At 40.9% G+C, this 72089-nt stretch overlaps 3 protein-coding genes, 1 long non-coding RNA gene and 1 pseudogene across 4 annotated transcripts in view; 1 reads left to right on the top strand and 4 right to left on the bottom strand.

Annotated features, from left to right (window-relative positions):
- The window catches only part of LOC118843153 (zinc finger protein OZF-like), a 15794-nt gene extending 9534 nt beyond the window's left edge, over positions 1-6260 (bottom strand). Inside the window, exons 1-2 of the mRNA XM_036750601.1 lie at positions 6108-6260; positions 5366-5456 (exon numbers count right to left, since the gene is read on the bottom strand). Of these exons, the coding sequence (XP_036606496.1) occupies positions 5366-5398 (33 nt within the window). The 5' untranslated portion in view covers positions 5399-5456; positions 6108-6260. The remainder of the gene's footprint in view (positions 1-5365; positions 5457-6107) is intronic.
- Positions 6261-22398: 16138 nt separating this feature from the next.
- On the bottom strand, positions 22399-36793 carry LOC118843800 (zinc finger protein 420-like). The gene is made up of 5 exons (XM_036751572.1): positions 36701-36793; positions 35972-36062; positions 29382-29508; positions 28530-28625; positions 22399-27020 (listed from the first exon to the last, which is right to left on the bottom strand). Exons 2-5 carry the CDS (start codon positions 36002-36004, stop codon positions 25054-25056), a joined length of 2223 nt encoding a protein of 740 aa, XP_036607467.1. The 5' UTR covers positions 36005-36062; positions 36701-36793; the 3' UTR covers positions 22399-25053.
- A 9995-nt stretch (positions 36794-46788) lies between these two features.
- Positions 46789-49647, bottom strand: LOC118842836 (annotated as a pseudogene).
- Positions 49648-50384: 737 nt separating this feature from the next.
- Positions 50385-57752, bottom strand: LOC118840870. The gene is made up of 3 exons (XR_005009828.1): positions 57721-57752; positions 51186-51312; positions 50385-50428 (listed from the first exon to the last, which is right to left on the bottom strand). It is a non-coding gene; the product is annotated as an uncharacterized LOC118840870 (long non-coding RNA).
- A 14305-nt stretch (positions 57753-72057) lies between these two features.
- The window catches only part of LOC118843574 (zinc-alpha-2-glycoprotein-like), a 5190-nt gene continuing 5158 nt past the window's right edge, over positions 72058-72089 (top strand). Inside the window, exon 1 of the mRNA XM_036751273.1 lies at positions 72058-72089. This exon is cut by the window's right edge and continues 119 nt beyond it. The gene's annotated coding sequence lies outside the window, so the exon portion shown is untranslated.

Raw genomic sequence — 72089 nt, 5'->3', positions numbered from 1 at the left:
ATTTACGTGATATTTTTATTACAAATTTCAGAGGAAGAGCAAATTGAACATGATAGATTTGCAGTTTCATGTGCAATTATGTATTTTTATCCTGTTTTGAAAAGTGTTATTTTATTCCATAAGTTAAAAGTTAAATGAATAAAAATTTTTGAGAAAACTATTCCTCCCTGATAAGCTTGTGAATTCCTTAAGGGCAGAAGTCATTATGGCCATCCTTTGTATCCTTCACACTTAGCACAGTGACTGGCACTTTTATTGTTATGAACAGTTCCAATGAAATCAATTTTAAATGTGTCAGAGTTTTTTGTAAATTTTTTTTACAATGTGCACCCATGGCCCATTGTGGCCCTCTGAGCTGAAGCAGCAATACGGCTTATCCCTTTTTTACCTACTGAAATAAACACCGAAAACGAAATAGCTGAAGATGACTATCCTCTGGTCCTACGTCTTCTCTCACAACTAAGGCAGTTACCTTTCTTTTTTCATACAATCACTGTGCTGCTCTGAACTGAACATGAGTGTGGTCAATGTTCCTGGAACAGTAAGAGCAAAGGGGAGCATGGGGGACTACAACCTCCTGTCTCTAACAGCATGTGAACAATTATTTCCTGCTGAAAAGGGTGTTAAAGGACCATAGTTTTCCAATTCATATATTTAGAGCTAGAAGAGACTTTAGAGGGCAATTTTATCATTTTACACATTAGAAAAGTGAAGCCAAGCGGGAGAAACTGACTTTCTTGAGGTCAAAAAGAGAGGAAATGATGGATGTGCACTCTGCGACCAGGTGCTCCTGGCTTCAGATCCAAGTCTATTCTCACTGCACCATGTTGCCATTCCCTTTCTGTACAACCAGACCAAGGCCAGAACTGAGTTTTTGCACAAAACCATTCATAAGAGTACTCCTTGGGGCAACAGAGAACTGGAAACAAACTGGATTCTCACCAGTAAAGGACAGCAAACAAAAAAAAAAAAGGCATAGGAATCACATCATTTATGTACTTCAAAATGACAAATATGAGGAATTCTGAGAAACACTGGAAGATATGCATGAACTGACACAACATAAAATAAGCAAACCCAAGAGAATATGCAAAGCTTAAAACGATATAATTATTTAATAAACAACGAAAAAGATGCTGAACTATGAGTAACTGGAAAAAAAAAAGTTGAAACATTAGTTATCAGACATATGGATAATTAAACAATGTATAAACAAACAAGGGATAGGCAGCAGTCAGGAATAAAATGGAGAATTTTGATGACATTGAATTGAAAAGGTTTTGTATTAATAAAACAAACATAGCCAAGATAAAAAGGAAAGCAGAAACTTGGGGAAAAAATTTTATACAGAGTTTATTAGATAAATAATACATAATATATAAAGAACACTGTCAAATCTGTAAGGATATGAATCATTCCCCAATTGATAAAATGGCAAAAGGGTATGAACAGGCAGTTTTCCAATGAAAAAATCAAAACAATTCATAGACATATAAAAATGCTCTAAATAATTATTGATTAGGTAAATATCAATTAAAAACAACCTTGAGGTATCATTTTACACCTCCCAGATTGGCGAAAATGATAGAAGGGGAAAGTGACAAATGTTGGAGGCGATGTGGAAAACTGCGACACTATTTTCATTGTTGGTGCAATCATAAAATGATCCAACTTTTTTGCTGACAAATCTGGAATTATGCCCAAAGACTTATTAAATTACCTATACCCTTTGACCCAGCAACACCACTACATGGTCTATCTCCAAAGATGATTAGAGAAAAAAGGAAAGAACCTGTATGTTCCAAAACATGCATAGCATCTCTTTCTGGTGGTAAAGAACTGGAAATTGCAGGGGTGCCCATAAATTGAAAATGGCTAAACAAGTTGTGGTATGTGACTGTGATGGAATACTACTCTAAGAAATGATGAGCTATGTGGTCTTAGAAAAATGTGGAAAGACTTGCATGAAATAGTGAAGACCAAAACATAGGCAGAACCAAGAGAACACTGTATACACTAACAGCCATATTATGTGTAGAACTTTGAGCAAATAAGCTATTTTACATATTACAAATACCCAAATTAACCACAAAGGACATATGAAAAAAGACATTGTTTCCATGCAGAGAAAGAGCCAACAAATTGATGTATAGAATAATTTTATATATATACAGATACTATACACACACACACACCCCTACCCATCTCTACTTGTGTCTAATGGTAGCCATCTCTAAGGTGGAAGGGAGATGGGAAGGAAAAAAGAAAGAAATTTAAGTGATAATTTTATTGTATTTTGAGAGAAATAGCAAGTTGTACACAGCAGATATGCAGTTTCATGTGTAATCATCTTTTTTATTATACTGTCTTATGGAAATGAATGTTTTCTTCCTTAAATTGAAAACCAAAATTAAAAAGAGAGAAGATGGAGATCACTACAGGAAAAGGTTTTATGAATTGTCAGGTAAACTCACTATCACTGGTATTTTTATGCAACTATTTCTTTGGCATAAAGGAAGTTTAAATTTGGAGGGTGAAGGAAAGAAGTCCTTTTCCAGAAAGAACTCTGGCGAAATAGACAATGACGAAAAGGACAGGATGTGAGAATAATGAAGGCAACGTGTGGTGCAGATTGATGGACTGATCATAGACTTACCCTCGCCAAGCTAAATATTCAAGTTCAACAAAAGCCAGGTCCCCAAAGCAAAATGACTACCAGAAGAATCAAAGTCAAGAGAGCAGACTACTTCTGTGAGCAGGAACAGTTTGTTGCCAACTTGCTGGGAAAGTTAAGCCAAAACATAGTTGGCAACATCAGAGCACAAAAAGACTGGGTAGCTTTTAGAGATCTGGTGCACAGCACTGCATCTACTCATCTGGGTCAGAACACTCACAAACATCAAGAATGGCTTGAGGAAAATGATGGAGAAATTCAGAAGCTACTGAATGAAAAAACAAGAACTCCAATAGGCTCTATCTCCTTTTACTTCCAGTATCCACTTGCTGGGGACAATTTTTGGGCTCTCATTCCTTGGTACAAGTTCACCATTCTTCAATAGGAAAACAAAAGCCAAGGAAGACTTAACTTGCATAACTTTCTCATAAGTACCACTTCTTGTCACCATCATTACATCAACCTCAAATGTGCTCTTCACTAATCTCTGATCTTGCTTCCAAGAGAGGCTTTTAATATCTTTTTGTAACATATGTCACCAGAATAATTTCTTTTAGGCTTTGCTGTCTCTCCACTACTTTTTTAAGATTAATTCTACTTCTTTTTTTATTCATCCTCAACTAAAAGTAAAAACATTTTTGGTCTCATGATTACTTAGGCTTCAAATCAACCAACTAGTAAAAATCACACCTAAATCTCAAATGCAAGCCTCCTGACACACAACCTAGCCTTTGTTACCTTGTACTTCGCTGCCTCTTCACTCTCCAGTTTAATTCACTTTAACACAGCATTAAGAAAGAAGGTGGTTTGAATCAAGAATTTCAGTCTTAAAGCCTTATATACATTAGACAAAAAGGAAGGACTGCATCAGGGTACCAGGAGGGAGGAATGCTCATATTAGAAGGGATTCTTCTCATCCTTCCTACTTCAGTCCTAAGGAAGGGAGGCCACCCTTACCAAATATCTACTATTGGGGAAAAGGAAATAGCAAAAGCCTTGTACTAACAAGTCACAGACAAGCAAAACAAATTCCCACATTGGCCATGTCTGAAACACGAAGAAAGCAGAGTGCAACAGAATGGATGCTTTTGAATTGTGGAGCTGGAGAATACTTTTAAGAGTCCCTTGGAAAGCAAAGAAGTCAAATCTGTTAATATTTAAAGAAATCAATTCTGATTATTTACTGGAAGGTCTCATATAAAAGTCAATCGCAGGAATGTCATAAGTTAGGTAGAATATATTGTATCACTTGAAAAAAATGGTCTGTCACTGTGTTGATTAGAATTTTTAAATCTTTCAAAGTTGTCTATCATTACAATATTGTCATTGGATAAATTTTTCTCCTGCTCTGATTACTTCATTCTGCAATGATTCATACAAGTCTTCCTTCGGTTCTATTAAAAAGTTCCTTGATTTCTTATATTAAATATTTTTATCATCTTTGTATACCATAATATGTTCAGCCATATTCTCAGTTTCCAATTCTCTGCCACAAGAAAAGGAGCTGCTAGCAATGCTTTTGTACATATGGGAGGAATACTGTTTCTTTCATTCTTTTGTACTTAGCAGTAGCTTTACTGAGTTTAGGTAAACAGAAGCAGCGTTGGTGATGAGATGTTCAAGAGATGCACAAGTCTTCAGCAGCAAGTGACCACTGCTGTTGCTGTTTCAGAGAGCACAACTCCTATGGGCTGGCCACACTGCTCAAGTGCAAGACTCCTGCTTGCCAAAAAGACTATTTTATGGAGAACTCCCACAGGACAAGCATTCACATGGTGGTCCGAAGAAACCATACGAGGACACTCTCAAGGTCTCTCCCAAGAACTGTGGAATTGACTGGGTGACATGGGAGACATTGACCCAGGACCACTCAGCATGGCGTTCCCACATCAGAGAAGGTGCTGTGTTCTATGAGCAACTCAGAATTGAAATACCTCAAAGGAAGTGCAGGATGCCCAAGTTTGGACAATCCACCGCAAATGTTCACAGGTACTATTTGTGCCCCACCTGTGGTACAGCATTTCAAGCTCATATTGGCCTGATCAGCCCCAGCTGGCCACACTGAATCTTGACTCAAGCATAGTGACATCATTTTTGGTACGCTTTGAGAACAAAGGACAACAACCAAAACCACCAACATTCCTTTCACTGTTTGATGGGGCTCACTCCAGACTACTCACCACCCCCTAAGCCCATTGAAACCCCTTTCACTGTCCTTTACGTGGAGAACACTCAGGAGAACACACCCATTAAACCACAGGTTCCCTAAGAATCTCGCCTTTATGTTGGCCTTACAATAAAGTTTTTTGTTTGTCTGGAAGGTTGGAGTGCAAGAATTCATCCTGGGAAGATGCTGCCCTGCACTGCAATATTTTGGGGCTCCCAGCAAACCAAAACACTTCAGAAATGTTTTCCTCACTTCAGGTACAAAATGGGAATCCTATTGTTTGCCTTCTCACTGGGTAGGGAAAAAAATGGAAGAAGGAAGAGTATTTGGAACTCAGAAGTTTTTTTAAAACTGCAAAGTAAATGTCAGGTATTTTTGTGTGTGTGGAGAGGATAAATTGGTGTCTATGGTGTTATTTAGCTCTAAATACTCGATTCCCAAGCCCCGCACTTTCCCAGATTATGGCACAGGAGAAGGAACCAGATCCTATGCCTGATTTCAGGGCAACAGCACCTGGCACTCACCTGTCCTGGCCTGGCTGTCAGCACAGGAGCCATTCCCTCTCCCTCCAGGCTCCCACCTGCGGGGACGTGACAGAGGCCACAGGAGGTAGAGCTGGGGAGGAAAGGAGACCGTGAGGAGGAGGGGCCGCTGGGGGTGGCCTGCTCTGTCCGGGGGGGGGGGGAAGGGAGGGGTGCTGGTGGAGGGGAGGGAGAGGACCAGAAGGAAACAGTCATTTCCCTCCTGTGGGGGAGGGGAAGAAGAAAACTCCCATGGAGGGGGAGCGAATGGCAGAAGGAAACAGTCCTCTCTACTGGGGGGTGGGGAGGGGGGCTCAATATTTCTTTAGAGAGAAAAACTGCAGAATAGACAGGGAGGGGATTGGGGGGGAGGCAGCATCACGGAAGGCTTCCCGGAGGAAGACTGGAGAAGATGAGGCCACAGGCAAGGCCAGAGCAAGGAGCAGACAGACGCACACCGGGAGCACCAGCCCTCGGACCCTGGGCACAAGGGAAAGACTGAGGCCTTTAAGGCAGGACCTGACCAGAGTACTGTGACTCGGCTTTGACTGAAGGAGGATTAGAACCCGCCCCCAGACCCCCACATCCGCCGTTCCTCCTCTAGCCACCCCTCCTCCCTCAGGCATCGGCCGCCCCCAGAGCCCGGGAGGCCTTCGGGGGCTACCTTCCTCATCGGACGGAAGCCCCTCCCCTTCTCTGCGAGCCCCCCAACTAGTCCCAGGCGCCCCGACCGCGCCGTACTCACGCAGCCGGCCTCAGCCTGGGCCTGGCCCAGCTCTCCTCTGCCCCTCAACCGGACACGGGCGAGCTCAGGGGAGCGGAGAGGAAAAGAAGCCACCGCCAGCAAACGCGGAAGAGGCAGGGAGGAGAGGAGCCGGATGTGACGCAATAAGACAGCGACTAATCCTCCAGTCTTGGGCTTGTAAAATGACCAGACGCGCGAACGGCCTTCTGGGAATGGTAGTCTGGAGAGCGGGGCGCCTTATGCGCATGCCTACGGCTGGACCCCCCCCCCCCCAACCCCCACCCCACACCCCACCCGCGCCCTCGCTCAGTTTCTGGGGGCTTCCAAGCCTTAAGAGTAAGACGCGAGTAGGCCCGGGGCACCCGCAGAGGTTAAGAGGGCGCCGGGCACCAGCCAGGACCCGAGGGAGGACGGATGGTTCTAGCTGAGGATCCGAGAAGTGCCACGCCTTGTGTGGGATCCATGAGACCAGGATACTGAAGGGGGGGAGAAGGCTGCAGGTCAAGAAATCGTCCTAACACTTGGAGCTGTCCAAAGGGTAGGTGAGGGCAGCTATGTGGTACTGAGGCTGGAGTCAGGAAGACCAGTTCAGATCGGCCTGAGACGCTTCCTAGCTTTGGGACCGTGGGCAAGTCCCTTAACCCTTTTGCCTCAGTTTCCTCACCTGTAAAATGAGCAGGAGAAAGGAAATGGCAATCCACACTAGGAACTTTGCCAAGAAAACCCCAAATGCGGTGACAGAGGTGGTTGTGATTGAAATGACTCACTAACAAGAAACAAGTTAGATTAAGTTGCATTAAGAGGTGCTGGTGGATTTTCTCTCCATGCAGTTCTTTCAAACACAGACTGAACTACCACTTGTCAGGATCCCCAAGCCTAGGACACTCCACTCTTTTTTCTTTTTTTGGAGACCTCTTATTTTCCAGGGCTATAGGTCAGCAAGCAAGCTATGCCCTGAGCTTGGCATAACAACAGTCCTTTGTGCCCACCGTCAGGATGAACGCTTTGGCAGCTAAACCACAGAACTGGAGGTCCCTGAGCTGGGGCAAGCACCAATAGGAAGCAGGTCCCAGTGGTGAAGCCCTGCTATGTGTGGACTTTTTGTCACTGGGTAAACTTGCCTCCTTGTTGGGTCATACCCCACTGCTGCTGTTACAACTCACTGCTTGGTTCTTTGTCTAGCCACAGCTATATATGTCAAGGCTTGGGCTCTAAGCCTTGGGTCTCCTCAGGCCTAGGGCACACCTCAACACGTGTTTGTTTCTTTCCTCCAATGGAATAAAGAAGGCCTTTTGCCTAGAACCTCTTGTTTAAAGTTGCATGAACACGACCTTTATATTTCAGATATATTTTAGTTGTAAGGATAGTGTTCAAATAGTGGGAGTGAGCAAAGAAGTTTGGTGGGAATTGTTATGACACATTGAAGAGACAGTGAATGGACAGTTTTGACTAGAGGAACAGTAGAGTCCTGTACACAAAGAATCCCATGCCAAACTTTCTCCCCTCCTACTGAAGCACAGGTAGCCAGTACCTTTTGAGCCTAAGGAGATGAAGGGCTGGAAAGTAAAGTAATACTGTTTTGATAAGCCTTAATGGCAACACCCCTTCCCCTCCACCCCCCGGGGTGTGAATATTCATGCTGTGAAAGGGGACCAGTGAAGAAGAGGGTCCTATGTCATTGGCTTTAGAAATGAACAGGGTAGCTGAAGTCCAACTTTCCCTCCAAGGGCCATCCGGCTTTGCATGCTCCTATCTCCCACCTCTGTCCTGATTACTCAGAGCCCTTATTATCCAGCTTCTCTCTCTCCCCACCCAAAAAATCAGCATTGGTCAGACCATAGCATGGAGAGGGCTTAGCAGCTCAGCTCCTCTGCCTCCTACTGTTCTGGCTGCCAGGTAAGGAAGGAGCATGCAGTGGTCATGGGATCACAAACAAAATTGTAGTCTCATTTTTATATCATTCAGATCTCATTTGTGAGCTTTCTTCTCATTCACTTATTAAACTTATTAAAATTGTTCGTTCAATGTCTTCCTCTAAGTGTACAATAATTCGAGTCAAGCAATTATCAGCGCCACTGCTTTTTCTTGAAAGCCAATGCGTTTTCGTGAACTTTGTTTTGTTTCTCATTTTACATGCCAGAACAGAGATTGTCATGACTCAATCTCCCGTCTCCTCCTCCATATCTCCAGGAGAATCACCATGTGCTCCAGGGCTGGTCAGACTATGCACCCTAGCTCATCCAGCACACCCAGCCTGGCCTCTGGGGTCTCTGCTGGGTTCAGTGGCAGTGGGTCTGGCACAGATTTCTCACTGACAATCAGCAGAGTGGGGGGGTGAAGATGTTGTAGTCTTCTACTCTCAGCAGTGGGGTCAATACTCTCCCACAGCATGCCATCATTGTACATAAGCTTTCCCAGGCAGTTTCAGCTCAGGGGAGCAGCTGCATCCTCCAATGTCCTCCAGGGAATAGAAGCCACTGCATTGTGTTCTATAGTGAGCTCAGCTGGGAATCCTACCTGTTACTAAAGCATTGTTGGTGGAGTTAGGAACTAGTCCAACCATTCTGGAGAACAATTAGGAACTATGTCCAAAGGGCTATGCAAATGTGCACACCCTTCGACTCAGCAATACCACTACTAGGTCTGTATCCCAAAAACATCAAAGAAAAGGAAAAAGGACCTATCTGTACAAAAATAATTGTAGCAGCTCCTTCCTTCAGGGTCTCCCAGGGAAGGGAAGCCATTGTTCTGTGTTCTGTAGTGAGGTCAGACAGTAGTCCTCATCCCACCATGCCTTAGGAAACTCATTCATAGGGATAATCTCCATCCCATAAGATCTCACTTAGCTCTCTCTTTGGAGGGTGGGGCCCTGAACTCCATTTCTCCACTTAAGAAGAGAACCTGGCTAAAACATTGCTTCATTTCTCACCTGTACTACTTTGAGAATTCCCTGACTGAGTTCTCCACCAGGTCCCTGCCTAGGGTACCTTTCCCACAAACTCCTGCTTTTCAGCTGCTTTTTCTCTTTTGCCTTCTATTACATTGGAGGGCTGCTAGGTGGGGCAGTGGATGGAGCACCAGGCAAGGAGTCTGGAAGACCTGAGTTCAAATGCTGCCTCAAACACTTGGTGTGTGACCCTGGGCAAGTCATGTAACCCTGTTTACTTCAGTTTCCTCATCTGTAAAATGAGCTGGAGAAGGAAATGGCAAACTAATCCAGTATCTGTGCTGAGAAAACCCCAAATGGGACAGGAAAATTCTGAAGACACAACTGAAAAGTGCCTGAACAACAATATTAGATTGCAAATTCCTTGAAGTTAGGGCTGTCTTCTTTATATTTATACCCCCTCTTATTACAGAGCCTAGCAAGGACTAAGCCCTTCATAAAGATTGATTGATTGATTTTAGTCCCCACCTCCCTACCTAAGGAATTCACCCTCCACCTTCTACAACTAAGGCAGTGTGGAGAGGTAAGTGGTAATGTGGGACATTCAGACAGATACAGAATTTGCTAATATTGAGAATTTGCTTGAAATGCTTTATTCCGGATCTCCATACTCACCTTGGGGGAGGTGAAGCTTTAGCTGATTTTGCAAGGGTGATAAGGGCTTAGCTTTTTACCCAAAGATGTTGTACCTTACAGGCAAGGGTCTACCTAGCATCATGGTAACAGTCATAGGCAAATTCTGTGTGATCCAAAAGATGGGAAAATGTCACTTTTGGCAAATGTCCTCTTCAACACAAGCCTTGAAAAGGAAGTAATTTTGTTCTAATGACAGCAAAATTAAAGTGGATGACAAAAGCTAAACAGAACTGTCAGGGGAGGTAAACATCCTATGCATTAAGAATGGAGAACTTTAATACTTAGCGCTCTAACTAAGCACATCTCAAGTGTGTGCACAAGCTATGGAGAATACAAGGGAAATCTCAGACTTGTGCCTGAGGGCCACTCAGAGGCACATACTACAGTGAATCAGTCAATAGGAATTTATGTAGCACCAGTTATGTGCCAGGCACTGTGCTAAATGCTGGAAATAGCTCATTGGGTTCAACATGTAGGGGAATCAGATCCAGTCAATCCAGTCACTGAAAAGGTTACTTAGAGTAGGAAAAGGGGTCTGTCATCTCCCTATCCCCTAACACAAGAAGGCTGAGGCAGTATTTTAGAGAAGCCTCAGGAGTCTGTGCACTAGTGGGAGGGGAGAAGATAAACTACACAGAGTGATCCTAAAAAGAGAAGGAAGAATGAATAAAACCCAAAAGTAAAACAAAAAATATGGTTAAACAACTGAAAGAAAGGAAATTAATAGTGTCAAATGAAAGGCAGATTTTTGGATTCCCGAGAGATGATGGAGCATCAGTTAGAAAATCCAGGGTCTAAAGGGAAATAAAATTCAAACGAGAAATTGGAAAAATGAATTTAGGTTAGGAATTAGAGCCTCCATGCAGTGATTAGGGCTCTGCATAAGGAACTCTGTTACTTTTAAAATCTTTTCTTTGCTCTTCAAAAAATTTCCTTTGGCTTTACTGGGAATTCTAGCTGAGCATATGTCCAACCTGCATTTTTACTTTGAGGCTTTGTTTATACTTGGGTTCACATCATTATCATCTTCTGTATTTTCCTTGAGCTTCCTTGTCCTCACAGTAACTTTTTATGGTCAGGTTCTTTTTTATGTTATTTGTTCATTTTTCTAACTAACCTCTTGACTTTGGACTTTATGTTAATGTTAGGCTGTACTCACCTCTGGGCAGGGGAGGATATCTGCTCTGAGCTTCTGTCTTTTATGTCCTTCTGCTGCTTTCACTGCCAACACTCCCTCAGTTCCCAAATTTTTACCCACAGAAGGAGAAGCTACCCATATTTTTGGACGTATTATTCCTTTTCTTTTTCCTTTGATCTCTTTGGGGTATAGACCTAGTAGTGGTATTGCTGGGTCAAAGCATATGCAGAGTTTAATAGCTTTTCAGAGTTCCAAATTTCTTTCAAACATGGCCGAACCAGTTCAGTTTCACCAACAATGCAATAATGTACATCTTCCCACAGCCCTCCAGAATTTGTCATTTGCTTTTTTTGTCAACTGTATTCATCTGATGGACAATGTTTTCATCAGTGTTACTACTAGAATGCAAGACATGAGGAGTCAGAAGAGGGCATTGGTTTGGGGGTGAGGGTAAACAGTTAAGAAAATGGTCTCTCAGAATGGAGTATGGAATTCTCGACTGGAGCAGTAATGATCAAAAGCAGTAACAACGGGCTCTTGGTCAGGGATTCACAATGTGACTTGGTAGAAATAGCTGTGTCTTATGTGCTCCAAACTTAAAAAGGATACCAGTGAAAACCAACTGTTTACAGTCCACCTTTGGAAATTTTGTGAAGTGTAACTTGAACGAAAGAAGAGCAGTAGAAGCAATGCTGAGTAACCCATATTCCAGGTGTCAAACCTGAAAATTTGGTTGAAGGAAACAACAGAGCTAGGTGATAGAAAAATCCATGTTGTTTATTATTTTCCCTTAAAGCATAGCGGAGCTAGGTTACTTGTACGTACAAGGAGTCAGAGTATAAACTCTGGCTGCCTGAACAAAGCAATGAGAAAACTTATATATGTTATTTTAGCAGAGCTAGCAAGCCTGTATGACCTCATTTTTATGACCCCCATGTATGTTTAACCATGGTACAAGAAGAGGATTTTCCTTAATGGAATAGATTGTAAATACAACAAATTAGATAGTTGACAGAGTGTCAATTGGAATTACAACCCCAGGATCTCTGTGTTTAATTTGCCATTAACATTCCACAACATAGTATATGCCCATAAAATATTAAGATAAGGAAAAGTCACATAATTCAAGATAGTGTCTGGGGTCAAGGTTTTCACCCTTAATGGCCATGGACAGAGCAAGGAATGCTCCATCTGGATTTGTTGATACAAGATAGAGATATCTCTGAGCTTACTCAGAGAACAAAGAGACTGTTAGGATCAGGCTTTTCTTCTGGTTAAGTAGTTCAGGCCCTGAGTCTTACTGAAATTACAAAAATGATATAAAATAGTATAATATTTTCCACACAGGAGACCAAAGCCAGGAAATGATCCAGCAATGAAACCCACAGCCTGAAATGTATCTATGTAAGTGCACAAAGCACATCTGAGAAGCAAGGGAAACTAGAAGCCTTAACACAAGCAGGCAAATTCAGCCTTATAGGTGTGACTGAGACTTGATAAAGTGGGACTCATAACTGAAATCGAATGTTCTTCTCTCCCTCCTTCTGCCTCACAGGTCCATGCCTGCTCTTGTTTCGTACTCTGAACTCTACTTCCTCAATCCCTCAGTTTGCCCAGTTCATCACCCTGACTGTGGGTTCATGTTACCGCGCCCCCCCCCCCCCGCCCCAGAGTGTGACCGCACAGGTGTATGGAGTATGGAGTATGGAGTATGACTCCATCTCTACATTGTGCTATCACTTGGAATCCCTTGCCCCCATGTCCCATTACAAGTGATGCCTCCTGAAATCCTGGTTTGCTGTTACCCCCACTATCTGCCTTCCCAAAGTCATAGGAATTTCCTGTGCCATTTCTTGAATGCTACTGAATCTGAGGTCCCTGCCTGCCTCAGCCCTTGGCCATGGTTCCAAGACAGACTTCCCTCCCCCACTAACAGCCTGGAGAATGATGATGTTGTACATTACTCATGTCAACAGGACTCCACCAAATCTCCAACAATGCTCCAGTATTCATTCATTCAATAAACACTTATCAATAGCTACCATGTGCTCTTCAGAGCTCCCAGTAAAATGGGGTGCAAGTGGTAAACGCTTTTGTACAAGCAGGATATGTACAGGATAAACGGGAGTAACCTCAGAGGGAAGGAGCCAGGATGAAGGGGAGCTGGGAAAGTCTTCTTGGGACTTTAGATGAGACTTGAGGGAAGTCAGGGAAACATTTGTTTTGCCTAATTTAGGGGAGGGGTAGGAGGGTGTATCAGTAAGGCAATAATCACAATGTAGAGGCTAACTGTAAATATGCCTGTCTAGTTCTGTATCACAAAACATAAGAGGTGTATTCATTCATGTGTTTTTCTAGAGTTTTTAATAATAAAAACATTCGACCTCTATTGGTAATATATTATTTTCATTTTTGTTATTAATATTGCTTATTGTTTTCTTAATATTAAACTAATACAGCAATCATAGAATGAATCTATCCTGATCATAAAAATGATCCTTGTAATCTTTTGGGAGGTGTTCTTGCTAAGATTTTATTTAAAAATGTTTGCATCTGTATTCGTTAGGGATATTAATTTCAGGTTTTGTTTTTCCATTGACTCTTCCTATGTCTCGAGTCCATGTTTATGTCACAGAAGGAGTTTTGTAAGACATTTTCTTTGCTATTTCTGCAAACAACTTCTGTAATTTTGGAATTAATTAATTTTGAATGTTTGATACAATTCACTTTTGATTGCATCCGATCCTATAGCCACCATCCTCACCTCCCCACTCTGACCCCATTAGGAGTCATTCATGTCTTCTTCAATTTCTTCCTCTGAGACTGGGTTGTTCAAATTTTCTATTTCTTATTCTGTTAATTTTTTTTATTTTTATAAATGTTTATTTCCTGTAGATTGATGGATTTGACATATAGTTGGGCAAAATAAATTTTTTTCTTTTTCTTTTAATTAATTAATTGTATAAGATTTTGAGTTATAAATTTTCTCCCCATTCCTTTCCACCCCCTTCCCCAAGATAGCATGAATAATTCATAATGACATCCTTTATTTCTTTAATATATATTAATTCCCATTTTTGTTAATGGTAATTTAATCCCCCCTTTCTTTTAAATCAAATTTGCCAATAGCTTATTTTACTTGATTGTTTTTCCTCTGAGATGTTCATAGTTTTATCTGTTTATTCATTTTTTTTTACTTTTAATTTTGTTAATGTCTAACTTAATTTCAGCATTTCTGTTTGGGTATTTAATTAGCATTTTAAAATTTGACAGTTTTTTTTTTGTTTTCTTACTTATGCATCAAATTCATTAATCTGTCAGTCAGCTGTGATTTTTTAAGCACCTACTGTGAGCCAGGAACTTTGCTAAGTGCTGGGGATACACAGCAAGGCATGAAAACAGTCCTCATTGCCCATAGTTCTGCCCTTTGCATCAAACAAGGCAAGGCTAATCCTTTTTTTCACCCATATAACAGCCCTTGGAATATTGTGTAGGAGGAAATTGGATTAGAGCCCAAACCACAAGACATACAGGGAATGCTGCCACCAGCCTCAGGGCCCCATTACCTGGAAGCCCTTGGATATTTGAATTTAAACACTGATTGTTTATAAAAATGTAGCTAGCCCTTCTATAGTGGTGTAGTCATCTCATTTTATCCTCACAACTACCTTGGAAGGTAATTCTGTTATTATTCCCATTTTAAAGATTTTTAAAGAAACTGAGAAAGTTAAGTGACATTTCTTTCATGTTTGGCAAAATGCAGTATAGAAAAGGAAAACCAGGTACAACGAGCAGGTAAGAGAACTTAAAACAATCAAAGAGGAGGTTCCCTGGGATGTCAGGAGTTCCTCTGCCAATGCTGATTTTTTTTTTAAATACTCCATGCCCCAAATTGTCCCTAAGTGGGTTCCAGAACTTAACTCAAACTACTCCAGGTCTACTCTGTAATACCTTCAACAACCTCAAACGTGGACAGGAAAGTTCTGTCACACTTAGCTGGGAGCTGAGACCATTTCAGCTTGGGCCATGCCAGCACAGATGGGGTTGGAGCAAGCCTCAGGGGACTGAGTCATTTGGTAGCTGTGGTGATTTCCAGACTTCTCAACCCACAAACACCAAGGACAACATCGAAGGGAAGTGGGAAAACTCTGTTGGACCTGGGTGAGAGAGGAGTGTGGTCTGGCCCCAGCGCCAGGACAGTGGAGGTGGCATTGGCAGCAGCAGGAGCACCAGTGGCTGTTTCTCGAGCTCCCAGCCCACAGATGGTAGGGGGATAGAGGACCTGATCAGAGAGGGATTGCAGGGATGGCTTTGCTGGCACTGAGGTGGGATTCTCTTACTTTGCCCTCCTTGGATCTCGGTCACAGTACCATGTGGTGGTCCTGGGGTGAGGAGTGCTGGTGTGACAGAGCTTGTGACAGCAGTGGACAGCGAATCCTCCTCACAGTTCCAAGGCAGGAAAGAGTGCTTGTGGTCACTCACTGAGCCCAGCACAGGCCAGGAAAGGAGTAAACAGCTCTCCTTTGATCATACCACTTCAGAATAACTGAAAATTTACAGGCTCCTAGAAAAATTTCTGAAAACAACTGCACAAAACTCCTGAAATTTGGGACAGGACTACCCTACACACTGGAAGCAGAAACCTTCCTTAACAAAGAGCTAAAGAGTCAAGTAATTGGCTAGGAAAATCAGCAAACTGCAGGAAAAAAATCAGACTATAGAATCTTACTTTGCTGACCAGGAAGATCAAAACATACAACCAGAAGAAGACAACAAACTCAAAGCTCCTACATCCAAAGCCTCCAAGAAAAATATGAATTGGTCCAAAGCCACGGAAGAACTGAAGAAGGATTTTTGAAAACCAAGTAAGAGAAGTAGAGGAAAAATGGGGAAGAGAAATGAGAGTGATGCAAAAAAATCATGAAAAATGAGTCAAGAGCATGCTAAAGGAGACCCAAGAAAATACTGAAGCAGTAACATCTTAAAAAATAGACTAACTGAAATGGTAAAAAAGGTCCAAAAAGTCAATGAGAAGAATGCCTTAAAGAGCAGAGGTGGCCAAATGGAAAAAGGAGGTTTGAAAGCTGACTGAAGGAAATAATTCCTTAAAAATTAGAATGGAGCAAATGGAAGCTAATGACTCTATGGAAATGAAGAAATTAACCCACCAATCACCTTTTGAAAGACATCCGAAAAGGAAAACTCCTAGGAATATTGTAGCCAAATTCCAGAGATCCCGGGTTAAGAAGAAAATACTGCAAGGAACCACAAATAAACAATTTGAGTATTGTGGAAACACAAGCAGGATAACACAAGAACTAGCAGCTTCTACATTAAGGGATCGGAAGGCTTGGAATATGATATTCCAGATGTCAAAGGAGCTTGGATTAAAACCAAGAAGCACCTACCCAGCAAAACTAAGTATAATATTTCAGGGAAAAAAATGGACATTCAGGGAAACAGAAGTCTTTCAAGCATTCTTGATGAAAAGACCAGAGCTGAATAGAAAATTTGACTTTCAAATACAAGAATCAAGACAAGCATGAAAAAGCTGTTGTTTGTCCTTCATTCTTGAAGAGGACCATGACATCAGGGAAATGGTGACATGATTTGCCGTTGACATTGATTTGAGTGAAGGAGGGCTGTGCAAGGTCACCAGCCTCACACATGAAAAGGTAAACAGGAAAGAGAAAACATAAGGGACTTATTAAAGTGGAACTGTATACATTCCTACATGGAAAGATAATATTTGTAACTCATAAGACTTTTCTCAGGATTAGGGTGGTTTGAGGGAAAATATATGCATGTATGTATGTGTATATATGCATATATATAGTATGTATATTTATATATAATGTGTATATCTGTACATTTGTGTGTTTGTATGTATACACACATATACACAGAGGGTACAGGATGAGTTAAATATGAAGGGATGATATCTAAAAAATAAAATTAAGTGGTGAGAAAGGAATATATTGGGAGAAAGAGAAAGAGAGAGAGAGAATGGGGTAAATTATCTCCCACCAGAGAAGAAATTTGACAATGGAGGGGAAGTCAGGAAGGTAACAGTGAATGAATGAACCTTACTCTGATCAGATTTGGCTTAAGGAGGGAATAACATATATACTCAATTGGGTATCTTACCCTACAGGAAAGAAGGGAGGAAAAGGATTGGGGTGGGGGGGGAGATGAAAGAAGGGAGGGCAGATTAGGGGAGGAGGCAGTCAGAAGCACACACTCTTGAAAAGGGACGGGGTCAAAGGAAAGAATAGACTAAATGGGGGGGGGGTGGGATAGGATGGAGGGAAATATAGTTTTTCACAAAATGACTATTATGGAAGTATTTTGCATACCTACACAGGTATAACCTACACAGAATTGCTTGCTTTCTCAATGAGGGTCAGTGGGGAGGGAAGAAGGGAGAGAATTTGGAACTCAGAGTTTTAAAAATAAATGTTAAAAACAGTTTTTACATGCAAATGGGAAATCACATATACAGGCAAAGGGGTATAGAAATCTATCTTGCCTTACAAGAAAGTAAGGGGAAAGGGGATGGGGGGGGGCCATTGATAGAAGGAAGGACAGACTGGGGGAAGGGGTAATCAGATTGCATGTCATCTTGGGGTGGGGGGAAGGGGAGCGACAGAGAGAAAATTTGGAACTTAAAATCTTGCAGAAATGAATGTTGAGAACTAAAAATAATTTTAAAAAAAGAACTCACCTCTGAAATATGTAGAACAAAACTGCATAACAACTCATTCCCCAATTGAAAAATGGTCAAAGAATATAAACAGGCAGTTTTAAAAAGAAGAAATCAAAGTGATCTTTGGTCATATGAAAACATGCTCTAAATCACTAATGATTACGGAAATGCAAATTAAAACAACTTATACTGCCTCATATATATACTGGCTAATATGACAGAAAAGGAAAACACTACAGATAGGAGGGGAATAGGGAAAAACTGGGATACTAATCCACTGTTATTGGAGTAATGAACTGCTCCAAATATTCTAGAGAGTAACTGGGTACTATTCCCAAAGGGTTGTCCAACTGTGCATACCTTTTGATACAGCAACACATTTCTAGGTTTGTATCCCAAAGAGATCAAAGGAAAAAGAAAAGAACCTCTATATACAAAAATATTTATAGCAGTTCTTTTTCTGGTAGCAAAGAATTGGAAAAACAAAGGGTTACCCACCAATTGGGGGATGGCTCAACAAGTTGTGGTATATGATTGTGCTAATAGAACTCTTGTGTTCTAACAAATGATGAGCAGCATAGTTTCAGAAAAAGCTGGGATGACTTATATGAACTGATGAAAAGTAAAGCCAGCTGAATCAGGAGACCATTGTACACAGTAACAGCAATATTGTACAATGATTACCTGTGAATGATGTGGCTGTTCTGAGCAATACAATAATCTAAGACAGTTCTGAGGGATTAATGATGAAAAATGCTATTCACATCCCAAGAAAGAACTGATTGACTCTGACTTGAGATTTAAGCATATTTATTGTATTTTAAGGGGGTGAGATGTTTGGGTCTATTTTCTTCTGCAACATGGCTATTATGGAAATTTATAATATAACTACACATACACATTTTTATTCTAAAGTCATAGTTTTTAAATTATAAAGCCCTTTACTTTCTCCTACCTCCCCCACACACATTGTAAGACATTAATTAGGCCCCTATTTTCTATGATTCCATATTGGGGGGTGACTATAAGTTCTGATACTGGACCTCAGAGCTCTGAACTGAAGATTAAGTTCACTTGCTTAATCATAGGAAGGTAACTAGAGGACCTCTACCCTTGTTTTCCCTTGTTATGGTGACCAAGACCCGCATGGTGGAGGTAACTCAATTACATGCAAAGTTCCCCAAATACTTTTGTTGCCCCTCATACCGTCTGTCATCCCTATATTGCCCAACATGGAGAAATGACCATGAGCACTGGACAAACAAGTGGTCCTGGTTGCCAACCTATGGCCTGCCTTTCTGTCAGTCTCTAGTTGGGCTCATCAGGACCTCCTGAAAGGTCAAGCTAGGTCTGTCAAGGTCTGCTCATTAGCCCATTTGTCAAACAATGGAATTTTGTATTTTGTGTCTGGGGATTCAAGGGCAAGGTCTATCAACCAGTGAGTTTGTTTTATAATTTTTCCTGATCTGTATTGTCTGGGTATCAAGCAGTGTAAAACTCAGGTCCTGAAGCAAGGGGGCATCTCAGATTGTGAGGAAAAGCTGAGGTCCATTTCATTAGAAGGAAACACAGACACTTTAACAAAGTGCCAATTGCTAAGAGCTCTGCCTCAGTTACTTTTATTGTAGGTTGGACAATTTTACACCTCATAACACACTGGGAATAAAACACAAAGACACACAAATTCTTATAAGCAGAGTTGAGCAATACAAATTCCCACATCGACTATACCCCAAGATGAACATCTCATCCTTCTCACTGGTCCATTACCTCTCTCATGAGGTAAGCAGCATTCTTGCTTGTTGATATTCTAGAATCATGGTTGAGCACTGTGTTAAGTGAGTTTTTAAAATGGCTTGTGTGTCACAGCCTTGATGTTGTACTATAAATCCCCTCATTCATCTCTCCATCACCCCCATCTAAGTTCTCCCAGGATTTCTTTAGAACTGTCTCTTCATTTTTAGAGAAAAATAATATTCTATCACATCAACATACCGTAATTTTTCTGTCTTTCCCCAATTGAAGTACACCCCCTTTATTTTCCAGTTCTTTGCCACTACAAAAAAAGCTGATACAAATATTGAGATTTTGTGTCTTTTCCCTCTTTGAGATCTCTGGGATCCAGTCCTACTAATGAATCAAAGGTTACATAAAGGTTAGTATTTCCTTGGGCATAGTTACAAATTGTTTTCCAGAGTAACTGGAGCAATTTACAATTCTCCCAATAGTGAGTCAATGAGTCTATTTTCCTACTCCTTTTTTGTCCATTTAAACAATATGATGGCTATGTCCTGTTCTATTACTCTTAGCATTTTATTTCTCACGATTATTTATCCATTTCATTTAACTTGTTTTGTTATAAAATTGAATAAAATACTTTCTAAAAAAATTATTTCTTCATTAGTTGTCACTTTTCTTTTTTATACTTTGATACTGGTGGTTTGCTTTTCTATTTTCTTTTTAGTCAAATTGGATAATGATTTATGCGTTGTTTTGTTTTCAAAAAGCTGTAAGTACAAGTTTTAACATATCGGTGTATTTTTTTTACTGTTTTTTTGATCTCTTATATTTCAATCTTCTGTTCTGGTGTTCTATTTTAAAATAATATCTTACTCCCCCACCCCAATTCCATGGACAACCATTTGAACTTGCTTTTTTAAAATTTGTAAAGTCCAAATTATATTCGTCCCTCCCTTCCTTGCTCTCTGAGGTAGTCACTGATCTGCTATAAGTTATACTTGTGCAATCACATAAACCATTTCTATATTATTCATTTTGTGAAAGAAAGCAGGAGGAAACAAGAAAGGAAGGAAATAAAGAAGGAAAAAGAAAGAGAAAGAAAGGAAGGAAGGAAGAAAAAGAAAGGAATGAAGGAAGGAAGAAAGAAGTTAGGACACTTAATCCTTCCTCTGCTTGCAGATAGTACTCTTCATTATAAATCCTCTGGGATTGTTTTAGATCTGTGTATTAAGGACAATAGCTAAATCATTCATAGTTGTTCATTATACATTATTTGCTCTTACTGTATACAATGTTCTCCTGCTTCTGCTCACTTCACCCTTCATGAGTTCATGTAAATCTTTCCAGGTTTTTCTTAAATCATCCTGCTCATCGTGTCTCAAAGCACAAAAATAATCCATTAAAATAAGGTGCCAAAACTTGTTCAGCCAATCTCAAATTAACATGCATTCCCTCATTTTCCAATTCTCTGCCACCACAAAGAGAAATGCTATTAATATTTTTGCAAAAATAGGTTCTCCGCTCCACCCCCTTTTTTTTCTCTTTGGGCTACAGACCTAGTAGTGGTATTGCTGGGGCAAAGAGTATGAAGAGTTTTATAGCCTCTAGGCATAGCTCCAAATTGCTCCCCAGAAAGGTTGGATTGTGTAATTCACATCAAATTGGATTTCTAGACAGGAGTGAGGGAATTGGGAAGTCAAGATTTTTTTAAATGGAGTGGTGGAACCAAGATGACAGTGTAAAGTCTTGCCTGGGCTTTCCTCCAACTGCGTCCCCACCCCACCCCAAACAATTTTAAGTAGTGACTCTAACCAAATTCTAGAGCAGGAAAACCTACAAAAAGATGGAGTGAAATATTTTTCCAGCCCGAGAAAAATTAGAAGGTTGGCAGAAAGGGCCTCTTGCACCAGGGTAAGAGTGGAACAAAGACAAAGAACAAAGAACAAAGGTCCCAGGGTGAAGAAGAGCACTAGCATGCTAGTTTGGGACCACAGGGGACCTGGGACCTGGTCAGAGCTCCAGGATAGAAAACAGTGTTTCTGGTTACTCACATACCAGTGCACAGTACAGGAGAGTAGTAAATACACTTCTCCCTAGATCATACCAATTTGGAAGAATTGAAAATGTACAGGTCCCCAGAATTACCTCTAGAAACAGCTGCACAAAAACTTGAACTTTAAATGTTCTCCCTTCTCCAAACAGTCTCTGGGTGGCTCCCAAACCAATCCACCTGGGAAGAAACAACTCAAACTGCTCCAGGTCTACTATGTACTACTTCCTTTGCTCACAACAGCCATTGTTGCTATTGTGGGAGGGAGAGAGTTTAACTCAACTATTCTGGGCTCCACTAGTGTCCTTGCTTCCAATAAATGATCTTAAGGGATCATCTAAGAAAGATCTGTTGTTTTACAGATGAAGAGCTCAGATAGGTAAAGTAGCTTGCTCAATGTTCCATAGAGCAGTCAGTAAGAACACCATTCCCAATTAGCTCTTATCCTTTGAGAGGACACTAAAGAGGCAATCAAGGACACTCAGGAATCACTGACATAAAAAGATCAGGGACTTCAGGTGTGGAAGTGGAATGGGAAAGGAGAAAGCTCTGGGCCAAAGGGCAATGCCCTCTAGATTTCTCAGGACAGAAATGTCTACAAAGCTGAAGAACAGGAAGGTAGGACTCTTCGTAACAAGATGCTATGGGGCAGCTAGGTGGTGCAGTGAGGAGAGCACAGTCCCTGGAGTCAGGAGGTCCTGAGTGCAAATCTTGCCTCAGACACCTGACACACTTAATAGCTGTGTGACCTTGGGAAAGTCACTTAACCCCAATTGCCTTCCCTTCTCCCCTCGAAACAAAACAGAAAGATGCTACATCAGCCTTTTTCCCCCTCTCACTTCATAGTATTTTGTTTTTTTCCAATTACATGTAAAGATAGTTTTCAACATTCACTTTTTCAAGATTTTGAGTTCCAAATTTTATTCTTCCACCATTCCCCAAGTTAGTAAGCAATTTGATATAGGCTACACAGGTACAATCATACGAAGCATATTTCCACATTAATCATGTTGTGAAAGAGGAATCTGAAAAGGGAGGGAAAAGCACAAGAAAGAAAATATAAAAAAAAGTGAAAATAGTAGACTTTGATCTACATTCAGACTCCTTAACTCTTTCTCTGGATGTGGGACAGCATTTTCTATTATGAGTCTTTGTGAACTGTCTTAGATGCTAAGAAGAGCTAAATCTATCAAAGTTGATCACAGCACAATGTTGCTTACTGTGTACAATTTTCTCCTGGTTCTGCTTACTTCATTCAGAATCAGTTCATGTAAGTATTTCTAGGTTTCTCTGAAATTCACCTACTCACCATTTCTTACAGCACAACAGTATTCCATTACATTCATATACCACAGCTTGTTTAGCCATTCCCCAGTGGACATGCATTCCTTCAATTTCCAATTCTCTGCCAGCACCAAAAGATCCATTATAAATATATCTGTACACATAGGTCCTTCTCCTTTGATCTCATTGGGATACAGACAGTAGTGGTATGGCTGTGTCAAAGGGTATGCACAATTTTATAATCCTTTGGCCACAGTTCCAAATTGTTCTGCAGAATGGTTGGACTAGTTCTGAATTGTGCATTACTTTCCCTATTTTTCCACATCCACTCCAGAATGTCATTTTCCTTTTCGGTAATTTTGGCCAATCTAAGGTAGTGTGACATGTCGCTTCAAAGTTGTTTTCATTCCTCTATAAACAATAGAGATTTAGGAGACTTTTTCATCTTTATTATTCATCCCTTTGATTTCTTCATTGAAAATTCCCCATTTATATTCCTTAACTGTAATGGGAATCTTATTCATCTTTTCATGTGTCACTAATTAGGTGATGAGGCATTCAGCTACCATGAGGTCATAGCAAATCCTGCTGTTTTCCTCCATTTCAATTCAGAGAACAGGGCAGAAGTCACCTTGCCATCAAAATCTGCCACAGGTCCTTGCAATGTTTGGTTTAGTTAAGGTGCCTGCAAATCTTTATGGTCCACAGTGGCTACCCAAATGAATAGGAGCAGAAGCAACACCAGCAACATCAGGAACACAGCTCAATTATGAAATATTCCTCAAGCACCATCAACAATTATTCATCACACATTAGGCTCAGGTTTATGGCCAAGAGGTCATCCCCAAGAGTCTTGCATGCCAAGTACCCAGGGATCATAGTGAATACTACAGCTCTCCCAATACCACCATCCACTAAGTAACCTCTGGCTCAAACAGCATAGCCTCTCCCTCCCTGAAGATCCACAAAAAGATAACACTAAATCTTTACCCCCTTACAGACTTTTACATAGGGGAGGGATATCTCCTTCTCCCGTGGTGTGTAAATTAGGAATCGCTGAATTGCATTGAAAGACTCAAAATCAATCTAGTCAGCTGGGGGGATCTTCCCACACTCCTTACAATCATGAAGAGTCACTCAAGTAGGAATTCTCTGATGGACATAAAGTACCATCCTTAGTTTAAAGGCCTTCCCAAACTCAAAAGCTCTTCTCCAGAATTAGTTCTTTGATGTTGAGCAAGTTGTGTCTTCAGGCTGAAGATCTTCCCACATTCATTGCATTCAAAAGGTCTCTCCAGTATGAGTGCTCTGATGTAGAGTAAAAGATACATTTAGGTGGAAGGCCTTCCCCTTGTATATTACATTCAGAAGCTATAAATTATTTGAAGTTGAGAATACCAGAGTTCGGGTGGAAGGCCTTCCCACATTACTCACATTCATAAGCAGTTTCTCCAGTATGAACCCTCTAATACACTGTAAGATGTGGCTTCTTCCTGAAAGCCTCCCCACATTTACTAGATACATAAGGATATTCTCCAACATGAATTTTTGATGTCTCATGAGATCTGAATGGCAATGGAGGTGTTCTCACACACCTTACATTTAGGAGGAATCTCACCAGCATGAAATCTCTGATGGACATAAAGTAGAGTACTCCACCTCAAGGACTTCCTACATGCATTACACTCTTAAGGTTCCTTTCTTCAAGTCCTTGGTGTTGAGTGTGTTGTACTCTCACTCTGAAAATCTTCCACATTCATTATATTCATAAGGTTTCTCTGCAGTATGAATTTTTTGATGTCGAATGAAATCTTAGTTGTAGGGGAAAGCCTTCCCCCACTGCTTACATTTCTGAAGGATGTCTCCAGTATGAATTATCCGATGTACAGTAAGATACACCTTCTTCTTCAAGGCCTTCCCACATTCACTACATCCATAAGGTTTCTCTCCAGTATGAACTTTGTGATGCACTTTACATGTTCTCTTATCCCTGAAGGCCTTCCCACATTGACAACAATCCTAAGGTTTCTCTCCACTACGAACCCTGTGATGAACTATAACTTCCTTTTTAGTTTCTCTCCAGTATGAATTCTCTGATGAGCTTTACATGTTCTTATCCCTGAAGGCCTTCCCACATTGACTACATCTATAAGGTTTCTCTCCACTATGAACACTGTGATGAACTGTTAAGTTCCTTTTTAGTATGGAAGGCCTTCCTACATTCACTACATTCATAAGGTTTCTCTCCAGTACGAACTTTGTGATGCACTTTACATGTTCTCTTATCCTTGTAGGCCTTCCCACATTGACAACAATCCTAAGGTTTCTCTCCACTACGAACCCTGTGATGAACTGTAACTTCCCTTTTAGTTTCTCTCCAGTATGAATTCTCTGATGAGCTGTAAGTTTTCTCTTATCCCTGAAGGCCTTCCTGAATTAAGTACATTAATAAGGTTTCTCTCCAGTATGAATTCTCTGATGCACAGTAAGAGATGACTTATATCTGTAGACCTTCCCACATTCACTACATTCATATGGTTTCTCTCCAGTATGAATTCTGTGATGGATTCTCAGTTCTCTCTTATCCCTGAAGGCCTTCCCACATTGACTACACTCATAAGGTTTCTCTCCAGTATGAACATTTTGATGCACTTTACATGTTCTCCTATCCCTGAAGGCCTTCCCACATTGACTACATTCATAAGGTTTCTCTCCAGTATGAATTCTCTGATGAACTGTAAGTTCCTTTTTAGTACGGAAGGCCTTCCCACATTCAGTACATTCATAAGGTTTCTCTCCAGTATGAATTCTCTGATGCAGAGTCAGTTTTGTCTTATCCCTGAAGGCCTTCCCACATACACTACATTCACAAGGTTTCTCTCCAGTATGAATTCTCTGATGCACAATAAGATTTGACTGACATCTGAAGGCCTTCCCACATTCACTACATTCATAAGGCCTCACTCCAGTATGAACTCTCTGATGCGCACTAAGTTGGTTTTTGGTATGGAAGGCCTTCTTACATTGACTACATTCATAAGGTTTCTCTCCAGTATGAATTCTGTGATGGATTCTCAGTTCTCCCTTACCCCTGAAGGCCTTCCCACATTGACTGCATTCATAAGGTTTCTCTCCAGAATGAACTTTTTGATGCACTTTACATGTTCTCCTATCCCTGAAGGCCTTCCCACATTGACTACATTCATAAGGTTTCTCTCCAGTATGAATTCTCTGATGAACTGTAAGTTCCTTTTTAGTACGGAAGGCCTTCCCACATTCAGTACATTCATAAGGTTTCTCTCCAGTATGAATTCTCTGATGCAGAGTCAGTTTTGTCTTATCCCTGAAGGCCTTCCCACATTCCCTACATTCATAAGGTTTCTCTCCAGTATGAATTCTGTGATGGACCCTAAGCTCTCTCTTACGCCTGAAGGCCTTCCCACATTCACTACATTCATAGGGCCTCACTCCAGTATGAACTCTCTGATGCGCAGTAAGTTGCTTTTTGGTATGGAAGGCCTTCCTACATTCACTACATTCATAAGGTTTCTCTCCAGTATGAATTCTGTGATGGATTTTCAATTCTCCTTTACCCCTGAAGGCCTTCCCACATTGACTACATTCATAAGGTTTCTCTCCAGTATGAACTTTTTGATGCACTTTATGTGTTCTCATATCCATGAAGGCCTTCCCACACTGACTACATTCATAACGTTTCTCTCCACTATGTACCCTGTGATGAACTGTAAGTTCCTTTTTAGTATGGAAGGCCTTCCCACATTCACTACATTCATAAGGTTTCTCTCCAGTATGAATTCTGTGATGGACTCTAAGCTTTCTCTTACACCTGAAGGCCTTCCCACATTCACTACATTCATAAGGTTTCTCTCCAGTATGAATTCTCTGATGCAGAGTCAGGTTTGTCTTATCCCTGAAGGCCTTCCCGCATTCACTACATTCAAAAGGTTTCTCTCCAGTATGAATTCTCTGATGCACAGTAAGATTTGACTTATATCTGAAGGCCTTCCCACATTCACTACATATACAAGGTTTCTCTCCAGTATGAACTCTCTGATGCATAGTAAGATCTGACTTAGCCCTGAACGCCTTTTCACATTCAGTACATTCATAAGGTTTCTCTCCAGTATGAATTCTCTGATGCACAGTAAGTTTTGTCTTATCCCTGAAGGCCTTCCCACATTGATTACATTCATAAGACCTCACTCCAGTATGAATTCTCTGATGTACAGTAAGATTTGAGTTTTCCCTGAAGGCCTTTCCACATTCACTACATTCATATTGTTTCTCTCCAGCATGAACCGTGTGATGCAAAGCGAGATGTTCCTTGCTCCAGAAGGTCTTCCCATATTCATTACATTCAAGAGGTTTATCTCCAGTCAATTCTCTGTCCTCTGAAAAGAAGAAATAAAGAGTTGATTAACCCTACCTTTTTTTACCCTATCACAAGGTTCTTAGTTGTTCAAAGGTTTTAGAGCTATTCTCTTACTTTCTCACTTGAAAATGCTAGTCTCAGTACTCTATCACCAAGAAATAATTTATATTAGTTGAAAGTATGATGACTCAAAGGTAGCATATGTAAATGATCTGACTGCGGATGAAATTACCTAGAGGAATGAATGAACACTTACTCTATTTTAAGTGGGTGACTTTTGGAAAAAAAAAAAAAAGACTATTCAGAAAAAAGAAAAAGATGACTTTGAAAAATTGTAAACTTATCCTTACCATCTGAGGTGAAAATAAGAAAAGACTTAACAGGAAGAAAATAAAGAAAAGCATTTAGAGTGAGGAAGAAAAATAGATCAATAAAGTAAACAGAATAAAGAAGAAATGTAAGGGGAAAAATGTGACAACTGTTTTCATAAGTTTCTTCTAAAAATCCAACATATCTACTTGGTAAGGAATTCATTGATTGAAATTTTTAAGAAATTTAAGAAATTTTTCAGAGTACACATAGAGGTGTTTTGGCCAAGAAAAATCATTAACAAGTACCTGAAATATTACTCAAAACTCTGGTAATGAAAGAAGTAAAAATCAAAACACCTGCAGGTAGCACTCAATACCCATCAGATTAGCAAAGATACTTTAAATTTTGGCAATGAGGTTGAAATAACTACTTATTAAGCTCCTGCCACCACTTTTCTCAAAAGGAACAGCAATTTCAGCTAGAGCTACAAAACTATTCATATCCTTTGACCCCATGGTCCTAGGAACAGGTCTGCTTCCTCAGTTTGTTACTGAAAACAAAAAAAGCACTGTCAGTAAAATTTTCACAACAGCTTTTTGTGAAATATCAAAATACAGACAACATATAGATTTCACAATGGGTTCATGGCTACAATAGTCCTGTTATGTAAATGTATTAATTTACCTTTATAAATAAAATTTCGAAGCATAAAGAAAAACAAGATGACACATTATAGAATGAACAAAGGGGAACAAGGTCAGGAGTGAATATTTTTAAAAGTAATAGCAGCAAAGCAACATAATCATAAAATTAAAACAAAGGAAAATATCAGAACAGAACTAAGAAGCAAAACCAGCAAATTACTGGATATCTTTAAGTGAAGTACTTATTTTGAAAGGGAGATTGAATTCATGCAAGTGAAGTAGGAGAATGCCCACTTAAGAGAAGATAATCTTCAAGGAACAGAAGAGAAATAACTGCCCTGTACTAAAGCAACAACTTTCTTTTAAAGTGGAGGTACACTTCAGTAAAGAGATACATAAAAAAATGAATCTCTTGAGCTGCAAAATGAAGTCTGAAAGCCACAGCTCCTCTCAACAGGCCTGAGAAGCTTTGATAGGCCACTTTGTCCAATATTTTACAAGAGCTTTGACCCAAAATGACCAACAGATCCCGAGTTGGCAATCACCCATCATCTTGGTTTTTATATGGTCACCTGGACAGCTGCTTCTGGGAATATCTGCCTCTGGCATCCAAGATGCTCCCTTCCTTTCCAACTGATAGATCACATCTGGTTTGGAAACTGCAAATCCTGTTCAAAGAAAATGAGAAAGTGCTAGGGAGTCCTCTCAGAGTTTCATCATAGAACAGAGAGATGCAATATTCCTTCCAACTCTTAGTAGAAAGGTGGGGGTATAAGGGCACGGAATATATCTCAGGCCACCAAGGGCACTAGGTTAGCTGATTTTGTCTGAGACTTTTATTTTTCAAACAGGTGAGGCCCAATGAGCTGAGAAGAGGGAGAAGTAGGGTTTTTTTCTTTTTCTTTTCAGGTGTCAGAGGGAGGCAAAATCACATTTTGAAAAAAGCAACCACAAAACTTAATAAAAGAATTCAAAACTAGTAGAAGCTCTCTTTGGGAAAAAAGTAGACATGCTAGGAAGAACTCAAACATAGTACAAAGGACCACCAAAGGACATTCTATATTATGGTAGAATGGATTATTGAGTAGCACTTAGGGAAAAAAAGTTCAATTGACTCATTTCCTGCTTAGACAGTGGGAACACTGTGTACGATGCAACCTACCTTGGTCTTAAAAAGGAAATCTTTGATTTCAAGCAACAGAGAAGGGAAGACACATTCTCAAGGATTACAACAGATCAAGAAATCAATTTCCAGGCTTCCTAAGCAAAGGCCATTTTTCCTGGAAACAGCTATCACAAGTAATCTGTCTCTTGGCTACAAAAACATTAGGACTAGTTTACTCTTGCATGCCAAAGAATAACTGTTAAGATCATGAAAGTTGTGATAGTATATATCAAGACTCCAAAGGGGCAGCTGTTCTTACCCAAAGACACCAAGTTCCTATAATTCTCCAGCATCACATCCCTGTACAACATTTTCTGAGATGGGTTCAATTGTCCCCACTCCTCTCGGGTGAATTCCACAGCCACATCCTTGAATGTTACTGATTCCTGAAATACCAAAAACATTTGTGCTTGCTCAGCTGTAGCTCTAAGTGCTATGAAGTACAAATGTAAACATCTGGCCAGTAGACTGAGAGAATTGAGGGTTTTAGGACAGCAAGTGATTCAGGGAATTGATGTAATTGAGTCAACCACATTGACTCCATTTTGTGACTCAATTCTCCAGGCACCTCAGTCCTTTTTCTGTTTAATTTTAGGTCTAGTCCAACTTCTATTCTGTGAGGGAAAAAATAATTAATTGTGGGGATTGGGAGACAATCTTATTCCATAGTTTGAACCTAGCTGTGCATGGCTGAGAAACTAGACTACTTTTTCCTGCTGTTTAGAGACACTTAACAAATGACCTAGGTTATGCTGACCAGAAATCCAGTCAGAAGCAAAAAGACTGAGGTAAGGTGTTCTCACAGTTCTACATCTCAAGCAACCCCTATGTCGTCTCAGAAAACTGTCCTCTTAGTGGACAATTATAGTTTCCATGTTCCTTTGTTTGTACATAGACATAAGGGGGGAGTGGGACACATCTTTTTCTGAATTCAGGGTATTGAACCTGTTATCCCCATCCCTTAACATGGCAAGTCCCTAATCTTTCCTCCAATTGGAAATGATTCCCTAATATTGTACTCCTTGCTTTTAATTAATTAGTCTTGTTTATTTTTAACATATAAAAGTACATCTCCTCCTATATTCTGGGTCCATCCCTAAGTTGAGGAAGGGGTCTGGTCCCAGTTTGTTGGGCAACTGTCACGCCTTGCTTAATAGAAAATTGATATGCTGAAAAGATTGAACCTTTGTTTCCTCAGTCACAAGGCACTGTTTCATCTATTTATTTGCATCCCAGTACAGTGTCTGGTACAGACCAGCATTGAAGAATTCCTCAACCAGAAAGAACTGAGAAATAGGAGTATGTATAGAATGATTTTACTTACACGCACACACACGCACGCACATGTGCGCGCACACACGTACACAGAAACACATTTCTGCCTAATGTTACATATTTCAAGGATTGCGGGGGGGGGAAGGGGAAAAAAAGAAACTTTACAAGATATTTTAATTACGAATTTCAGAGGAAGAGCAAATTGAACATGATAGATTTGCAGTTTCATGTGCAATTATGTATTTTTATCCTGTTTTGAAAAGTGTTATTTTATTTCATAAGTTAAAAGTTAAAAGAACAAAAATTTTTTAGAAAACTGTTCCTCTCTGATAAGCTTGTGAATTCCTCAAGGGCAGAAGTCATTACTGCCATCCTTTGTATCCTTCACACTTGGCACAGTGACTTGCATTTTTATTGTTGTAAACAGTTCCAATGAAATCAATTTTAAATATGTGGATTTCTTTTTCTTTTGCAAATTTTTTTTTCACAATGTGCACGCATGGCTTCCACTGTGGCCCTCTGAGCTGAAGCAGCAATATGGCTTACTCCTTTTTTACCTACTGAAATAAACACTGAAAATGAAATAGCTGAAGATGGCTATCCTCTGGTCCTAAGTCTTCTCTTCTAACCTAAACAAGCCCAGTTCCTTTGACCAATCAGCCCAATCTCTTCATAACTAAGGCAGTTACCTTTCTTTTTTCATACAATCACTGTGCTGCTCTGAACTGAACATGAGTGTGGTCAATGCTCCTGGAACAGTAAGAGCAAAGGGGAGCATGGAGGACTACAACCTCCTGTCTCTAACAGCATGTGAACCATTATTTCCTGCTGAAAAGGGTGTTAAAGGACCATAGTTTTCCAATTCATATATTGAGAGCTAGAAGAGACTTTGGAGGGCAATTTTATCATTTTACACATTAGAAAAGTGAAGCAAAGGGGAAGAAAGTGACTTTCTTGAGTTCAAAAGGAGAGGAAATGATGGATGTGCACTTTGAGACCAGGTACTCCCGGCTTCAAATCCAAGGCTATTCTCACCGCACCATGTTGCCATTCCCTTTCTGTATAACCAGACAAAGGCCAGAACTGAGTTTTTGCACAAAAACATTCATAAGAGTACTCTTTGGGGCAACAGAGAACTGGAAACAAACTGGATTCTCACCAGTAAAGGAGAGCAAAAAAAAAAAAATGGAAAAGGAATCACATCATTTATGTACTTAGAAATGACAAATATGAGGAATTCTGAGAAGCACTGGAAGATATGCATGAACTGACACAATATAAAATAAGCAGGCACAACAGAACATAGAAAGTTTAAAATGATATAATTATTTAATATACAACGAAAAAGATGCTGAACTATGAGTAACTGGAAAAAAAAAGTTGAAATATTACTTATCAGACTTATAGATACTTAAACAATTTATGAATAAAGAAGAGAAAGGCAACAGCCAGGAATAAAACGGAGAATTTTGATGACATTGAATTGAAAAGGTTTTGTATTACTAAAACAAACATAGCCAAGATTACAAGGAAAGCAGAAACATGGGGAAGAAATTTTATAGAGAGTTTATTAAATAATATGTAATATATAAAGAACATTGTCAAATCTGTAAGGATATGAATCATTCCGCAATTGATAAAATGGCAAAAGGGTATGAACAGGCAGCTTTCCAATGAAGAAATCGAAACAATTCATAGACATATAAAAATGCTCTAAATAATTATTGATTGGGCAAATATCAACTAAAAACAACCTAGAGGTATCATTTCACACCTCCCAGATTGGCTAAAATGATGGAAGGGGAAAGTAACAAATGTTGGAGGCGATGTGGAAAACTTCGACACTATTTTCATTGTTGGTGCAATCATAAAATGATCCAACTTTTTTGCAGACAAATCTGGAATTATGCCCAAAGACTTATTAAACTACCTATACCCTTTGACCCAGCAACACCACTACATGGTCTATCTCCAAAGATGATTAGGGAAAAAGGGAAAGAACCTGTATGTTCCAAAACGTGCATAGCATCTCTTTCTGGTGGTAAAGAACCGGAAATTGCAGGGATGCCCATAAATTGAAAATGGCTAAACAAGTTGTGGTATGTGACTGTGATGGAATACTATTGTAAGAAACGATGAGCTATGTGGTCTTAGAAAAATGTGGAAAGACTTGCATGAAATAGTGAAGACCAAAACATAGGCAGAACCAAGAGAACACTGTATACACTAACAGCCATATTATTTGTAGAACTTTGAGCAAATAAGCTATTTTACATATTACAAATACCCAAATTAACCACAAAGGACACATGAAAAAAGACATTATTTGCATGCAGAGAAAGAGCCAACAAATTGATGTATAGAATAATTTTATATATATACAGATATTAATCACACACACCCTTACCCACCTCTATATGTGTCTAATGGCAGGCATTTCTAAGGTGGAAGGGAGATGGGAAGGAAAAAAAAAAAGAAAGAAATTTAAGTGATAATTTTATTGTATTTTGAGAGAAATAGCAAGTTGTGCACAGCAGATATGCAGTTTCATGTGTAATCATCTTTTTTTATTATACTGTGTTATGGAAATGAATGTTTTCTTCCTTAAACTGAAAACCAAAATTAAAAAAATACCACTTTTGATAGCAGAGAAGATGGAGATCACTACAGGAAAAAGTTTTATGAATTGTCAGGTAAAGTCACTATCACTGGTATTTTTATGCAACTATTTCTTTGGTATAAAGGAAGTTTAAATTTGGAGGGTGAAAGAAAGAAGTGCTTTTCCAGAAACAACTGTGGTGAAATAGACAATGAAGAAATGGATAGGATGTGAGAATAATGAAGGCAATGTGTGGTACAGATTGATGGCCTATCATAGACTTATCCTCTCCAAGCTAAATATTCAAGTTCAACAAAAGCCAGGTCCCCAAAGCAAAATAGCTACAAGAATCAATGTCAACAGAGCAGACTACTTCTTCCAGCAGGAACAGTTTGTTGCTAGCTTGCTGGGAAAATTGAGCAAACACACAGTTGGCAACAGCAGAGCAGAACAAGGAGTGGATAGCTTTTAGAGATTTGGTGCACAGTACTCCATCTACTCATCTGGGTCAGAACACTCACAAACATCAAGACTGGTTTGAGGAAAATGATGGAGAAATTCAGAAGCTACTGAATGAAAAAACAAGAATCCCCAATAGGTTGTATCTCCTTTTACTTCCAGTAGCCACTTCGTGTTGACACTTTTTGGGCTCTCTTTCTTTGGTCCAACTACATCATTCTTCAATGGGAAAACAAAAGCCAAGGAAGATTTAACTTGTATCACTTTCTCATAGGTATCACTTCTTATCACCATCATTCCATCAACCTCAATCATGGTGTTCACTAATCTCTGATCCTGCTTCCAAGCTAGGCTTTTAACATCTTTTTGTAACATTTGTCACCAGAATAATTTCTTTCTGGCTTTGCTGTCTCTCCGCTACTTTTTTTAATATTATTCTACTTCTTTTTTATTCATCCTCAACTAAAAGTGAAAACATTTTTGGTCTCATGATTACTTATGCTTCAAGTCAAATCACTAGTAAAAATCACACCTAAATCTCAAATGCAAGCCTTCTGACACACAACCTAGTCTTCGTTACTTTGTACTTGGCTGCCTCTTCACTCTCCAGTTTAATTCATGTTAATGTAGCATTTACCAAAAAGCTGCTATGAATCAAGAATTTGTGTCTTAAAGCCTTATCACGCATTAGACAAAAAGGTAGGACTGGATCAGGGTACCAGGAGGGAGGGATGCCCATATGAAAAGAGATTCTTCTCATCCTTCCTCCTTCAGTCTAAGGAAGGGAGGCCACCCTTACCAAATATCTACTTTCTAGAACTCTCACTCCCCACTCCACATTCGGGATGAGGAAACAGCAAAAGCCTCGTAATAACAAGTCATAGAGAAGCAAAACAAATTCCCACATTGGCCATGTCTGAAACATGAGGAAAGCTGAGTGCCACAGAATGGATGCTTCTGAATTGTGGTGCTAGAGAATACTTTTAAGAGTCCCTTGGAAAGCAAAGAAATCAAATCTGTTAATATTTAAAGAAATCAATTCAGATTATTTACTGGAAGGTATCATATAAAAGTCAATCGCAGGAATGTCATAACATAGGGAGAATATATTGAATCACTTGAAAAAAATGGTCTGTCACTGTGTTGAGCAGAGATTTTAAATCTTTCAAAGTTGTCCATCTTTACAATATTGTCATTGGATAAATTTTTCTCCTGCTCTGCATACTTCATTTTGAAATGATTCATACAAGTCTTCTTGGGGTTGTATGAGAAAGTTCCTTGTGCGATTTCTTACATTAAATATTTCTATCATCTTTGTATACCATAACATGTTCAGCCATTTCACAAATGATGGGAATCTCCTCAGTTTCCAATTCTCTGCCACCAGAAAAGAGCTGCTAGCAATGCTTTTGTACATACGGGAGGAATAGTCTTTCTTTGATCCCTTTGCACTTAGTAGTAGCTTTACTCAGTTTAGGTAAACAGAAGACAACGTTGTTGATGAGACGCACAAGTCTTCAGTAGTAAGTGACTACTGCTGTTGCTGCTTCAGAGAGCAGAACTCCTATGGGCTGGTCACATTGTTCAAGTGCAACACTCCTGCTTGCCAAAAAGACTATTTTATGGAGAACTCCCACAGGACAAGCATTCACATGGTGGTCAAAAGAAACCATACAGGGGAGACATTGGCCCAGGACCACTCAGCATGGCGTTCCCACGTCAGAGAAGGTGCTGTGTTCTATGAGCAACTTAGAATTGAAATAGCTCAAAGGAAGTGCAAAATGTACAAGTTTGGACAATCCACCCCAAATGTTCACAGGTACCATTTGTGCCCCACCTGTGGTAGAGCATTTCAAGCTCATATTGGCCCCATAAGCTGGAAGTTGGCCACAGTGAATCTTGACTCAAGCATAGTGACATCATTTCTGGTCCTCTTTCAGAACAAAGGACAACGACCAAAACCACCAACATTCCTTTCACTGTTTGATGGGCCTCACTCCAGACTACTTACCACCCCTTAAGCCCATTGAAACCCTTTCACTGTCCTTTTTGTGCAGAAGACTCAGGGTCACCTCCATTAAACTGCAGGGTCCCTAAGATTCTCACCTTTATGTTGGCCTTCCCATAAAGCTTGTTGTTTGGAAGGCTGGAGTGCAAGAATTCATCCCGGGAAGATGCTGCCCTGCACTGCAATATTTTGGGGCTCCCAGCAAACCAAAACACTTCAGAAATGTTTTCATCACTTCAGGTACAAAATGGGAATCCTACTGTTTGTCTTGTCAGTGGATGGAGAAAGGACTGGAAGAAGGAAGAGTATTTGGAACTCAGAAGTTTTTTTTAAAACAGCAAAGTAAATGTCAGATATTTTTGTGTGTGTGAAGAGGATAAACTGGTGTCTATGGTGTTATTTAGGTCTAAATACTCGATTCCCAACCCCCGCACTTTCCCTGATTATGGCACAGGAGAAGGAACCAGATCCTATGCCTGATTTCAGGGCAGCAGCACCTGGCACTCACCTGTCCTGGCCTGGCTGTCAGCACAGGAGCCATTCCCTCTCCCTCCAGGCTCCCACCTATGGGGGCTGGACAGAGGCCACAGGAGGTAGAGCTGGGGAGGAAAGGAGAAAGTGAGGAGGAGGGGCCGCTGGGCGTGGCCTGCTCTGTCCTGGGGGGGGGGAGGGGGAGGGGAGGGAGAAGACCAGAAGGAAACAGTCATTTCCCTGGGGGGGGGGGGGCGAGAAAACTCTCATGGAAGGGGAGTGAATGGCAGAAGGAAACAGTCCTCTCTACTGGGGTGTGGGGAGGGGGGCTCAATATTTCCTTAGAGAAAAAAGTCTGTAAATAGATGGGTAAGGCGTTCGGGGTGGGGGGTAGGAGGGGGAGGGAGTCAGCATCATGGAAGGCTTCCCGGAGGATGACTGGAGAAGATGAGGCCACAGGCAAGGCCAGAGCAAGGAGCAGACAGACACACACCGGGAGCACCTGCCCTCGGACCCTGGGCACAAGGGAAGGACTGAGGCCTCTAAGGCAGGACCTGACCAGAGTACTGTGACTCGGCTTTGACTGAAGGAGGATTAGAACCCGCCCCCAGACCCCCATATCCGCCTGCTCCTCCTCCAGCCACCCCGCCTCCCTCAAGCACGGGCCGCCCCCGGAGCCCTGGAAGCCTTCGGGGGCTACCTTCCTCATCCCCTTTTCTGTGAGCCCCCCAACCAGTCTCAGGGCCCCCGACCGCGCTGTACTCACGCAGCCGGCCTTCGCCTGGGTCTGGCCCAGCCCTCCTCTGCCCCTCAACTGGACACGTGCCAGCTCAGGAGAGAGGAGAAGAAGACACCACCACCAAACGTAGAAGAGGCAGGGAGAAGAGGAGGCGGATGTGACGCAATAGGACAGAGAATAGTCTTCCGGTTTGGAGCTTGGAAAATGCCCAGCCGCGCGAACGGCCTTCTGGGAATGGTAGTCTGGAGAGCGAGGCTCCTTCTCCGCACGCCTACGGCTTGGCCCCCCCAACCCCACCTAGCGACGAACGGCGTCCAGACTAACAAGCTGCCACGCCCCTCCCTTCCTTGGAACCCAGCCCCCAAGCCACTCCCCTTACCTCGTGTGTAGTCTTCTTAGCCCCAGAGCCCACGGGGAATCACCAGGACTTGGGTCACGGACCTGGAGGGACTCTGGGGCTCTTCCCAGTCTAGTCTACCCCGCCGCTTCTCCTACTCCGACAGCCATGCCCGACAGGTCGCAGCTCTAACGAAATGCTTCTTCTGAGCCAACATGTTTCCGGCGGAAGTGACGTAGAATAGGAAGGAAGCGGCGCCTCCGAGGATGGAAACCACGGGCTGGGGAGTGGAGACCTGGAGCCCTCGCTAGGCGTCTGGGGCCTTCCAAGCCTTAAGAGTAAGACGCGAGTAGGCCGCAGAGATTAAGACGGCGAGCACCAGCCAGGACCCGAGGGAGGACGGAAGGTTCTAGCTGAGGATCCGAGAAGTGCCACGCCTTGTGTGGGCTCCATGAGACCAGGATACTGAAGGGGGGGAGAAGGCTGCAGGTCAAGAAATCGTCCTAACACTTGGAGCTGTCCAAAGGGTAGGTGAGGGCAGCTATGTGGTACTGAGGCTGGAGTCAGGAAGACAAGTTCAGATCGGCCTGAGACGCTTCCTAGCTTTGGGACCGTGGGCAAGTCCCTTAACCTTTTGCCTCAGTTTCCTCACCTGTAAAATGAGCAGGAGAAAGGAAATGGCAATCCACACTAGGAACTTTGCCAAGAAAACCCCAAATGCGGTGACAGGTGGTTGTGATTGAAATGACTCACTAACAAGAAACAAGTTAGATTAAGTTGCATTAAGAGGTGCTGGTGGATTTTCTCTCCATGCAGTTCTTTCAAACGCAGACTGAACTACCACTTGTCAGGATCCCTAAGCCTAGGACACTCCACTCGTTTTTCTTTTAGGAGACCTCTTGTTTTCTAGGGCTATGGGTCAGCAAGCAAGCTATGCCCTGAGCTTGGCATACCAACAGTCCTTGTGCTCACCGTCAGGATGAACTCTTTGGCAACTAAACCAGAGAATTGGAGGTCCCTGAGCTGGGGCAAGCAGCAATACGAAGCAAGTCCTAGTCCTGAAGCCCTGCTATATATGGACATTTGTCACTGGATAAACTTGCCTCCTTGTTGGGTCATACCCCACTGCTGCTATTACAACTCACTGCTTGGTTCTTTGTCTAGCAACAGATACATATAGATATAGATATAGATATATAGATATCTTGATACATATATATAGATATATAGATATATATCTTGATACATATATATATATATATATACACACACACATATATATATCAAGGCTTCAGCTCTGTGCCTTGGATCTCCTCAAGCCTAGGGCCGACCCCAGCACATGTGTGGTTTCTTTCCTCCAATGGAATAAAGAAGGCCTTTTGCCTAGAACCTCTTGTTTAAAATTGCAAGAACACGACCTTTATATTTCAGATATATTTTAGTTATAAGGGTGGTGTTCAAACAGTGAGAGTGAGCAAAGAAGTGTGATAGGAATTCTTATGACACATTTAGGAGACAGTCAATGGACAGTTTTGACTAGAGGAACAGTAGAGTCCTGTAAACAAAGAATCCCATCCCATACTTTCTTCCCTCCTACTGAAGCACAGGTAGCCAATATCTTTTGAGCCTGAAGAGATGAAAGGGCTGGAAAGTAGAATGATTTTGTTTTGTTAAGCCTTAATGGCAACACACACCCCCACCCTGGGGTGTGAATATTCTTCATGCTGTGAGAGGGGACCAGTGAAGAAGAGGTTCGTGTGTCACTGACATTAGAAATGAACTGGGCAGCTGAAGTCCAGCTTTCCCTCCAAGGGCCATCCTGATTTCCACGCTCCCATCCCCCACCTCTGTCCTGACTACTCAGAGCCCTTATTATCCAGCTTGTCTCTCTCCCAACGCCAAGAATCAGCATTGGTCAGACCATAGCATGGACGGGGGTCAGCAGCTCAGCTCCTCTCCCTCCTACTGCTCTAGCTCCCAGGTAAGGAAAGAGCATACAGAGTGGTCATGGGATCACAAACAAGATTGTAGTCTCATTTTTATATCATTCAGATCTCATTTGTGAGCTTTCTTCTCACTCACTTGTAAAGTTATTAAAATTGTTCATTCAATGTCTTCCTCCGAGTGTACAATAATTCAAGTCAAGCAATTATCAGCCCCATTGGTTTTTCTTGAAAGCTAATGTGTTTTAGTGAACTTTGTTTTGTTTCTTATTTTTCATGCCAGAAGACAGATTGTCATGACCCAATCTCCTGTCTCCTTCTCCGTATCTCCAGGAGAGAATCACCATGTCCTGCAGGGCCAGTCAGAGTATGCACCCTAGTTCATCCAGCACACCCAGCCTGACCTCTGGGGTCCCTGATCGTTTCAGTGGCAGTGGGTCTGGCACAAATTTCTCACTGACAATCAGCAGAGTGGGGGGGGTGAAGATGTTGTGGTCTTCTACAGTCAGCAGTGGGTTCAGTACCCTCCCACAGCATTCCATCATTGCACGTAAGCCTTTCCAGGCTGTTTCAGCTCAGGGGAGCAGCTACTTCCTCCAGTGTCCTCGACAGAAAAGAAGCCACTGCATTTTCTTGTATACTGAGCTCAGCTGGGAATCCTACCTGTCACTAATGCATTGTTGGTGGAGTTGGGAACTAGTCCAACCATTCTGGAGAACAATTAGGAGCTATGTCCAAAGGGCTATGCAAATGTGCACACCCTTCGACTCAGCAATACCACTACTAGGTCTGTATTCCAAAGACATCAAAGAAAAGGGAAAAGGACCTATCTATACAAAAATAATTGTAGCAGCCCCTTCCTTCAGGATCTCCCAGGGAAGAGAAGCCATTGTTCTGTGTTCTGTAGTGAGGTCAGACAGTAGTCCTCATCCCACCATGCCTTAGGAAACTCATTAATAGGGATAATCCCCATCCCATAAGATCTCACTTAGCTCTCTCTTTGGAGGGTGGGGCCCTGAACTTCATTTCTCCGCTTAAGAAGAGAACCTGGCTAAAACATTGCTTCATTTCTCACCTGTACTACTTTGAGAATTCCCTGAGTGAGTTCTCCACCAGGTCCCTGCCTAGGGTACCTTTCCCACAAACTCCTGCTTTTCAGCTGCTTTTTCTCTTTTGCCTTCTATTGCATCGGAGGGCTGTTAGGTGCGGCAGTGAATGGAGCACCAGGCAAGGAGTCTGGAAGACCTGAGTTCAAATGCTGCCTCAAACACTTGGTGTGTGACCCTGGGCAAGTCATGTAACCCTGTTTACTTCAGTTTCCTCATCTGGAAACTGAGCTGGAGAAGAAAATGGCAAACTAATCCAGTATCTGTGCTGAGAAAACCCCAAATGGGACAGGAAAACTCAGACACAACTGAAAAGTGACTGAACAACAATATTAGATTGCAAATTCCTTGAAGTTAGGGCTGTCTTCTTTATATTTATATCCCCTCTTATTAAAGGGCTTAGCAAGGACTAAGCCCTTCATAAAGACTGATTGATTGATTTTAGTCCCCACCTCTCTACCTAAGGAATTCACCCTCCACCTTCTACAACTAAGGCAGTGTGGAGAGGTAAGATGGTAATGTGGGACATTCAGACAGATACAGAATTTGCTAATATTGAGAATTTGCTTGAAATGCTTTATTCCGGGTCTCCATACTCACCTTGGGGGAGGTGAAGCTTTAGCTGATTTTGCAAGGGTGATAAGGGCTTAGCTTTTTACCCAAAGATGTTGTACCTTACAGGCAAGGGTCTACCTAGCATCATGGTAACAGTCATAGGCAAATTCTGTGTGATCCAAAAGATGGGAAAATGTCACTTTTGGCAAATGTCCTCCTCAACCCAAGCCTTGAAAAGGAAGTAATTTTGTGCTAATGACAGTGAAATTAAAGTTGATTACAGAAGCTAAACAGAACTGTCAGGGGAGGTAAACATCCTATGCATTAAGAATGGAGAACTTTAATACTTAACGCTCTAAGCACATCCCAAGTGCGCACACAAGCTATGCAGAATACGAGGGAAATCTTAGACTTGTGCCTGAGTGCCACTCAGAGGCACATACTAGAGTGAATCAGTCAATAGGGATTTATGTAGCACCAATTATGTGCCAGACACTGTGCTAAATGCTGGAAATAGCTCATTGGGTTCGACATGTAGGGGAATCAGATCCAGTCAATCCAGTCACTGAAAAGGTTACTTAGAGTAGGAAAAGGGATCTGTCATCTCCCTATCCCCTAACACAAGAAGCCTGAGGCAGTATTTTAGAGAAGCCTCAGGAGTCTGCACTAGTGGGAGGAGAGAAGATAAACTACACAGAGTGATCCTAAAAAGAAAAGGAAGAATGAATAAAAACCCAAAAGTAAAAAAAAAATAAGGTTAAGTAACTGAAAGAAAGGAAATTAATAGTGTCAAATGAAAGGCAGATTTTTGGATTCCACAGAGATGATGGAGCATCACTAAGAAAATCCAGGGTCTAAAGACAAATAAAATTCAAACAAGAGAAATTGGAGAAATGAATTTGGGTTAGCAATTATAGCCTCCATGCAGTGATTAGGGCTCTGCATAACCCTGGGTTGCTTTTTAAATCTTTTCTCTTTTTAAATCTCTGCTCTTGGAAAAAAGTTCCTTTGGATTTGCTGGGAATTCTAGTTGAGCATATGTCCAACCTGCACTTTTACTTTGAGGCTTTGTTTATACTTGGGTTCACATCATTATCATCTTCTCTATTTGCCTTGAGCTTCCCGATCCCCACAGTAACTTTTTATGCTCAGGTTCTTTTTTATGTTGTTTATTCATTTTCCTAACTTACCTCCTGACTTTGGACTTTATGTTAATGTTGGGCTCTACCCACCTCTGGGGAGGGGAGAATATCTGGTCTGAACTTCTGTCTTTTACGTCCTTCTGCTGCTTTCACTGCCAACACTCCCTCAGTTCCCAAATTTTTACCCACAGAAGGAGAAGCTACCCATATTTTTGGACGTATTATTCCTTTTCTTTTTCTTTTGATCTCTTTGGGGTATAGACCTAGTAGTGGTATTGCTGGGTCAAAGCATATGCAGAGTTTAATGGCTTTTCAGAGTTCCAAATTTCTTTCAAACATGGCCGAACCAGTTCAGTTTCACCAACAATGCAATAATGTACATCTTCCCACAGCCCTCCAGAATTTGTCATTTGCTTTTTTTGTCAACTATATTCACCTGATGGACAATGTTTTCATCAGTGTTACTTCTAGAATGCAAGACATGAGGAGTCAGAAGAGGGCATTGGTTTGGGGGTGAGGGTAAACAGTTAAGAAAATGGTCTCTCAGAATGGAGTATGGAATTCTTGACTGGAGCAGTAATGATCAAAAGCAGTAACAACGGGCTCTTGGTCAGGGATTCACAATGTGACTTGGTAGAAATAGCTGTGTCTTATGTGCTCCAAACTTAAAAAGGATACCAGTGAAAACCAACTGTTTACAGTCCACCTTTGGAAATTTTGTGAAGTGTAACTTGCAGGAAAGAAGAGCAGTAGAAGCAATGCTGAGTAACCCATATTCCAGGAGACCAAAGCCAGGAAAGGATCCAGCAATGAAACCCACAGCCTGAAATGTATCTATGTAAGTGCACAAAGCACATCTGAGAAGCAAGGGAAACTAGAAGCCTTAACACAAGCAGGCAAATTCAGCCTTGTACGTGTGACTGAGACTTGATAAAGTGGGACTCATCACTGAAATCAGTGAAATCAGTGATGAAAGTTTCGTTAATCAAGCCAGATACAATTGCTTTTCCGTAAACATTAAAATTTACTAGGACTCTCATACATAAGGGATTTCATTAGACATCTTTTCCTTCTCAAATTTGAACTTGTCCTGTTGTAAAAGGCAAATATTAGAATCCTTACTATCTATTGTACATAAACTTTGAGTTTCTCAGCAAGCTAAGTTCATTGTTTAGGACCTACATAACTCAAACAAGTTCTTTTTCTGGAGCTGATGACCTTGCCCATGTAGATAGTTTCCAGGAGCCTTGGCAATTTTACAAAATAAGATGTAACATGGTCCCCAGGAAGGGGTTAAATACAAAAACCTTGAGCCTGTTTCCTATCCCTTGCTGTTTCTCTGAGCGCACTCATTCAAAGTCAATCCAAAGTCACGACAAACCTAGGAATGAGACTTAAATGAAATTTAAAAATCTACAGTAGGTTTGGACATAATTGGTATCAATATCAATTTAGTGCAACAGGTTAGCTTACAGACAAAACTTTAGTAGGCCTTGTAAAAATCATATAAGGGATTTTACAAAACATTTCTTCAAAAAATACATTTTTCTTTCTCAGAGACAGCTTACCATTTATCCTGATATTAATTGACAATTCTTATTTGATCACAAAACCTCTTCCACATAGTTGAATTATAAAAGTAAAGGAAAACCATAAACAATTATGATCTATTTAAACTTCAGAATCAAAATAAATTATCATTCCGCTGATTTTGCCTCAGGTAGATGTGTTCCCAGACTGCCTTTCACTGAGAATTATTCATCTTATCCCCATTGACATAAATCTTATATTGAAGAAAATTCACATAAAGTTAATAAGTATGAAGAAATTACATTTAACTTAAAACAGTTTACATTCAAATAGCATTCATTTCATGCCAAGCATTGTACCAAGTATTTTCACAATCATGTGACTCCCATAATATCTCTGAGAATGAAATCCACCAACATCCCCTTACTTAACAATAAACTAAAATACATAAAATTTTCTCCTACTGTTCCTTCCCTCTGACTATGCATCCTGCCATAGGCCACGCATAGCAACACTCAGCCTTTACTCTGCACATGTAAGGGTTCCCCTGTTTCAAGCTGGCTACCCCAGTCTTCCCACGGACCGGTGAGGTCCGCGTACTCCCTGGCCACAGAGCAGCAAGGGAACTCCTCCCACTCCAGAATATAAGAATCCTAACTTTCTATGGTGGGTTTCTTAAAGAGCGGCATTCTGTCCCTCGAATCCTGTTCGTGATGCCAAAACGTCCAGTAAAGGTTCAGATTCGCCCGGACAAAACACTCCACACTCCAAGAAGCCCGAAAGGGTTTTCTTTTTCTTTTATTATCAAAATACAGGCAAGAAAGATGGAAATTGAAAGTAGCAGAGAGGGAGGCTTAAGAATAATAATAGCAAGGCAATTACTAGATTAGAGGAATGGCTCAAGAGACAGGGCTCCAACTGCCTCATCACCATCCCACAGGCAAAATCAACGTATTTACAGTCATCACTGATGCAGGGGAGCTCCAACACCTGACCACACAAGCTGGGGAATCCCGGGGATACAGCCATCAGGGTCCCGCTCACGGAAGTCCCAGGCCACACATCTCTGCCGTGGGGGAGATTCCAATTTGGGGTCCGAATCTTACAGCATAAATAATGCTGGGAACAAAGAAGGCATCAGGCCCGGTGTTTTTGGCAAATGCTTCATCTTACGCAAGAACCTGAAAGGAGGCCAATCCCTTCAAGGTCTCTAAGTGCAGCATGTCCTTGGAGTGGACAGTTCCTGGAAGCTGGACTGTCTCAGGCTCTTGGCCAGGACCCTGAGATGAGCCTCCTTCTTGTGTTCCCAGGGCCTTCTACTTTAGGAGATAAGACTTGTGCCAGATTTGCAATTCAGTCAAGTAAAGGAGGGACTAAATTTGAATCAGGGCCATATATATGTATCTATCTATCTATCTATATATATATATATATGTATATATATATATATATATATATGTCTTACCTACCTAAGAGGGGTTTAATCTTACCCATTCAACTCCTTAACTCTTTCTCTGGATGAGACATCATTTTCTATCATGGGTCTTTGTGAACTGTCTCAGATCACTGTATTGCTGAGAAGAGCTAAATCTATCAAAGTTGATCACAACACAATGTTGCTTACTATGTACCATGTTCTCTGGTTCTGCTTGCTTCATTCAGAATCAGTTCATGTTAATATTTCTAGGTTATTTTGAAATCCACCTGCTCATCATTTCTTATAACACAACAGTTTTCCATTACGTTCATACACCACAGCTTGTTTAGCCATTCCCCAGTGGACATGCATCCGTTCAATTTCCAATTCTCTGCCAGCACCAAAAGATCCATTATAAATATATCTGTACACATAGGTCCTTTTACTTTGATCTCTCTGGGATACAGACAGTAGTGGTATGGCTGTGTCAAAGGGTATGCACAATTTTATAACCCTTTGTCCACAGTTCCAAATTGTTCTGCAGAATGGTTGAACTAGTTCTGAGTTGTGCATTACTTTCCCTATTTTTCCACATCCACTCCAGAACATCATATTCCTTTTCTGTCATGTTGGCCAATCTGAGGTAGTGTGACATGTCACTTCAAACTTGTTTTCATTCCTCTATAAACAATAGAGATTTAGGAGACGTTTTCATCTTTATTATTCATCCCTTTGATTTCTTCATTGAAAATTCCTCATTTATATTCCTTAACTGTAATGGGAATCTTATTCATCTTTTCATGTGTCACTGATTAGTTGATGAGGCATTCAGCTACCATGAGGTCATAGCAAATCCTGCTGTTTACCTCCATTTTAATTCAGAGAACAGGGCAGAAGTCACCTTGCCATCAAAATCTGCCACAGGTCCTTGCAATGTTTGTTTTAGTTAAGGTGCCTGCAAATCTTTATGGTCCACAGTGGCTACCCAAATAAATACGAGCAGAAGCAACACCAGCAACATCAGGAACACAGCTCAATTATGAAATATTCCTCAAGCACCATCAACAATTATTCATCACACATTAGGCTCAGGTTCATGGCCAAGAGGTCATCCCCAAGAGTCTTGCATGCCAAGTGCCCAGGGATCATAGTGAATACTAAAGCTCTCCCAATACCACCATCCACTCAGTAACCTCTGGCTCAAACAGCATAACCTCTCTCTCCCTCAAGATCCACAAAAGCATAACACTAAATCTTTACCCCTTTACAGGCTTTTACAGAGGGGAGGAATATCTCCTTCTCCCATGGTGCATAAATTAGGAATAACTGAATGGCACTGAAGACCTCAAAATCAGTCTAGTCAGCTGGGCGAATCTTCCCACACTCCTTACAATCATGAAGAATCGCTCTAGTAGGAATACTCTGATGGACATTAAACTAGTGTCCTTAGTTTAAAGGCCTTCCCAAACTCAAAAGTTTCTCTCCAGAATTAGTTCTTTGATATTGAGCAAGTTGTGTCTTCAGGCTGAAGATCTTCCCACATTCATTGCATTCAGAAGGTCTCTCCCGTATGAGTGCTCTGATGTTGAGTAAATGATACATTTAGGTGGAAGACCTTCCCCTTCCATATTACATTTAGAAGCTATGAATTATTTGAAGTTGAGAAAAATGAGAGTTGTCATGGAAGGCCTTCCCACATTACTCGCATTCATAAACAATTTCTCCAGCATGAACCCTCTGATACACAGTAAGATGTGGCTTCTTCCTGAAGGTCTTCCCACATTTACTACATACATAAGGTTATTCTCCAACATGAATTTTTGATGTCTAATAAAATCTGAATTGCAATGGAGATGTTCCCACATTCCGTACATTTAGGAGGAATTTCAGCAGCATGAAATCTCTGATGATGAAGTAGTGTCCTCCATCTCAAGGCCTTCCTACATGCATTACAATCTTAAGGTTCCTTTCTTGAATGAATTGTTTGGGGTTGAGTATGTTGTACTCTCTCTCTGAAAGTCTTCCACATTCATTGCACTCATAAGGTTTCTCTTCGGTATGCATTTTTTAATGTCGAATAAAATCTTAGTTGTAAAGGAACGCCTTCCCACACTGCTTACATTTCTGAAGGATGTCTCCAGTATGAATTATCTGATGTACAGTAAGATACACCTTCTTCTTGAAGGCCTTCTCACATTCACTACATTAATAAGGATTCTCTTCAGTATGACTTCCCTGATGCACTGCAAGTTGTGATTTATATCTAAAAGTCTTTCCGCATTTCCTACGTTCATAAGGTTTCTCTCCAGTATGAATTCTGTGATATATGGTAAAGTGTGTCTTAGTCTTGAAGGCCTTCCCACATTCACTACATTCATAAGGTTTCTCTCCAGTATGAACTTTGTGATGCACTTTACATGTTCTCTGATCCCTGAAGGGCTTCCCACATTGACTACATTCATAAGGTTTCTCTCCACTATGAACACTGTGATGAACTGTAAGTTCCTTTTTAATATGGAAGGCTTTCCTGCATTCACTACATTCATAAGGTTTCTCTGATGGATTGTAAGTTGTGCTTTACCAGTGAAGATCTTACCACATTAACTACATTCCTAAGGTTTCTCTCCACTATGAACCCCGTGATGAACTGTAAGTTCCTCTTTAACACAGAAGGCCTTCGCGCATTCAGTACATTCATAAGGTTTCTCTCCCGTATGAATTCTCTGATGAGCTGTAAGTTGTGTCTTATCCCTGAAGGTCATCCCACATTCAGTACATTCATAAGATTTCTCTCCAGTATGAATTCTCTGATGTGCTATAAGTTTTGTCTTATCCCTGAAGGCCTTCCTACATTCAGTATATTCATAAGGTTTCTCTCCAGTATGAATTCTCTGATGCACAGTAAGTTTTGTCTTATCCCTGAAGGCCTTGCCGCATTCACTGCATTCATAAGGTTTCTCTCCAGTATGAGTTCGCTGATGCACAGTAAGGTTTGACTTATATCTGAAGGCCTTCCCACGTTTACTACATTCATAAGGCCTCACTCCAGTATGAATTCTCTGATGCACAGTAAGTTTCTTTTTGGTATGGAAGGCCTTCCTGCATTCACTACATTCATAAGGTTTCTCTCCAGTATGAATTCTGTGATGGATTCTTAGTTGTCCCTTATCCCTGAAGGCCTTCCCACATTGACTACATTCATAAGGCCTCACTCCAGTATGAACCCTGTGATGAACTGTAAGTTCCTTTTTAGTGTGGAAGGTCTTCCCGCATTCACTACATTCATAAGGTTTCTCTCCAGTATGAATTCTGTGATGGATTCTTAGTTGTCCCTTATCCCTGAAGCCCTTCCCACATTCACTACATTCATAAGGTTTCTCTCCAGTATGAATTTTGTGATGGTTTGTAAGTTCTGCGTTGCTCTTGCAGGTCTTCCCACATTCACTACACTTATAAGGCTTCTCTCCAGTATGAATTCTCTGATGCACAGTAAGATATCACTTATCCCTGAAGGCCTTCCCACATTCAATACATTCATAAGGTTTCTCTCCAGTATGAATTCTGTGATGGACTCTAAGTTCTCCATTATCCCTGAAGGTCTTCCCACATTCATTACATTTACAACGTTTCTCTCCAGTATGAATTCTCTGATGCACAGTAAGATATGACTTACCCCTGAAGCCCTTCCCACATTCACTACATTCATAAGGTTTCTCTCCAGTATGAATTCTCTGATGTAGTGGAAGTTTTCTTTTCCTCCTGAAGGCCTTTCCGCATTCACTACATTCATATGGGTTTTCTCCAGTATGAATTGTTTGATGACTTGTAGTGGAAACCCTTCTCACACTCATTATATTCATTATACATACCTCTAGTATGAATTCTTTGATGGCTATTAAGATGGTCCTTCCACCTGAAGGCCTTTCTACATTTCCTACATTCATAAGGCTTCTCTCCAGTATGAATTCTCTGATGTAGTGTAAGTTTTCTCTTCCTCCTGAAGCCCTTTCCACATTCACTACATTCATATTGTTTCTCTCCAGCATGAACTGTGTGATGCAAAGCAAGATACTCCTTGCTCCAGAAGGCCTTCCCACATTCATTACATTCAAGAGGTCTCTCTCCAGTAAATTCTCTGCCCTCTGAAAAGAATACAGAGCTGATTAACCCTGTCTTTTTTTACCCTATCCCAAGGTTCTTACTTGTTCAAAGGTTTTAGAGCTATTCTCTTGCTTTCTCACTTGAAAAGCCTAGTCTCAGTAGTCTATCACCAAGAAACAATTTATATTAATTGAAAGTATGATGACTCAAAGGTAACATATGTAAATACTTTGACTGTGGGTGAAATTACCTAGAGGAATGAATAAACGCTTACTCTATTTTAAGTGGGTGACATTTGAAAAAAATAAAACTAGTAAGAAAAAAGAAAAAGATAACTTTGAGAAACTGTAAATGTATCCTTATCATCTGAGCTGAAAATAAGAAGAGAAAGGACTGAAAAGGAAGAAAATAAAGAATACCATTTAGAATGAGGAAGAAAAATAGATCAATAAAGTAAACAGAATAAAGAAGAAATGTGAGGGGGAAAATGTGACAACTGTTGCCATAAATATCCTCTAAAAATCCAAGCTATCTACTTGGTAAGGAATTCATTGATAGAAATTTTTTAGAAACTTAAAAAATTTTTCAGAGTAGACATAGAGGCCTTTTGCCAAGAAAAATTATTAACAAGTACCTGAAACATTACTCAAAACTCTGGTAATCAAAGAAGTAAAAATCAAAACATCTGCAGGTACCAAAAATACCCATCAGATTAGCAAAGATACTTTAAATTTTGGCAATTAGATTGAAATAACTAGTTATTAAGCTGCTGCCACCACTTTTCTCAAAAGGAACAGTAATTTCAGCTACAGCTACAAAACTGTTCGTATCCTTTGACGCCATGTTCCTAAGATTAGATCTGCATCCTCAGTGTGTTACCGAAAACAAAGCACTGTCAGTAAAATTTTCACAACAGCTTTTAGTGAAATAGCAAAATATGGACAAAATATAGCTTTCACAATGGGTTCATGGCTACAATACTCCTGTTAAGTGAATGTATTAATGTGCCTTTATAAACATAATTTCAAACAAGATGACACATTATAGAATGAACAAAGGGGAATGAGGTCAGGAGTAAATATTTTTAAAAGTAATAGCAGCAAAGCAACATAATCGTAAAATTAAAACAAAGGAAAATATCAGAACAGAACTAAGAAGCAAAAAGAGCACCCTACTGGATATCTTTACGTAATGTAATTATTTTAAAAGGTAGATTGAATTCATGCAAGTGAAGCAGGAGAATGCCCACTTAAGAGAAGATAATCTTCAAGGAACAGAAGAGAAATAACTGCCCTGTACTAAAGCAACAACTTTCTTTTAAAGTGGAGGTACACTTCAGTAAAGAGATACATAAAAAAAATAAATTTCTTGAGGTACAAAATGAAGTCTGAAAGCCTCAGCTCCTCTGCACAGGCCTGAGAAGCTTTGATAGGCCACTTTGTCCAATATTTTACAAGAGCTTTGACCCAAAATGACCAACAAATCGCAAGCTGGCAATCACCCATCAGCGTGGTTTTTATGTAGTCACCTGGACAGCTGCTTCTGGGAATATCTGCCTCTGGCACCCAAGATGCTCCCTTCCTTTCCAACTGATAGATCACATCTGGTTTGGAAACTGCAAATCCTGTTCAAGGAAAATGAGAAAGTGCTAGGGAATCCTCTCAGAGTTTCATCATAGAACAGAGAGATGCAATATTCCTTCCAACTCTTAGTAGAAAGGTGGGGGTATAAGGGCACGGAATATATCTCAGGCCACCAAGGGCACTAGGTTAGCTGATTTTGTCTGAGACTTTTGTTTTTCAAACAGGTGAGGCCCAATGAGCTGAGAAGAGGGAGAAGTAGGGTTTTTTTCTTTTTCTTTTCAGGTGTCAGAGGGAGGCAAAATCACATTTTGAAAAAAGCAACCACAAAACTTAATAAAAGAATTCAAAACTAGTTGAAGCACTCTTCGGGGAAAAAAGTAAACATGCTAGGAAGACCTAAAGGATAGTACAAAGGACCACCAAAGGACATTCTATATTATGGTAGAATGGACTATTGAGTAGGACTTAGGAAAAAAAAATTCAATTGACTCATTTCCTGCTTAGACAGTGGGAACACTGTGTATGATGCAACCTACATGGGTCTTAAAAAGAAAATCTTGGATTTGAAGTAACAGAGAAGGGAAGACACATTCTCAAGGATTACAACAGATCAAGAAATCAATTTCCAGGCTTACTAAGCAAAGGCCATTTTTCCTGGAAACAGCTATCACAAGTAATCTGTCTCTTGGCTACAAAAACATTAGGACTAGTTTACTCTTGTATGACAAAGAATAACTGTTAAGATCTTGAAAGTTGTCATAGTATAAATCAAGACTCCAAAGGGGTAGCTGTTCTTACCCAAAGACACCAAGTTCCTATAATTCTCCAGCATCACATCCCTGTACAACATTTTCTGAGATGGGTTCAATTGTCCCCACTCCTCTCGGGTGAATTCCACAGCCACATCCTTGAATGTTACTGATTCCTGAAATACCAAAAACATTTGTGCTTGCCCAGCTGTAACTCTAAGTGTTATGAAGTTCAAATGAAAACTACTTGCCAGTAGACTGAGGAAACTGAGGGTTTTAGGACAGCAGGTGATTCAGGGAATTGAGGTAATTGAGTCAACCACATTGACTCCATTTTGTGATTCAATTTTGGAGGCAGCTCAGTTCTTTTTCTGTTCAATTTTAGGTCTAGTCCAACTTCTATTTTGTGAGGAAAAAAATAATTAATTGTGGGAATTGTGAGACAATCTTATTCCATTGTTTGAACCTAGCCGTGCATGGCTGAGAAACTAGACTACCTCTTCCTGCTGTTTAGAGACACTTAACAAATGACCTAGGTTATGCTGACCAGAAATCCAATCTGATCCAAAAAGACTGAGGTAAGGTATTCTCACAATTCTATATCTCAAGCAACCCCTATGTCTTCTCAGAAAACTGGCCTCTTAGTGGACAATTATAGTTTCCATGTTCCTTTGTTTGTACATAGACATGTGGGGGGAGTGGGACACATCTTTTTCTGAATTCAGGGTATTGAACCTGTTATCCCCATCCCTTAACATGGCAAGTCCCTAATCTTTCCTCCAGTTGGAAATATCATTCCCTAACATTGTACTACTTGCATTTAATTGATTAGTCTTGTTTCTTTTTAACATATAAAAGTACATCACCTCCTACATTCTGGGTCCATCCCTAAGTTGAGGAAGGGGTCTGGTCCCTGTTTGTTTGGCAATTGTCATGCTTTGCTTAACAGAAAATTGATATGCTGAAATGATTGAACCTTTGTTTCCTCAGTCACAAGGGATTGTTTCATTTATTTCTTTGCATCCCAGTACACTGTCTGGTATACACTAGCATTAAAGAATTCCTCAACCAGAAAGAACTGAGAAATAGGAGTATGTACAGAATGATTTTACATACATACACACATGCGTGCACACACACACGTACACAGAAACACATTTCTGCCTAATGGTACATATCTCAAGAATTGCAGGGGGAAGAAAAGGGGAAAAAAAGAAATTTACGTGATATTTTTATTACAAATTTCAGAGGAAGAGCAAATTGAACATGATAGATTTGCAGTTTCATGTGCAATTATGTATTTTTATCCTGTTTTGAAAAGTGTTATTTTATTCCATAAGTTAAAAGTTAAATGAATAAAAATTTTTGAGAAAACTATTCCTCCCTGATAAGCTTGTGAATTCCTTAAGGGCAGAAGTCATTATGGCCATCCTTTGTATCCTTCACACTTAGCACAGTGACTGGCACTTTTATTGTTGTGAACAGTTCCAATGAAATCAATTTTAAATGTGTCAGAGTTTTTTGTAAATTTTTTTACAATGTGCACCCATGGCCCATTGTGGCCCTCTGAGCTGAAGCAGCCATATGGCTTATCCCTTTTTTACCTACTGAAATAAACACCGAAAACGAAATAGCTGAAGATGGCTATCCTCTGGTCCTACGTCTTCTCTCACAACTAAGGCAGTTACCTTTCTTTTTTCATACAATCACTGTGCTGCTCTGAACTGAACATGAGTGTGGTCAATGTTCCTGGAACAGTAAGAGCAAAGGGGAGCATGGGGGACTACAACCTCCTGTCTCTAACAGCATGTGAACAATTATTTCCTGCTGAAAAGGGTGTTAAAGGACCATAGTTTTCCAATTCATATATTTAGAGCTAGAAGAGACTTTAGAGGGCAATTTTATCATTTTACACATTAGAAAAGTGAAGCCAAGCGGGAGAAACTGACTTTCTTGAGGTCAAAAGGAGAGGAAATAGTGGATGTGCACTTTGCGACCAGGTGCTCCTGGCTTCAAATCCAAGTCTATTCTCACTGCACCATGTTGCCATTCCCTTTCTGTACAACCAGACCAAGGCCAGAACTGAGTTTTTGCGCAAAGCCATTCATAAGAGTACTCCTTGGGGCAACAGAAAACTGGAAACAAACTGGATTCTCACCAGTAAAAGACAGCAAAAAAAAAAAAGGCATAGGAATCACATCATTTATGTACTTCAAAATGACAAATATGAGGAATTCTGGGAAACATTGGAAGATACGCATGAACTGACACAACATAAAATAAGCAAACCCAACAGAACATGCAAAGTTGAAAACGATAAAATTATTTAATAAACAACGAAAAAGATGCTGAACTATGAGTAACTGGAAAAAAAGTTGAAACATTACTTATCAGACTTATGGATAATTAAACAATTTATAAACAAACAAGGGATAGGCAGCAGTCAGGAACAAAATGGAGAATTTTGATGACATTGAATTCAAAAGGTTTTGTATTACTAAAACAAACATAGCCAAGATAAAAAGGAAAGCAGAAACTTGGGGAAAAAATTTTATACAGAGTTTATTAGGTAAATAATATATAATATATAAAGAACATTGTCAAATCTGTAAGGATATGAATCATTCCCCAATTGATAAAATGGCAAAAGGGTATGAACAGGCAGTTTTCCAATGAAAAAATCAAAACAATTCATAGACATATAAAAATGCTCTAAATAATTATTGATTAGGTAAATATCAATTAAAAACAACCTTGAGGTATCATTTTACACCTCCCAGATTGGCTAAAATGATAGAAGGGGAAAGTGACAGATGTTGGAGGAGATGTGGAAAAACTGGGACACTATTTTCATTGTTGGTGCAATCATAAAATGATCCAACATTTTTGCTGACAAATCTGGAATTATGCCCAAAGACTTATTAAACTACCTATACCCTTTGACCCAGCAACACCACTACATGGTCTATCTCCAAAGATGATTAGGGAAAAAGGGAAAGAACCTGTATGTTCCAAACATGTGCATACCATCTCTTTCTGGTGGTGAAGAACTAGAAATTGCAGGGGTGCCCATAAATTGAAAATGGCTAAACAAGTTGTGGTATGTGACTGTGATGGAATACTACTCTAAGAAATGATGTGGTCTTAGAAAAATGTGGAAAGACTTGCATGAAATAGTGAAGACCAAAACATAGGCAGAACCAAGAGAACACTGTATACACTAACAGCCATATTATGTGTAGAACTTTGAGCAAATAAGCTATTTTACATATTACAAATACCCAAATTAACCACAAAGGACATATGAAAAAAGACATTGTTTCCATGCAGAGAAAGAGCCAACAAATTGATGTATAGAATAATTTTATATATATACAGATACTACACACACACACACACCCCTACCCATCTCTACTTGTGTCTAATGGTAGCCATCTCTAAGGTGGAAGGGAGATGGGAAGGAAAAAAGAAAGAAATTTAAGTGATAATTTTATTGTATTTTCAGAGGAACCGCAAGTTGTGCACAGCAGATATGCAGTTTCATGTGTAATCATCTTTTTTGTTATACTGTCTTATGGAAATGCATGTTTTCTTCCTTAAATTGAAAATCAAAATTAAAAAAATACCACTTTTAATAGCAGAGAATATGGAGATCACTAAAGGAGAAAGTTCTATGAATTGTCAGGTAAAGGCACTATCACTGGTATTTTTATGCAACTACTTCTTTGGTATAAAGGAAGTTTACATTTGGAGGGTAAAGGAGAGAAGTCCTTTTCCAGAAAGAACTCTGGCGAAATAGACAATGACGAAAAGGACAGGATGTGAGAATAATGAAGGCAACGTGTGGTGCAGATTGATGGACTGATCATAGACTTACCCTCGCCAAGCTAAATATTCAAGTTCAACAAAAGCCAGGTCCCCAAAGCAAAATGACTACCAGAAGAATCAAAGTCAAGAGAGCAGACTACTTCTGTGAGCAGGAACAGTTTGTTGCCAACTTGCTGGGAAAGTTAAGCCAAAACATAGTTGGCAACATCAGAGCACAAAAAGACTGGGTAGCTTTTAGAGATCTGGTGCACAGCACTGCATCTACTCATCTGGGTCAGAACACTCACAAACATCAAGAATGGCTTGAGGAAAATGATGGAGAAATTCAGAAGCTACTGAATGAAAAAACAAGAACTCCAATAGGCTCTATCTCCTTTTACTTCCAGTATCCACTTGCTGGGGACAATTTTTGGGCTCTCATTCCTTGGTACAAGTTCACCATTCTTCAATAGGAAAACAAAAGCCAAGGAAGACTTAACTTGCATAACTTTCTCATAAGTACCACTTCTTGTCACCATCATTACATCAACCTCAAATGTGCTCTTCACTAATCTCTGATCTTGCTTCCAAGAGAGGCTTTTAATATCTTTTTGTAACATATGTCACCAGAATAATTTCTTTTAGGCTTTGCTGTCTCTCCACTACTTTTGTAAGATTAATTCTACTTCTTTTTTTATTCATCCTCAACTAAAAGTAAAAACATTTTTGGTCTCATGATTACTTAGGCTTCAAATCAACCAACTAGTAAAAATCACACCTAAATCTCAAATGCAAGCCTCCTGACACACAACCTAGCCTTTGTTACCTTGTACTTCGCTGCCTCTTCACTCTCCAGTTTAATTCACTTTAACACAGCATTAAGAAAGAAGGTGGTTTGAATCAAGAATTTCAGTCTTAAAGCCTTATATACATTAGACAAAAAGGAAGGACTGCATCAGGGTACCAGGAGGGAGGAATGCTCATATTAGAAGGGATTCTTCTCATCCTTCCTACTTCAGTCCTAAGGAAGGGAGGCCACCCTTACCAAATATCTACTATTGGGGAAAAGGAAATAGCAAAAGCCTTGTACTAACAAGTCACAGACAAGCAAAACAAATTCCCACATTGGCCATGTCTGAAACACGAAGAAAGCAGAGTGCAACAGAATGGATGCTTTTGAATTGTGGTGCTGGAGAATACTTTTAAGAGTCCCTTGGAAAGCAAAGAAGTCAAATCTGTTAATATTTAAAGAAATCAATTCTGATTATTTACTGGAAGGTCTCATATAAAAGTCAATCGCAGGAATGTCATAAGTTAGGTAGAATATATTGTATCACTTGAAAAAAATGGTCTGTCACTGTGTTGATCAGAATTTTTAAATCTTTCAAAGTTGTCTATCATTACAATATTGTCATTGGATAAATTTTTCTCCTGCTCTGATTACTTCATTCTGCAATGATTCATACAAGTCTTCCTTCGGTTCTATTAAAAAGTTCCTTGATTTCTTATATTAAATATTTTTATCATCTTTGTATACCATAATATGTTCAGCCATATTCTCAGTTTCCAATTCTCTGCCACAAGAAAAGGAGCTGCTAGCAATGCTTTTGTACATATGGGAGGAATACTGTTTCTTTCATTCTTTTGTACTTAGCAGTAGCTTTACTGAGTTTAGGTAAACAGAAGCAGCATTGGTGATGAGATGTTCAAGAGATGCACAAGTCTTCAGCAGCAAGTGACCACTGCTGTTGCTGTTTCAGAGAGCACAACTCCTATGGGCTGGCCACATTGCTCAAGTGCAAGACTCCTGCTTGCCAAAAAGACTATTTTATGGAGAACTCCCACAGGACAAGCATTCACATGGTGGTCCGAAGAAACCATATGAGGACACTCTCAAGGTCTCTCCCAAGAACTGTGGAATTGACTGGGTGACATGGGAGACATTGACCCAGGACCACTCAGCATGGCATTCCCACATCAGAGAAGGTGCTGTGTTCTATGAGCAACTCAGAATTGAAATACCTCAAAGGAAGTGCCGGATGCCCAAGTTTGGACAATCCACCGCAAATGTTCACAGGTACTATTTGTGCCCCACCTGTGGTACAGCATTTCAAGCTCATATTGGCCTGATCAGCCCCAGCTGGCCACACTGAATCTTGACTCAAGCATAGTGACATCATTTTTGGTACGCTTTGAGAACAAAGGACAACAACCAAAACCACCAACATTCCTTTCACTGTTTGATGGGGCTCACTCCAGACTACTCACCACCCCCTAAGCCCATTGAAACCCCTTTCACTGTCTTTTACGTGGAGAACACTAAGGGTAACCCCCATTAAACCACAGGTTCCCTAAGAATCTCGCCTTTATGTTGGCCTTACAATAAAGTTTTTTGTTTGTCTGGAAGGTTGGAGTGCAAGAATTCATCCCGGGAAGATGCTGTCCTGCACTGCAATATTTTGGGGCTCCCAGCAAACCAAAACACTTCAGAAATGTTTTCCTCACTTCAGGTACAAAATGGGAATCCTATTGTTTGCCTTCTCACTGGGTAGGGAAAAAACTGGAAGAAGGAAGAGTATTTGGAACTCAGAAGTTTTTTTAAAACAGCAAAGTAAATGTCAGGTATTTTTGTGTGTGTGGAGAGGATAAACTGGTGTCTATGGTATCATTTAGCTCTAAATACTCGATTCCCAAGCCCCGCACTTTCCCAGATTATGGCACAGGAGAAGGAACCAGATCCTATGCCTGATTTCAGGGCAGCAGCACCTGGCACTCACCTGTCCTGGCCTGGCTGTCAGCACAGAGCCATTCCCTCTCCCTCCAGGCTCCCACCTGCGGGGGCTGGACAGAGGCCACAGGAGGCAGAGCTGGGGAGGAAAGGAGGCCGTGAGGAGGAGGGGCCGCTGGGGGAGCCCTGCTCTGTCCTGGGGGGGGGGAAGGGAGGGGTGCTGGTGGAGGGGAGGGAGAGGACCAGAAGGAAACAGTCATTTCCCTCCTGTGGGGGAGGGGAAGAAGAAAACTCTCATGGAGGGGGTGCGAATGGCAGAAGGAAACAGTCCTCTCCACTGGGGTGGGGAGGCAGGGCTCAATATTTCTTTAGAGAAAAAAAACTGCAGAATAGACAGGGAGGGGTTTGGGGGGGGAAGGAGGCAGCGTCATGGAAGGCTTCCCGAAGGATGACTGGAGAAGATGGGGCCACAGGCAAGGCCAGAGCAAGGAGCAGACAGACACACACCGGGAGCACCTGCCCTCGGACCCTGGGCACAAGGGAAGGACTGAGGCCTTTAAGGCAGGACCTGACCAGAGTACTGTGACTCGGCTTTGACTGAAAGAGGATTAGAACCCACCCCCAGACCCCCATATCCGCCTGCTCCTCCTGGAGCCACCCCACCTCCCTCAGGCATGGGCCGCCTCCAGAGCCCTGAAGACCTTCAGGGGCTACCTTCTATCCCTTCCTCCTTTCCCTCTGTCCCTGAGATGGTAAGAAATCAGATATAGATTGTATAGATTGTACATATGCAATCATGTAAAATATATCCAAATTAATCATGTTGCACAAGAAGGGGTGAGTTAAATTTATAAAAATAAAGCCATTCCTCAATAAATGAATGGCTAAAGAATATGAACTGGCAGTTTTCAGGAAAAGAAATCAAAGCTATCTGTAGTCATATGAAAAAAAATGCTCTAAATCACTATAGATTAGAGAAACACAAAATGTCTTTGATTTACCACCTTATGCCTGTCAGGAATGGCAAATGCTGGAAGGGACATAGGAAAATAGGTCTAATAAACTATTGGTAAAGCTATGAGTTGGTCCAATCATTCTAGAGAACAATTTGGAACTATGCCCAAAGGGCTATAAAACTTTCCATGCCTTTTGATCTAGCAATACCACTCTTAAGTCTGTACCCCAAAGAGATCAAAGAAAAAGGAAAGAGATCAATATGTACAAAAATATTAATAGCGGTTCTTTTTGTGCTGGCAAAAAAGTTACAAATTGAGGGGATACTCATCAGTTGGGGAATGGCTAAATAAATTGTGGCAGATTGTGATGGAATACTATTGTGCTATAATGACAAGGGGGGTGGTTTCAGAAAAAAGACACAACATTATGGCAAGACGTATATGAACTGAGGCAAAGTGAAGTGAGCAGAATCAGGAAATCTTTGTGCACTGCAACAACAACGTAGTAATGATGATTGCCTGTGAAAGACTTGGCTACTTTGATAAATACAATGAGCCAAGACAATTCCAGAGGTTTTGTTGTACCAGAAGCGAGCGAGACACACCACAGAGTATAAGTTTTAAGTGGAGAATTTATTAGCCGGTGGCCATTGGGGTACGGCACCACAAATCAATGGCAATGCGTTGAAGCGAAAGGGTAGTTTATATAGGATATGGGGGTACAGAGTGGGGGGGGGAACAGGAACAAAGGTCCTGGCTGATCAAAAGATTCAGTCAGGTTATCGTACTAGTGGGATAATCTCATTTACATTCCTTGGTGGAGTCATGGAGCCCCAGGGATATCTGCTAGAAAGGGTCTGCCAGGTTATCCTTCAGTGGGATGGTCCTGTCTATTGAGATTCCTTGGTGGAGTCATGGAGTCCCAGGGGGTTTGCTAAATGCCAAAGATATCTGAGTCCATTCTTTCTGGGGGTGCTTGTCAGTAGCTAGGGGTTTCTCAGGGGTTCCTAATTTTCCTTGTATTACAGTTTCATGATGAAAAATGCTTTATAACTCGAGAGAGAGAATTGATGAACTCTGAATGCAAATCGAAGTATAATTTTCTTTCTTTCTTCTTCTTGCTTTTTAAAAGAATATGGCTAATATGGAAAAAAAAATGTTTTGCCTGATTTCACATGTGTAATTGGTACAGAAGTTATAAACAGAACAAATAAAACAAACCAGTGTATCCATAGCAATACATAGTTACCAGAGAAGCTCAACATCTGGGTTTTTTGAAACGGGGGTGGGGCTGTTAACAAGGGCTGCCCAGCGTGTCATCTAGTCAAACCACACAACACTCTTCCAGTGAGTGAAAGCCCCAAACAAATGCTAACCTCTGAGTTTATATACCCTGTTCAGGGCTGGAAGGCTTCCTACTAATCAGCAAAAGGGTGTGGGCCTGGCTGGGGCTTAGCACCTAGCAAGACTTAATCAAAGGCACTTGATTACTTTAGCATTTTAAAAGAGAAAACAGTAAAAAAGTACCATCCTGCTTAACATTACAAAAGGCTATTACCATGAGGGCTAGATATGCTTGGACCTTGAGACAATTTAGCAAGCCAGTGTCAAGCTCATGAACTATTTGGAGGAAATGCTAATAAGAGATGTCCTTACTGCTTTCTTTTCAGAGGGACTCAGAACCAGCAGTGCACAGGAACATACCCATATGGAAACAAGCTCTGGAAAACCACCAGCCCTAAAAGTATGTGAACTCACTGCACTGAGTCCTCCCTGAGTCCTTCCCTTTCTCATCTTAGACTGTATTACTCTGTATCTGCAGAAGTTGGTGGGTCAGTCTTGTCTACACCAGTATTGCCTCTCCAACTTAAATGCACTGACTGAATATGACCCAGCATGGGGGTACGCCATACTCTATATGTTGGCTCCACTTGTTCCTTTATCATTCCCATAGTTGAGCTATATTCCCTTCCTTTCCACACTAACACCCTTGGAATTCATGCAGCCTATCCTACTCACAGAAATATAAGATTTGGGGTTGGCAAAAATGTATATAGCATAAAGGACCAGTTTCTATCAAAAGGAATCAGATATTCAGCCTTGCCGCATGCACAGTTCTGTTCTAGGTACTGAGGAAATCTCAGCGTTCATCACTGTTCCAGACTGTCTCCAGAAACAATCACCCTGGCTGCCCAACCTTAATGCACTCTTCTCCCTTCCTGTTTTGCAGCTCACCACAGGCATGAGTGTCAATTCACTGCAGTGGGGAAAACTTCTCTCTCGGACTATACCATCCTTCACGTTACTGACAACGTGGATGTGTGCAGCTGTGACAAACAGAATAAAGAATTTGTGGTCAAAGAATCCTGGATGTCTCAGACATTAGGGGAAGAATTTATCAGGCATGAGAAAAAAGTGATTTCAGAAAGGGAAATGTATTTGCAATTGGCCTTCAAGTTATTTTCACAGAATGACACCAAGAGCAACAGTAAGTCAAGCCAATCGAATCCCCACTGAATTTCTCTCAATCTCTAACCTAGTTTCTCCCTTGCTTGAGTAATGGTCCCATCAGTACAAACCACAGGTCCAAAAGACAATAGATCTAGAACTGAAAGAAACTTCAGAAGTCAGCTGGTCCAACTGTATCATTTCACAGATGAGGAAACTGAGGCCCAGGGACAGGTGGCAAGTCCATACCTTTCAGCTAAGCTGAGATCACTGCAACTTTCTTCCCTGGAAAAAGGAATGTGAACCAAAATATGGATAAATCTCTGAATACTTGGATTTTTATCTTGTGTCCTTGTGGCTTGAGTCTGTGTTTGACTTTTGTCTGCCAAATAAATTTCTCCCATTCCTATCCCTAACCCCAGTGGAGAGAGAAAGAGTAAGATCCAAGGAAGTAGAAGTGTACATACTGGTGAAAAGTTTAAATACACTATGTCAGCTTCATTAGAATCAAACCTCATGCCTCATGCTTCATACAGTTTGCCATAGCAAGTGGTCGTAAGGATCGACCAACAAATCTCTAGTTTGGCCTCTCTGTGTATCTCTGGCACCTAAAACAGAGAACGTGCTTAGATCGTGTTTGACCAATTGGATTAGACTGGACTGTGGATTTTGCCTCAAGCAAATTTGGATCATAGGATAATGGTGTTGTTTGTCCTTTGTTCTCAAAGAGGACAGTGAGATCACGGAGGTGATGCCATGACATGCAAGTGAATGGGATTTAAGTGAGGCAGGGCTGTGCAAAGTCACCAGCCTCCCTTTCTCCTCTGGAGCCATCCAGGTCCAAAGGTAAGGATAGAGATCAGGGTGACTGGAGATGGCCCAGATGCAGTGGGAGATCTTGGCCTTTTTAAGCTAAGGTCTTTAACAGGTCTCAGTTTAACTGAGGCAGTGCCCAATCAGTGATTGAGGACAGGTAAGAAATGAGTCAGAGAAGGACCTCTTTTACCTAGTCAAAGAAAAATCAATCTGGGAGGGGAAGACCCACAGAGTTTCTGGAGAAAGCAGAAACAATTGATAGTTACATTCACTCTGGGCCAATCAGGGCTCACACAATGACCAAGTGGGGCTTAGCCTGGGACCCACTGTCAGCCAACCAATGAGAGCCAGAGCAATTTTGGTTTAAGGCCTGATCCTTAAGAAAGAAATATAGCACATAAACCCCAAGGTATCTTGCAAGGTTTCAGTGATGAAAGTTTACATTCCTTTGGGCAGAACAGTCATTAAGAGTGTGATACTCTATGTGGATAGAGGAAAGGGGAGGGAAAGGAAAGAGGAAAGAAAGAAAGGAGAGAGAGAGAGAGCTGTGTTGCCCAACTGGCCAGTTCCAGTTGGGTCCCCAGTGGGGCAACTCCTATTACTACTCACAGAGGTTGTTGTTTGTCCTTTGTTCTCAAAGAGACAATGACATCAGGGAGATGATGTCATGACATGCAAGAGAGTTGCATATAAAATAGGGAGGGCTGTGCAAAGTCATAGAATAGATTCAGAGCTGGAAGAAACCTTCAAGGCAAGGAGAATTTTGCAGTGATCTTCAGGCAGTGTGCAGTGTGCAGTGTTTCTGCCAGCACAGAGTTAACAACTATATAGGTACGATATGTAAGTTGGTCTCCATCTTTGAAAAGAAATTAAAAGATTAAAGTAACACATCTTTACTCTCTGGTTTATCAGGGAGAAAGAAAATAATCTTTTTGTAAATGATGCTGCTTAGAATGGTAAGCAAGAATAAAAAAGAAATCCATCTGAATGAATACAAAATGAAATACAAATATCGAGGGAGCATTAACTGGCTTTAAACAGCACTAAGACAGCCTGTATAGAGGTGTATCTGGAGCATGGAGCATACAAGGCTGTCAATCAATCGTAAGGAAGCAAACATTTATTTGACACTTAATATGTGCCAGGCACTGTGCTGGGTGCTGGAGGAAAACAAAGACAGGTAAAATCATGGTCCTTGTTCTCAGGGATCTCACCTTCTAATGGGACAGACAACATGCAAACAGCCATGTATGTACAAGATACGTATCAAGTAGTTGGGAGGTAATGCCAAAGGGAAGCCATCAGCATTGAAGGAGGGAAGGAAAGGTGGAATTTGAGATGAATCTTGACCGAAGCCAGGCAAGACAGGAGGTGGAAGTAAGAAGTGAGCTTGAAGAATCATAAGCATAACCTTGCTGCCATGTGAAATAAGTGCAGGAAGTGTGGCGTTCTGGACAGGGGGGACAACCAGTGCAAAAGGCAGAGAGTGGAGAGATGGAGCATCTAGTTCAAGGAACGGTGAATAGTTCAATAAAGTGGAATTGTAGAATGTGAGATGGAAGTACAATGTAAGAAGCCTGGAAAGGTAGGAATGGCCAGGTGGTGAAGGGCTTGATATACTGTACAGCTTGGTATCTGATCCTGGAAGGTGTGGAAAGCAACTAATTTAGTAACTGAACGACATGATCAGCGCTATATGTTAGGAGCATCACTTTGGCAGCTCACTGGAAGATAGACGAGAAGTGGGGAGAGATTTGAGTTGGGGTGACTAATTAATTGGGAGGCTAGTGCAATAGTCCTGGGAGAGTTCATGAGGAGCTGCTCTGCAGTGGTGGTCATGTGAGTAGAGAGAAGGAGACATACAGGAGAAATCTCAAGAAGGTCTAAATTACAAGAATTGACAACATACTGGATGAAAGGGATCAGCTTGAGTGACAAGTTAAGGATCAATCAATCAGTGAGTACAGTATTTATTAAGTAGTAACCCGTGTGCTTGGCACTGATACAAATAATGAACAAATCCCTCCCCATGAGAAGCTTACATTCTAATGGATGATATGAGTGCCTATTAAAATACATACAGTGCAAAAACAAATGAACAAATGCAAGCATATGCAAAGACGTAAAGGAACTCGAGAGGGAGGGCAGTAGTGGTTGAGAGGATCAAGAAATGATTCACACGGAAGACGGCATGTGACATGCACCTTAAAGGAAGAGAGGGACTATACAAGACAGAGGCAAGAAGGGGGTGCATTCCAGGCATGGGGGACCACCAATGTGAAGGCACAAAGATAGGAAATAGAATTTCATGCTTGAGGAAAACAGAAGCCAGCTTGGATAGAGATAATAATATTGGAAAAAACCCAAAAGACATTGCTAAGGAAGTCCGAGGCCAAAAATGGAAGACAGGACAGGTGTTGGAGCACAGGTGGTGTTTTGTTACTACTTCCTATTGAAGGTAGGGAAATTTAAGAGAGAGAAGGGTACATTTGGGAAGAAAATAAACATGACTGAAGTTGTTTTCTGTGAATATAAGATGTTAGACAGACAGACAGATGATAGATATCTTCTACCTGTTGTACATGGGGCTTGCTTTTAGTTTCAGACACTAAAAAGGTCCCTCTATGTCTAATGTTATGTGTGTATACTTGGGCACAGAAGACTCCAGGCCTGAAGTCAGGAGGAATCATCTGCCTGAGTTCAAATATGGCCTCAGATATTCAATAGCTTCGTGACCCTGGGCAAGTCACAACTCTGTTTGCCTCAGTTTCCTCATCTGTAAAATGAATTGGAGAAGGAAGTGGCAAATCACTCCAGTATCTCTGTCAAGAGAAACCCAAATGGGGTCACGAAGAGTTGGAAAATGAAAGAACAACAACTATACATATATTTATATTGTATTACAAAACTATATTAAAATACACTAAATTGTAATCCTCTGTATTTATTTTATGCTTTTCAAAACATTATTCTGAGAAAGAGTTCTGTAGGTCTTATCATACTGCCAAGGGTTAAGAAGCCCTTCTAGAGGATGTTTGGCTCCTAGAAAGAGGACATACCCTATTTGCTGCCCATAGGGAAATTAGCTGGGGTCTGGTGAAAAGAGGTCAGAAGCCTAAGAAAGCCAAAGAACCAGGCCCCAAAGACCTTGTTTTTCAGTTGTAGCTAGACAATTATCATTAGGGAATAGGTCATATAAGGAGGAGCTAGATCAAATGACAGAAAAAGTGAATTGAGTCTGGGGATACATTTTTCAATGGGAAAGGCTGCCTCTGATGAATAGAGACCCCACCTAGATAGTGAAAATGGGCTACATCCTGGTCACTGCCTTCATCTAGGTAACCCAAGACTCCTCCAAGATTCCTGCATCTCGCTTCTGTCCCTGCAGCCTTCATTAGGCATAAGGTTGCTTGAGGCATCTTCCAAAGCAAGCCTGGAGATTGTAACCATGGCATGGCCCATTTCTCTTTCTGGAGAAGCCAGAGTGATTGTGAATTGGACAGTCTGGAACACCAGGAGCACTGGTCATGGGATTCCAGTTTTCTCTGTCCTGGAGTGAATAGTTCTTCCCTGTGCTTTTCTCCTGAAGGGCTTGAAGCAAAGAGCTGGGGCCTGTGCACTATGGTTGGGGGTAGGGGAGAACCTGACGTGCTTCATGCTTTTGTTGCTTACCCAAGGGGGTCAGGATGTGACCTAGCCTTTTCAGGTCACTGGGAGAAGCAAGCATCCTGTGAGATGAAACAGTCTCTGTCTCTGCTAACATGAACCAAGCACCTGTTTGAAAATGTCAGGCTGAGAATTTCTTTTCTCTAAAAGGCAGCATTAGGGTGGGACCTTATATATTGTGACCTACATCATCCTGTGAACACTCAAAAAGCCTTTTGAAAACTAGCAGCCCCAGTAGTCCTCTCTTTCACATGCCTGGGACCAGCTCAAACCAGCTGATTGTTAAATTATCAGTGTGAGATTTACACCTCAAAAATCACTACATATCAGGGCTTGATTTATCCTTTTGTTAATTGCAGAGACTTATGAAAGTGAGGAAGAAAATGGTAATTATTTAGATTAAACTTAAAAGTGTGTCCTGCTAATCATGTTTTTTTCAGAGAGGCAGTTGTTAAACATTAGTTAACACACCCATGCTTGGGATGCATGGGTACTGATGCCCGGCTGACTAATCAAGTTATGCTTGTTCTCTGTTCCAGCTGCACACTAAGGAATGGATCTAAGGACCAAGGTCTAGAGCTTAGGGGGCTCTCCGGGTCATTTAGTCCCTGGAACACTCTCCTTCCTCCCCTCCACCCATTGACCTCTTTGGCTTCCTGTAAGTCCCAACTGAAATCCCACCTTCTACAGAAAGCCTTCTGCAAGCCCTCCTAATTCCAGGGCTTTTATTTCCTACTTATCCTGTAAATACCTTCTTTATATATACTTCTTTGCATGTTGTCTCCCCTTTTGATTTTAAGTTCCTTGAGGGCAAGAACTGTCTTTTGCCTCTTTGTGTATCCCCAGCTCTTTGCACAGTGCCTGACACATAGTAGGCACTTAATAAATCTTAAGTAAATTGAAGTGAACCCCCTCATTTTCCAAATAAGGAAACTGAGACACAGAGAGATGAAATGACTTCCCCAAGTCCACTCAGGCAGTAAGCACAAGAAGTGGGATTTGAATCTAGATCCTCTGATGCCAGAGCACGTGCTCTTTTCATCTCATACTTCTGCTTGACTATTCTCACAACCTCCCTATGGTTGGACAGGCACAGAATGCAATCTTGCCTCACCTACATGTTACTGGATGGATGGATGGATGGATGAGCAAGCAGATAGAGAAAGACAGATAGATGGATGGACAGATAGATCATATAGCAAGGAAGGAAGGTAGATAAATGATGGATAGATAGATGATAGATGAATAAATGAATGGATGGATAAATGATAGATAAGTGATAGATTGATGACTACTAAGATAATAGATGATAGATAGATGAATGAGTAGATAGATAGACTGGTTGTTGCCCTTTGTTCTCAAAAAGGACCAAAAATAATACCATTATGTGGGAGTTAAGTTACAGTGTATCCAACTGTGGTTGATCAGACCAATATGAGCTCGAAATGCTCTACCACAGATCGGGCACAAATTGTCCACATGAACACTTGGAGTGCAGATCTGTCTAAATTTGCACATGTCACATTTCTTTTGAGCTGTTGCAATTCTGCTTTGCTCATAGAGCGCAGCACCTTTTTTGATGTGGACACACCATGCTGGATGGTCCTTTACCAGTTTCTCACATGTCATGCAATCAGTTCCAAAATTCTTCGGAGACACTTTCAGAGCGTCCTTTTATCACTTCTTCTGACCTCCACGTGAGCACTTGTCTTATGTGAGTTTTCTGTAAAATAGTCTTTTAAGCAAATGTGTGTTTGGCATTCGAACAATGTTGCCAGCCCATCAGAGCTGCACTCTCTCTAGTAGAGTTTGAATGCTTGGCAATTCAGCTCAAGAAAGGACCTCAGCATCTGGTACTTTATCCTGCCAGGTGATCTTCAGAATCTTCTTAAGACAATACAAATGGAAGGGATTCAGTTTCCTGGAACGTCAGGTTTCACAGGCACACTACAATGAGGTCAGCCCAACAGCTCTGCAGACCTTCAGTTCAATAGGGAGCCTAATACCTCTTCTCTACCACACTGTCCTTCAGAGCCTCCCAAACACTGTGTCAAGCATGTGTCATGCATGTGTCAAGCTCATCATCTTTATGGGCATCCCTGGAAAGTACAGGGCCAAGGAAAATGAACTTAATACACAGCTTTCAATATTTCTCCATTTGCAATAACCGATGGTTCCACATATGGGTGGTGTGGTGCTAGCTGGTGGAGAATCTGTGTTTTCTTGGTGTTGTTAGGCTAAAATTAGCACAAGCAGCAGAGGATCGATCATACTTTGTTGCATCTCAGCTTCAGAGGCTGCAATGAATGTACAGTCATCTGCGAACAAAAAATCATGCACCACCTCTCTCTCCACTTTAGTCTTGATAGATAGATAGATAGATAGATAGATAGATAGATAGATAGATAAAAAGGTAAGCTGATAGCTGGATGGATGAAAAGATGGGTACTTTAGTAGATAAATACATATACATACATATATTCACATTTGTGTTACATATTTATATATGGATATGGATATATATAGTGTACACATTTGTATTATGTATTTTGTGTGTCTGTGTGTGTAAGTATGTATGCTAAGTGGTTCAACCATGCTGCCTAAAGGGGCTGTTTCTTAGGCTTCAGTCAGATGCTTCATAGCAATCCCTGACTCTTAGCTGCCTTCCTATGGCTACATTCTGTAGCATCAGACATGCTAACAGTGCTGTCACCACATGAAGTAAACCAGAGCAGCTGAGCTGGAGGGGTGATAAGAAGCAGCTGCACATAGTAATTCTGGAGGCCAAATTCTTTCTTCTCTCTGAGACAAAATCAGGGTAAGTCAGAAGCCTTGGGTTGGTGTTTATGATTGGCCCATTACCTAGTGACTTGAAGATCTGGTTTCCTTGAAGGAGCACAGCAAAGATAGAGGAAGAGTTTGATGAACTCAAGTCGTTTGGCCCAGGTGGACACATCTTCTAGTGCAGAAAGAAACGACAGACTCGATTGGGAACCATTTACAGTGATTTTCAAACATCAGATTCTGTGGGACTGAAGATGGGGGAAATGATGCCCCAGTTTCCAAAAAAGTAAGAAGAATAGAGTCTTTGTGTGATTGGCCAATGAACTTGACTTCCATTCAACCATGAGACTGAAGGGGCACCTCACAGCCCCCAGAGATTAGTTTGCGAGTGTGTGAGGGAGAGGGGGGACTATATACATATAAACATATATATATAAAATATACATATAAACATGTATATACACACCTGTACATACATGCATATAGAGAGAGATCAAAGATGTATACATATACATATACATCTAGAAGGCTGTCTTGCATGTAGTAGGTGCTCATTAAACGTTTGTGGATGAAACAAGTTGGGAGAGGCTGTTCATTTAGAAGCACTGTTTATCTTTTCATACCTGTAAGGATATAATGGCAATTTAGGGTTTATACCCTTATTGGGGTAAACAAAGGTGCTCAATGAATGTGCTGCATATATTAAATGCTTACAGATTACCAGGATATACAAAGACAAAAAAATGAAACAGGATCTGATTTCAAAGAGTTTATATTCTACCTGTGGAAATAACTTGAATATGTTTAGAATCATGGTTTTTTCTAATGGAAAGGATCTCAGTGACCCTGAAGTCCAACCCCCTCATTTTACAGATGAGGAAACTGAGGTCCAAGGAATTTGAATAACCTGCCCAAGGCATTTGTGGGATTTGAACTCAGATTCTCTGGCTTAAGAGTGGCTAGATGGCACAGTGGTTACAGGACTGGGCCTAGAGTCAGGAAGACCAGAGCTCAAGTCTGGTTTCAGAGACTTACTACCTATGTGACCCTAGGAAATTTACTTTACCTCTGTTTGCCTCAGTTTCCTTAACTGTAAAATGGGGATAATAAGAGCTTCTACCTTCCAGGGTTATGAGGATCAAATGAGACATTTGTAAAGTACATAGTAAAGTGCCTGGCACATAGTAGGCTCTATATAAATGATAGCTATTATCATTATTATTATATCATGCTGGCTTTATCTAACCCATATGCAAGGTGCGTTTTTTGTCAATGGAGAATATGGGGGAGAGAGAAGAGGCCAAGAAAGCCTAATGTAGAACGTGATACTGGAACCAGGTATTATGAGCAGCTCCAAGAAGTGGGCCAACAAATCTTACACTGGGTGCTGGAAACACAGCTGTACAGAGATTCTATATCACCCAAAGAGCTGGGGAGGAAGATGGGCAGCTGGTAAGGCTTTCTCCATGGATTTTATGAATTAACTCTTCCTCCTCCTCAATGTTCCTTAAAAGTTAGACTGGAGCAAGTGGAAGCTAGTGACTTTATGAGAAATCAAGATATTATAAAACAGAACCAAAGGAATGAAAAAGTAGAAGACAATGTGAAATATCTCATTGGAAAAACCACTGACCTGGAAAATAGATCCAGGAGAGAGAATTTAAAAATTATTGGACTCCCTGAAAGCCATGATCAAAAATGGAGCCTAGGTATCATCTTTCAAGAAATTATCAAGGAGAACTGTCCTGATATTCTAGAGCCAGAAGGTAAAATAGAAATTGAAAGAATCCACAGATCGCCTCCTCAAAAAGATCCCAAAAAGAAAACTCCTAGGAATATTGTCGCCAAATTCCAGAGCTCCCAGGTCAGGGAGAAAATGCTGCAAGCAGCCAGAAAGAAACAATTTGAGTATTGTGAAAAAACAATCAGGATAATGCAGGATCTAGCGGCCTCCACGTTAAGGGACTGAAGGGCTTGGAATATGATATTCCGGAGGTCAATGGAACTAGGATTAAAACCAAGAATCACCTACCCAGCAAAACTGAGTATCATGCTCCAAGGCAAAATATGGGCTTTCAATAAAATAGAGGATTTTCAAGCTTTCTCAGTGAAAAGACCAGAGCTGAATAGAAAATTTGGCTTTCAAACACAAGAATCAAGAGAAGTCTGAAAAGGTAAATAAGAAAGAGAAATCATAAGGGACTTACTAAAGTTGAACTGTTTTGTTTACATTCCTATGTGGAAAGATGATGTGTATGATTCATGAGACCTCAGTATCATAGTAGCTGAAAGGAATATGTGTACGTGTGTGTGTGTGTGTGTGTGTGTGTGTATACATATGTGTGTGTCTATGTATGTATATATGTAGGTGTGTATGTGTGTGTGTGTGTATATATATATATATATATATATATATATATATATATAGAGAGAGAGAGAGAGAGAGAGAGAGAGAGAGAGAAGGCACAGGGTGAGTTGAATATTGAAGGGATGATATCTAAAAAAATAAAATCAATTAAGGGATAAGAGAGGAATATATTGAGAGAGGGAGAAAGGGAGATATAATAGGGTAAATTATCTCCCATAAAAGTAGCAAGAAAAAGCAGTTCTGTAGGAAGGGAAAAGGGGGCAGGTGAGGAGGAATGAGTAAATCTTGCTCTCATCGGATTTGACCTGAGGAGGGAATACCATACACACTCAATTGGGTATCTTACCCCACAGGAAAGAAGGAGGAAGAAGATAAAAAAGTGGGGATGATAGAAGGGAGGGCAGAGAGGGGGAGGAGGTAATCAAAAACAAACAGTTTCGAAAAGGGACAGGGTCAAGGGAGAAAATTCAATAAAGGGGGATAGGTTAGGAAGGAGCAAAACATAGCTAATCTTTCACACCATGAGTATTGTGGAAGGGTTTTACATAATGATACGCACGTGGCCTATGTTGAATTGCCTGCCTTCTTAGGGAGGGTGGGTGGGGAGGGAAGAGGGGAGAGAATTTGTAACTCAAAGCTTTAAAAACAGATGTTCAAAAACAAAAAAAAAAGTTTTTGCATGTACCTAGGAAATAAGATACACAAGCAATGGGGCGTAGAAATTTATCTTGCCCTACAAGAGAAGAAGGGAAAGGGGGATGGGAGGGGAGTGGGGTGACAGATGGGAGGGCTGACTGGGGAACAGGGCAATCAGAATATACGTCATCTTGGAGTGGGCAGGAGGGTAGAAATGGGGAGAGAATTCGTAATTCAAACTCTTGTGAAAATCAGTGCTGAAAACTAAACATATTAAATAAATTAAATTAAAAAAAAAACAAACCAGGGGCTCCCAAGGGCAGTGTGAGGAAAGGGGGAATGGAATCTCTTCCCTAAATCTTTCCTCCAGAATGAAGTCTCCCTGATTATCTTTTCAGACCTATAAATATCTAGATTCAACAAACATTTAGGAAAGATGACTGGGTGTTTGGCATTGAACCAGCTCATCTCTGGGCCTCTGAGGAAGTGCTTGGGGGTGACTGTGCTCTGAGGGGCTCTGCCCTCACCACAGATTCTGTTTCACTTCCTCTCCCATACCTTCTAGTCAGAGAAACTTTTGGCCTCATAACAGACGCAATTGGTGACGATGAGAGTGGGGCAGGGCCTCAGCAGAACCAACCCAAGGGAGGGAGCCATGATATATACATAGGAGGCCTCAGTTCCCATTTAGGCAGTTCCTGGGACACAGGACATAGGGCCTAAAGCCTCCCCAAGTGGGGTTGT

The sequence above is a fragment of the Trichosurus vulpecula genome, chromosome 3 (assembly GCF_011100635.1).
Source record: "Trichosurus vulpecula isolate mTriVul1 chromosome 3, mTriVul1.pri, whole genome shotgun sequence".
Taxonomy (NCBI): Eukaryota; Metazoa; Chordata; class Mammalia; order Diprotodontia; family Phalangeridae; genus Trichosurus; species Trichosurus vulpecula.
This window is presented reverse-complemented; position numbering and strand designations above follow the sequence as displayed.

Coding starts and splice junctions, on each gene's coding strand:
- LOC118843800 (XM_036751572.1), bottom strand. CDS start 36,004: ATGGCTCCTGTGCTGACAGCCAGGCCAGGACAG. Junction 29,509..35,971: donor TGACAGCCAGGCCAGGACAG/GTGAGTGCCAGG, acceptor TTGGTATTTCAG/GAATCAGTAACATTCAAGGA. Junction 27,021..28,529: donor TCCCAGAAGCAGCTGTCCAG/GTGACCATATAA, acceptor TCTTCTTTTCAG/AGGACAGAGAATTGACTGGA.